At 37.6% G+C, this 72,089-nt stretch overlaps 2 protein-coding genes across 2 annotated transcripts; both read right to left on the reverse strand.

Annotated features, from left to right (window-relative positions):
• Positions 1 to 3,733: 3,733 nt before the first annotated feature.
• RHAG (Rh associated glycoprotein) lies at positions 3,734 to 25,871 on the reverse strand (the record flags this gene model as incomplete). The annotated part of the gene is made up of 10 exons (XM_079713090.1): positions 25,694 to 25,871; positions 15,104 to 15,287; positions 14,412 to 14,562; positions 12,217 to 12,364; positions 11,861 to 12,027; positions 9,624 to 9,761; positions 8,957 to 9,078; positions 4,815 to 4,888; positions 4,531 to 4,604; positions 3,734 to 3,814 (listed from the first exon to the last, which is right to left on the reverse strand). The coding sequence occupies exons 1-10, from the start codon at positions 25,854 to 25,856 to the stop codon at positions 3,734 to 3,736; spliced, it is 1,302 nt and encodes a 433-aa protein (XP_079569216.1). The 5' UTR covers positions 25,857 to 25,871.
• A 10,025-nt stretch (positions 25,872 to 35,896) lies between these two features.
• On the reverse strand, positions 35,897 to 49,815 carry LOC307058963 (cysteine-rich secretory protein 1-like; the record flags this gene model as incomplete). Its single annotated transcript, XM_079712656.1, has 5 exons — positions 35,897 to 35,961; positions 35,993 to 36,022; positions 37,151 to 37,239; positions 39,361 to 39,452; positions 49,723 to 49,815. The coding sequence occupies 5 exons, from the start codon at positions 49,813 to 49,815 to the stop codon at positions 35,897 to 35,899; spliced, it is 369 nt and encodes a 122-aa protein (XP_079568782.1).
• Between the last annotated feature and the right edge of the window lie 22,274 nt (positions 49,816 to 72,089).

Genomic DNA, 72,089 nt, shown 5'->3' on the forward strand with positions numbered 1-72,089 from the left:
ATGGAGGCCACTGGCCTTCCTATTTTATTCTACAAAATAACTGGCCTATAATATTCAAAAGTGTCAAGGTCATAAAAGTCAAAGACAGACTGAGGAACTGTTACAGACTAAGGGACTAGAGAGAAATGATAACTAAAGGCAAAAATGTGATTCTGAACTGGATCCTTTTGCTGTTTAGGGCATCATTGGGACATTTGGTGAAACTTTAATTGGGTCTCAGGATCTGATGGTTGCTATGGACTGAATTGTGTTTCTCAAATTCGTGTTGAAGCCCTAACCCCCCAATGTGACTGTATTTAGAGATAGAGATTTTAGGAAGTAATTAAGGTTAAAGGAAGTCATAAGCGTGAGGTCCTAATCTGACAGGATTGGTTGCCTTATAAGAAGACAAAGAGCTTTCTCTTGTTTCTCTGTGCTCACACAATTAGGAAAGGCCATGTGAGCACACAAAGAGAAGGCAGACATCTACAAGCCAGGAAGAGGGTTCTCACCAGAAACCAAATTGACCAACACCTTGATCTTGGACTTCCAGCTTCCAGAGCTATGAGAAAATAAATTTCTGTCGTTTAAGCTTCCCAAACTATGGTATTTTGTTATGGCAGCCCCAGCTAACAATGGTCATAATTTAGCAATGTTAATTTCCAGATTTTGATGATTATATTCTGGTTGAGAGAATATTTGTTAATAGGAAATACATACTAACATATTCAGGGATAATGAGGCCAGAAACTTAAAAGGTTCAGGAAACAGTTCCTTGTACTCTACTTCTAACTTGTTCTGAAAGCTTGAGATTGTTTCAAAATAAAAACTTGTGGAAAGTCTAGTTATTTCAAAGAGGCATTGAGCAAAATATCCAAGTATTTTCTGAGGACATTTGGTCATACTTTAATAGGTTTCATTTTAGGAGGATACCAATAAAATATGCAGAAAGTTGACATTTGAATTTATGTTGATGAAAAAATTACAAAAATATCAAGGAGCCACTTTATTGAAGTATAGCTGATGTACAATATTATATGTCACAGGTGTACAATATAGTGATTCATAATTTTTAAAGGTTATACTCCATTTTTATTTATTATAAAATATTGGCTGTATTCCCTGTATTGTACAATATATTCATGTAGCTTATTTTATACATAATAGTTTGTATCTTTTTTTTAATGTAATTTTTTTTTTTTTTTTTTAGCCATGCCACAGGGCTTGTGGGATCTTAGTTCCCCAGCCAGGGATCAAACCCATGCCCCCTGAAGCATTGGGAGCACGGAGTCTAAACCACAGGACCGCCCGGGGAAATTCCATGCATCTTTTTTTTTTTTTTTTTTTTTTTTGTATTTCGGCTCTACCAGGTCTTAGTTGTGGCACGTGGGATCTTCATTGTGGCATGCAGGATCTTTAGTTGAGGCATGTGGGATCTAGTTCCCTGACCAGGGATCAAACCCGGACCCCCTGCTTTGGGAGCACAGAGTCGTAGCCACTGGACCACCAGGGAAGTGCCCCCCCCCTTTTTATAAAATAGGGAATGCTTCATGAATTTGAGTGTCATCCTTTTGCAGGGGCCATTGCTACTCTTCACTATGTCATTCCAATTTTAGTATACGTGCTGCCCAGTCGAGCATTCAAGTAGCCAATTTAGAATAAATGTGTTGTTTTTTTTTTTGCGGTATGCGGGCCTCTCTCTGTTGTGGCCTCTCCCGTTGCGGAGCACAGGCTCCGGACGCGCAGGCTCAGTGGCCATGGCTCACGGGCCCAGCCGCTCTGCGGTATGTGGGATCTTCCCGGACCGGGGCATGAACCCGTGTCCCCTGCATCGGCAGGCGGACTCTCAACCACTGCACCACCAGGGAAGCCCCAGAATAAATGTTTTTTTTTTTGAAACCTATTGACCTGCATATCCAAATGAACTCTCTGGAGACCCTCTGAATATTGCCTTATGATCAGAGGAACGAGGAGGACTTGGGACATCCTGGTGTCGAAAACGATTCTTTGTGACGATAGCAAGAGTGGGGACAGTGGACTTTTATAGGTGAGCTTTTTCAAAAAGCCCATTTGAAAGAGAAACTCATGCAGGTTTGAAAGAAGTCACCTATTTATCTAGTAAGATATTTAGGATCTACAAATAAATTACACTATTTTCCCAGAGCAATAACATATTAAATAATTAATTGTTATTATCATTTTTCAGTTCTAGCATCTAGGAACTGAAGTCATGTTAATTATGGCAGGGCCTCACTGATACTTAAGCGCATCCTGGCAAAAGACCAGGACTCCAGAAATAGAAGAAAAATCTTCAGCGTTAACAGAGAGAAAAATAATTTATGTTATTTCCCTAGAAATGGTTTTATATGACTATGTCAGTTACCTTTTTCTAAAACTCAATTCTTCAAAATGTACCCTATAACATGAGACATTAACTTGATTTTTTTGGTAGTGAATACATAGTAACAATTTATTTGAATTGAGTATGGACTAAGTATGAGGAATGTGTGTGTATGTGTGTGTAATGTGTGTGTGTGCTTGTTACTAAAATGAATTCTAACCACCAAAGAAAAAAGACAAATGCTTTATTGTATAATAAGATTTAATCCACTGAAATTTTATACAAAACAGACATTGGTCAGATAGCATTTGAGCTCTTATTGCAAATAGTAAACATGCAAAGGAAGTTAAGCATAAGAATATTCAAACTGTGAATGAAACATGTCGCCTGCCATATCAGTAAACAAAGGATGTTGAAGCCTTAAGCCACTACCTCCTTTCTTGAGGGTGAGCCCTGAAGGAGCTCAGGATGCAAACAGCAGGATGCCTACCAGCAAGCCCTCAGGCACTGTCGCCACCCCTAGTGGTGCACCTGAGGGGGCTCAGGATGTGAAAACACAGGCTCCTGGCCCCAGATAGCTGAGGTGCACATCAAAGGAATGATTTCAACAAGCCCAGACTCTTGCATCTTCCCATACATAGAAAAGTGCTAAATTCATTAACTTGGGATGTCTGGTTGTCTTTAATTAACAGTAATCTTTTGATATTCTGACTACTTGGTCTTTGTTGCAAAACTCCTGTATATCCTGGTTCCTCCCTTACCTCTTCCAAGCAGTCCCTCAGAACTCTCTGAGAGGCTGTCTCCCGGGCTTATGTCCTCAGAAAGTCTACCAAATAGAACATGATTCTCAACTTTTAGGTTGTGCTTTTTTTTTTTAGCCGACAAAACAAAGGCATAACATTACTAACTAGACCATTTTTAAAGTCAAGAGAGCTCAGTCAAAAAACAATCATATTATTGCTTTACATACATACGTTTCTTTCTTATTTCTTATATAGAGTTCTTACATAAATTATTGTTTCATTGGCTTCGGTTTTATCATCTTTGGGATTGAAGACATACTACGTACCTTAAGACATGATTAGAAAATGTTGGTTTCTTTGTAAATTTTCCTCTATGTGGAAAAAAAAAAGTTACAAGAAAATACATGGAATGTTCACCCTGTACCTACCCACTGGCAAGAGTAATCTGGGAGTCCTGAATAGAATCCATTTGACCATCTGTTGTATGTCACATTTCTTCAACTAAACGATCATTGATGCCAAGAGACAGCACCAGATTATGTTAAAACATTTTCACACTGGACATTTGGGGCTCAGGATCTATCCATTCTGGTCCATATTCTCACTGGATGCTGCCATTTTATTTCAAGTCTAGGCAATGGGAAAAGAGGCGGAGGCACAGGAATGGTTTTTAGGCTTCATGTTCTAACTGGTTGTGGTTGCCATGTGCATGGAAATGACTGAGCATGTCCAGTTCTGTCCTCCTAGGGACCTGAAAAAAAGAAAAGATTAGGGCACTTTTGATAGTTTCTTTCACTGGGCTTGTCAGAGGTTAGTATCAAAACAAAGATTTTCTGTTATTATTATTCAAGCTTAGAAAAAACTGGAAATAAAAATTGTTTGAGTTGGGAAAAAATAATAAAACAAAAATATTTATCCCACCCACCCCGACTACATTCGCTTTCCCAAACCTGTTCTCTTTGAAAATCCCATGAAACACATCCAAATATCTATCAGTCTTAAGCTTTGCAGGAAATAATTTGGGAGAAAATGGCAATGATATAAAGAGGTAGAAACTGGAGGATGGAAAGAAGCTGATGTTTTGTTAGTCCTAGAACCTCTTGTGTACTCACTGAAATTCTTCAACCTTGCGTGCTCTACCTGTTTCGTCTACTTTTATATGTGGGGTAAAATCTCACACCACTGCCCAGGATTCTTATAGTTTTATGAGGAGCTTTTTTATTGCTCTCAGAGGAGTGAAAGGGCACTTGCCAACTAAAGTCTGTCTTTTCTTCATCCAGTTTCTGCTTTGGAAAATATCATAGCTTCTGATTTTATCTTTCTGGGCACATTTTCTCAATTTCTCTCTATAAGTAGGGAGTTCAACCAATTTTATCATAGGGGTGCCACACAGACATCTAGACATGAGGTGAGCAAAACTTTCCCTAGTGTAGTCATCATGTACGTCCTTAGAACACTATATAGTACCTCCCAATAAACGGAATCATCATAGCAGTCCTGGTCAGCTGGTTGTCCCCAGATAGGTATCTTTAGAATCAATCCTGTGAAAGTGGGGAGAAAATAAGTCATGTTATGATGCTGAAGAGGAAAATCAACTTGCAAAGTAATTAAAATACTGTTGTAAAGTCATCCCCTTGAGCTTACATGATTACTGTCAGAAGTTTAGAAAAATTTTAAATTTACCAATATTTATTATCATCTATTATGCTGAGAGCATGAGATATAAACATATGTTTACTTTTTATGCTCACCTGTGACTAGCCCTCCAACAAGTGCTGTTCCGATGGAAGAACCTAGCGCAGCTGCCTGCATGGCCATGGCAGACCTAGGAGGCCAAAAAAATTCCATTGTTTTTCCAAGCCAGCAAACAAAGCTCATCTCCTGAGGGCAAGCATGCCTGCCCCTTTCAGGCCGGAGTGCATCATTACATACTAGCAAACAAACATTTGTTACAATTTTTCTTTTATCTCATATATTTATTTTCTTTGAAACTCTTGATCAGCGTTCACAAATTCTTACAAGCACTTAAACAGGAACTACCTTTTGCTTCAGGAATGATGAAAAGATCTTCCTCAGATTCCATATATATGTGTTAGCACACGGTATTTGTTTTTCTCTTTCTGACTTATTTCACTCTGTATGACAGACTCTGGGTCCATCCACCTCACTACAAGTAACTCAATTTCGTTTCTTTTTATGGCTGAGTAATATTCCATTGTATATATGTGCCACATCTTCTTTATTTATCCATCCATCTGTCAATGGGCACTTAGGTTGCTTCCATGTCCTGGCAATTGTAAATAGTGCTGCAATGAGCATTGCGGTACATGTCTCTTTTTGAATTATGGTTTTCTCAGGGTATATGCCCAGTAGTGGGATTGCTGGATAGTTCTATTTTTAGTTTTTCAAGGAAACTCCATATTGTTCTCCATAGTGGCTGTAGAGAATGGACTTGAGGACACAGGGAGGGGGAAGGGTAAGCTGAGATGAAGTGAGAGATGTATCAAAACTACCAAACGTAAAATAGATAGCTAGTGGGAAGCAACCGCATAGCACAGGGAGATCAGCTCGGTGCTTTGTGACCACCTAGAGGGGTGGGATAGGGAGGGCTGGGAGGGAGACTCAAGAGGGAGGGAATATGGGGATATATGTATACATATAGCTGATTCACTTTGTTATGCAGCAGAAACTAACACAACAATGTAAAACAATTATACTCCAATAAAGATGTTTTTTAAAAAAAAAAAAAAAGGTCTTCCATAGAGGGTTTAGTATTTTCTAAAAATGTGGTACAAGGTTCTGACTGGCAATCTGATTCATTCAACAGCTACTTATTGGGTACTTGCTCTGTGCCAGCTTCCCTTCTAGGCACTGAGAATGGAGCAATATACAAAACAAATGTGAGCAGCCGTCTCTCCTTACTTCATCCCCCCAAAAACAATTGTGATGAAATTAAGAATCAGAAAAGCTAATTTTACCATGTATTGTAGGGACAACTCACCGAAAATATTAAAGTATCTCTATCTTAGAAGTAGTTACCTTAAAATTTAATGAGTGAAAAATTCCTTATAATTTGGGGAAGAAAAGAATGTGATAAAAAGCTATAGAAATGCATAAGGGTGTCAATGAACTAGGCATGTGGGAATCTCCTTAGCACAGTGCCTCACTCTTAACAGGCCATTAACAAATAGTTGAGTTATTGCAGGAAAGCAAACCATTGAACTAGGAGAATGTGTTGTTTCTTCCTCATCCTTCAGGGAAAAGAATGTACTTAACTCAGATTCCTTTTTTTCTCTTTATTTGAAGGGTTTATTAATTTTTTTCTACTCAAGAAAAAATTGTACGAGTAATATATGATCATTGTAAAAATTTCAAAGCCACTAATTAAGAAAAGAAGGGAAAAAGTTTAATTTCCCTCCAGTCTTATCAGTATAAACATGTAAAATATAAGCAAGTATTTTTATAAAAATGCAATCATGTCATGATACTGATTTTCCCATTAAATCTTAATGTTTTTTCAGGTCAATAAATGTAGATCTGGATCATAATTTTAATTACTAGAGTATTACACTGTACAAATATACTGTAATTATAGTTCTATAGGTTGGATATTTAGGTTGCTTCTGATGTTTCATATTTTTAAATATGCTGTGAGAATATATCCTCTTAGGAATATGCTTATGGACTTGTCCAATAATTTCCCTAAAATAAAACCTATCTGGAAATGGGATTATCAGTAAAGGTTTATATTCTTCTTAAGGGCTTTTCCAAATAGGACCTGTACAATTTATATCCCCATTTTTCCACTTTAGCCACATTCAATATTATAATTTATTAAATCTTTATCAATTTGATAACTGAAAAATGGATAACTTGTTTTAATTTGCATTTCTTTGATTACTAGCAAGGTTGAATATTTAATATGTATTTACTCATCTGATTTTCTTCTTTTGTAAGCTGCCTGTTAATTTTACCAGAATTTGCCAAGATCTTTTACAAGGTATTAAAAGATGTTTTTTGTGGGGTTTTTTTTGCGGTATGTGGGCCTCGCGCTGTTGTGGCCTCTCCCGTTGCGGAGCACAGGCTCCGGACGCGCAGGCTCAACGGCCATGGCTCACGGGCCTGCATCGGCAGGCGGGCTCTCAACCACTGCGCCACCAGGGAAGCCCTAAAAGATGTTTTTGATGAAAGTTATTCCATGATAAAATAGGCTTGGAAAACACTGAGTTAGACAAAATTAACAGCACTGTTAGAGTAAAGCTGCCGTAACTTGAAAAAATGTCCCTTAAGTATATTAACTTCTCCTTGTTCTATGCTTACCAAGAAACCCGATTTGCATTTTAATATTCTGAGTAGACACATGTGAGTAAATAGATTTGGCTCTTGTACAAATGTATTTTATCTGCTGTGTGAAATATGTGTGAATTTTACCCACACATGTGAATGGGCCTTCCAAGGCTTGCCCCCCTCAACGCCTCCTGAGTAAATTAAGAAGTTGTTAAACCTGTATACCCAAGCATTAGACTCTTAACCATGAAACCTACCCCAAATCTGACCACCCAGCAAGACCCAGCCTTTGAGAGCCAGACAGACTAGTTTTATTGCATCTATGGAACTGATCCAGGCATGATGCTCAAGAATTCCTCTATTTCTAATCCTGAGACACCTCTTAAGTGTGTGTGCAGAACATTTACACACTATAATACTTAGGAGTTGAACTCTTTAACTCAAACTTTTGTCACGCTTGATTTGCATTAAAATACATCAGTGTTTGGTCTCAACACTGTTGGGTCCTGGAAAGAACTAAAAGAAGATGTGATATTTCTGGGGTTGTCCTCCAAATTTACAAAAGTAGTAAAAAAAAAAAAAACAGAAGAAATGGGTCACCTATACACATGAAGAGGAAGCAAATTTTCTATTCAGTAGAAAATATGATGAAGCAAGTTTTTCAAATATTTATCATTACTGGTCTTAACATGGTAATATTTTAATCTGCTAAAATGGAAGAGAAACACTTTCTTTTCATATTATATAACTCCATCCAGTGGTCTTGTTGAGACATCATCAAACACATTCACCTTTTCCTCATGTTTTCAATCAAAAATCGAGCATTTTGATTCCTCCTTCCTTACTCCCTGAGTGATCTGAACTCTACAATTTTCCTAGCTGTTTTGTATGGATGACATTCATATCAAATTGTTCTAATCTTGTTGCATAAAATTACGACTGATGGCTTATGGCATCACTTCCATTCTCCTAAATTTGACTGATGGCTGTTCTTTCTCTGGCCACTTGGGGAAGAATCTAAGTCTGTTAGAGCCTGGAAGGGATTTCAGAGAATAAATAGTACAAGTCTCTCATTTTACAGATGAGAAAACTTAGAACCAGAAATGCTGAGTGACTTGTCAAAAGCCACTTAACTAGGTAGCAAAGTTGGAACCATATGCCCGTCTTTCTGATTCCCCAGATCCAAATGCTGTCCACATTATGCTAACTCATTCTTCTTTGTGTGGATTGGATGCAAAAGTTGCCAGTTCATCACATATGCCCCATATGCTTGACTTTGGTAGGACCAAGTAAAAGAGTAAGCCTACTATAATCTGAATGTGGTGATCAAATTGTCCTATCTGCAATGAGACAGTTGCCTATGGTAGAGAAATTTAAATTAACACGTTAATTAAACCAAAAAAACAATTAATAATGCTGATTAAGAAACATCTTCCAATACAATTCTTTTATCTTGGTTGTGTCTCTTTGGCTTCAATAAGAACAGTACTTACAAACTGTGGTCTGGACTGCTAAAGAAAAAGCTCTCTCATCACTGGGTTTCTCTAAGAGTAAGAGAAAACAGCACTTGACCTTGGGGAATAGGAAAACCCATTCTTTCACTCACGTGTCAGCTGTCTCCAAGGCTATGAACACAATGCTGGCGAGGCCGCCTATCACACCAGGTAAGCCGTGTAGGTTATGGACCCCACACGTATCGTGGATCCTCAGTTTAGTAGTGAAAAATGGCTAAAATTGTAAAAAGAGGAAGCTTTATTATTTTGTTAGCTATAGAGAGCTGTGTGACTGAAGTCAATGACCATGCAGGAAAATTTTTATCTGCAGGCCAGTTCCCTATCTTCATCTGACACCTGCTCACATCAAAGAATCTGAATACACTGGTGGCAAAACTGCTCATTTCAGTCTTAGGTAGATAGATTTGAAGGTGAGTGACTTTAACTCCTACTCATTCTTACCTACTGATGGTATCCTAAATCCCATGAATAGGGCTCAGAGTCCTTAATTATGCAAAACAAACATCAACAACAACAAAACCTTTAATGGAACTGCCCTGAGAAAAGTAATACAAGTACGTTCAGTTCATACTGTTATAAGTAACTGATATAAACAAAAGAAAGCAAGAAAGAGTAGAAACCACTGGAACACTGACATGTTGAATGACCCAAGGAGAGGTGCTTAGGAAAGGACTTGTCATAGCTTTTCTCTGCCGGTGGGATGTGAGAAGATGATGGGGCAGATCCAGAGTTTGACTCAGAGTGTCTGTTCATACTTACAGTCAGAAACTTGAACCCAAACACGGAGACCATTCCTGCAATGCTCCCAATGATCATAGCATAGTATGGGGTATTTGCCATGTCTGCACTAGTGCCCACAGCCACTCCTCCAGCAAGGGTTGCATTCTGAATGTGAACCTGTGTAGGGCACAGAAATGTGAGTGAGGTGAGAGGAAGGAGGAGGAGTTCAGAAGGACTATAGCAATCGTGGGTTCAGTGGATTCCACACACCACACATTCTTCAGTTGGAAGGGTTATGGATTCGTTCTTTTTTTTTTTTGATATTATTGGGGAATGGACTTTTTATTTATTTTTAAAATTTTTATTTATTTGTTTGGTTGCACTCAGCCTTAGTTGTGGCAGGCAGGCTCCTTCGTTGCGACTCAAGGGCTCCTTAACTGTGGCATGTGAACTCTTAGTTGTGGCATGCATGTGGGATCTAGTTCTCTGACCAGGGATCGAACCCAGGCCCCCTGCACTGGGATCGTGGCGTCTTAACCACTGTGCCACCAGGGAAGTCCCAGGATTCCTTTTTAAGTAGAAGGTTCTTTGTAATTTCAGAAGGCCTTTCCTCCCAGCAGTTGACACTTGGTATCCTTGTTGTAGGGTTCTTTGGTCATGCATGAGAGATCAGGTTAGTAAGACTGGTATGGAGAGGGATGTGAGGAAATCAAAAGAAGTTGTAGTAGGTGGGTGGGAATATACAGCAGTTATTCTGGCAGTGTTCTGCCTCTTTATGCAGCTTTGGAATGCATTTGTGGTTACCATGAACTGAAAGAGGCCTGTGGCCACTGTGTGCTTTTGCAGAGTCCCTGATATTCCAATAATCAAAGAGGGGATTTAGAGACATTGAAATGTACACATTACACATCAAAGACAACAGCTTTTGCAAGTGTCACTCTTCTGAGAACATTTGAGGGTGGAGGAAAGAGTAACCAGTTTCCATTTATCAGAATTCCTCAGAAAGATCATATTCTGACTGTTCTGCCAGAGGAAGACAGGTTATCAGTACTTCTGAAAGTACCACTGAGCTGTACATGTATGATTGCTTTTTATTGTTTTCAATTTTTTCTCATGAAACAATTTGTAGAGAACTGAAATACATGTCTTTAGCTATGCTTAGAAATATTTTAGTGGGACTTCCCTGGTGGTGCAGAGGTTAAGAATTCACCTGCCAATGCAGGGGACACGGGTTCAAGCCCTGGTCTGGGAAAATCCCACATGCCATGGAGCAACTAATTCCGTGCGCCACAACTACTGAGCCTGTGCTCTAGAGCCTGCACGCCACAACTACTCAGCCTGTGTGCTACGACTAGTGAAACACCTAGAGCCCGTGCTCTGCAACAAGAGAAGCCACCGCAATGAGAAGTCCGCGCACCGCAATGAAGAGTAGCCCCTGCTCGAGGCAACTAGAGAAAGCCCGCACGCAGCAAAATAAATAAATAAATAAATAAAATTTAAAAAAAGAATAATATTTTGGTACAATATCTTTTTTCTCCCTCAGCTCAGAAAAGAAGAGTGGCTGATCTGAGGATTATTCCTTCACTGATATTTCTTTAAGCTCTTAGGCAAGAAACTCAAAAGACTATTTTGGGGGAGATATAAAAAAAGTTTGATCTTGAAATAATTTTAGACATGTAAGAGTTACAAAAATATTGCAGAGGGTTTCCATATATACCACACCCGGTTTTCCCCAATGTTAACGTCTTACATCACTGTAGAACTAGGAAATTAGCCTTGCCGTAATATTATTAAATACCTTTTTGAATTTCACCAGTATTCCCACTAATATCCCTTTTCTTTTCCAGAATCCTATTCAGGATCCCACATTACATTTAGTTGTTATTTCTTTGAGAGAAGTGTCTGCTGTTAGAAAAATAAAATCAACTTGCATTCTCCCACTCTCTTTTTCTACTCTTGTAGAAATTCCTGTTTCTAAGAAAGATTTTCTAAGAACTTGGGGACAGTTAGCTATATCATTAAAGAAATATACTTCAGATCTTTCATTTTTGCATGATTATATTCCCTACTAGACTGTAAATTCCTTGATAACACTTTTAATTTGCCAGAGTACACATTTGAAGAATGAAGGAATGTTATTTTCAGATTATTCTCCAAGGTCTGCAGTGTTGTGATTTGTTCGGGCAGCTCATCAGTGATGCAGAAGTGAACTAGTCATCAGAGCAGCCATCAGGGTCGCTTAGCGAAAGTTCCATGGGGGTTAACATGGCACTTACCATATGGAGCTTGCCTCGGCTCTCAAGAAGGCTGGAGCATGCATAGGCTGTAACCACGCTGGCGGCAAGAGAGAAGTATGTGTTTACAATGGCCAAGTACTGGTTCTTTCCAGCATCAGCGATGGCCGAATTAAAGCTGGGCCAAAATATCCATAAAAAAAGAGTCCCTGTAGTAAATCACAAAAAGGGATATTAGTTCTGAATATGGAAGGCAGCCCAGGGGAAGCCGTTTGCCTTGGGCACTGACAAGATGTCTTTACTTTTATGCTTTGTTATCTAAGAGTTAGGGGAAAATAGGGGTATTCCCTTGCGTCTGACCAAATAGACAAGAATCAGGCAAGTTCATCCCAACTCACCAATCATTGCAAACAAGTCCGAGTAGTACACAGACTCTTCATTGTGATGCCCTTCTTTCAGGCTTGATCGATACAAGACGCCTGCTACAGCCAAACCAAAGTAGGCCCCAAAGGCATGGATGGTCATTGATGCTCCAATATCAGAGGCCTGAGGGTGGAAAAACATTCATGTAAATAGAAGTGAAACTCACTACAGGAGGGAGGTCAATGAAAGAACTGCTTCATGGGTTAAAGAAAAAAAGATCAAGAGAGAGAAAAAATGTGTCAGAGAAAGGGAATAAAACAGGATCGTGAAAAACAAAAAAGTGCAAGCATTGGAGCCACACAGAACTGACTTTCAGTCCTAAGTCAGGTACTTCTCTGATGTGACTTTAGACAAATTACTCTACTTTTTTGAATCTCCAGTTCTGTAAAATGGGGAAATGTTACCCAGCTAATACAGTTTGTGGTAAGATTTAGATGGGACCATGTTTTTCAACTGTTAGGTCCTTAGTGAGCACTCAATACATTTTAGGTTACTTTTCCAGGTTAGGGAGATTCTCAGTGAAATATTATGCATTGCACTTGATACAAAACAAACATGATTTTTGCATTCACTTGACATTGCAGTAAAAGCTCACTTCCTTGTAACTCAAAGACTTGAAGTTTCAAGAAGCTTCACCCTGCAATGATGATAGGAAAACCAGCTGAGGGACTTCCCTGGCGGTCCAGTGGTTAAGATCTGCGCTTCCACTGCAGGGGGCACAGGTTCTATCCCTGGTCTGGGAACTAAGATCCCACATGCTGCTCAGTGCCACCACAAAAAAAAAAAAAAAAAAAAAAAAGAAAAGAAAAAAACAAAGAAAAAGAAAACCAGCTGAGGTCCAAGATTCATTTGAAGAAGTGCATTTTAGGTCCCTCTTTAGGACACAATGGATTTGATCCAGTTTTCTACATTTCTTGTCTCTAGATGGAAAGTTCAGTGTTGCAAACCCAAGGCATTACTCTGTACTTATTAAAGTAGGAAAATGATACACATTTATTAATTTATTTAAATTTTCATGCTTGATAAACTCCTATGTACCTTTCAGGTCCAGCTTAGCTGTCACTTCCTCAGACAAGTCTTCCTTGATTCCACAGTCTAAGTTAGGTCTTTTAGGTATACTCCTTCAGAGCTGCTCTATTTATTTTTTCAAAGCATGTGTAGCAATTTATAATAATATTTTTTGTGTGTGTGTGCATGATTCTATAGGTAGATGGTTGAATGTATGATCATTTGTTGGATGTCTGTCTCCCCCACTAGGTTGTAAACCCTATGAAGACAGAGACCTTAACTATTTGTTTGTCACTGAATCACCAACACATGACACCTAGAAAGTTACCAAAAGTATTTGCTATTGAATTACATGTTCAATAGAGGCATAAATAAAATACTGGAGAGTGCCCAGAAATATTCTATTTATTTTCCTTGGGGGAATCAATGAGATTTTCATGGAGGAGAAGAAATTTCATCTAAGCTTTAATAAAAGGCTTTGAAAGAGCTATTCAATGAGTAGTTGAAATTAAATAGGAATTGATCATTGATAGAAAATGTATTTTAATAAAAAGAGTTGTAGAGCTAGAAAATTCTGGATTTGAATTCAGATTCAGGCAAGTAAGTCATTTAGCATCTGTGATCATCAGTTTTATCGTGTATAAATAGTAACATCATAATACCTACTTTACACTGTTGTGGTGATACTGCAATTAAATAATGTTTATAAGGGCTTCCCTGGTGGCGCAGTGGTTGAGAGTCTGCCTGCCAATGCAGGGGACACGGGTTTGAGCCCTGGTCTGGGAAGATCCCACATGCCGCGGAGCAACTAGGCCCGTGAGCCACAACTACTGAGCCTGCGCGTCTGGAGCCTGTGCTCCACAACAAGAGAGGCCGCGATAGTGAGAGGCCCGTGCACTGCGGTGAAGAGTGGCCCCCACTTGCCGCAACTAGAGAAAGCCCTTGCACAGAAACAAAGACCCAACGCAGCCATAAATAAATAAATAATAATAATTAATAATAATGTTTATAAAACTCCTGGTTTACAGTAGGCACCCAAATGATGACTTGATTACTATTTGCTATGGTATCACTGTCACCAAGGTTTGTCCCTGAATATAGTGGGCATCCAATACATGTGTTGTGATGTTCAAAGCTAGGTAAGTATCACTAGAACACTCACCCCAAATACCTCGACAACCAGATGTTCATTGACAGCAAAGACAGCAATTTCTAAAATTGTCATGGTCAGCATTTGGATTGGACTTGTTTTTCCCAGGACAGCTCCAAAAGAAATCAGAACTGCGACTGTACTGAAGTCTGCATTTATCATGCTGAGGGAAGAAGAAAGAAGACATTGAAGAATAATTCACACCCCACATATGTGAGTTGTAATGAACTACAGCATCAGCCTGTCCAGAGTTCAAGGGCCCTCTTCCCACCTGTTCCCATCAGGTGCTTCTCCCAGGCCTACTTTTATCCTCTCCCACGTCCTTGCCCACCCCCATCTCCAATTACCATACAATCTTTAGTTGCTCTCACATTTCCTTTAACCTACCTGTTCTTTACCTCATTTAGGGTTTTACCTTAATAAGGTTAAGGAATAATAATTATTATTACCTTAATAAGGAAGGAATAATAATTTTATGGAAGGAGATTTGTCATACCCTTAAGGTCAAATCATAGTGGATATAGACATGAATGTATGGTCCAGCTCAGTTGAGCAAGGCATTGATTTAGATCCTTGGATCCCAACGATCTTCTATCATGGAAAGGAAACAATCTGCAAGCCAGTTCAGAGGCTGACTGTCAAGAGACTAAGCAGAGAAACAATTGCTCTGAAAGCACAATGGTTGGAAAATAAGGGGTGCTCACTTTTTGATTTCAATGTGGAATTTCTCTCCATGGCTCTGCAGGATCCCCTGTGCAATAGTGCCCCACTGGAGGCCCAGAGCAGCAATGAGTAGGTTGATGCCCACACTGCTGAAGCCATATTTTCGCAAGAAGGTCATGAGGAAGCCAAACCCAGCAAATATCATAACGTGCACATCTTGGAAGACTGCAAAAGAGCAGAGGAAAAAAAATCTGCATAAGAGGACCACTCAGAAAGTGTTACATCATAGCATATTCCATTTACTAAGTGTTACATCCTTTTCAGAGAACACTACAAAGGGAATGTTAACTGGGCTGCCAAAGGCTGGGTTCAAGTGCCAGCTTCGTTACTTACCAGCCAGGAGACCTTGGGCAAATTATTCAGTGTTTGAGCCTTTTCTTGGAAGACTATGCACTATCATACCAGTGTGTCTTTCATCCTCTCCCTGAAGAGTTTTCCATTACTTTCCACCTGAGGAAAACTTTGCAAAACACAGTGCAAGTATCACCTGCTCTTTCAGACTTTCCCAATATTTTCAGGGAAAATTAATATTTCCTCTTGTCTTTCCCAAACCTCAGCTTTAGCATTTGTCACATTGCATTACCATTTATTTAGCACGTATCACACTGTAATAGTTATTTGGAGAGGTGTCCATTGCCTGCACTAGATTGTGAGTTTCCTGATTGAAGGGATTAGGGCATACTCATCCTTTGCTCCCCTGAATCTGTCATAAAAGCGTGCATATAGGAAAAGAGGCAACATTGACTAAATCAATGAGCTGCTGTCTTTATCTATCAAATGTGTATAATAGGACCAGCCCTGGAAATCTTACTAGATCATTATTCAAGTCATATGGGATAATGTCTTTGTTAACACTTTCTAAGCCAATGGAAGGAAGGCTGTATCCTCTTGAGGAACAGATACTTGACTTGGTTCTGGAGCTGTAGGCTGATATCCCCCAATTGTATCATGTGACTGTGAGACCTTGGGCAAGTCACTTATTCTCTGGGAGCTTCAGTGTTCTCATCTGCAATACTGCAAAAGCTATATTTCACATTTCCTAGGGCTGTAGGGAGTGCTGCCAGGGGACAGCTCTCCCTTCCCTCTGGGAAACACTCTTGTCTTATACAGGTCACAGGCCTTCCCTCGGGAAGCCTGAGCCCAGTGTCTGGTTCACATGTGCATCCCCTTGCCTCAGGAGAGGGCCACCTGAAGCTAGACAATCCCAGTCTCAGAGTTTCTGGTGGGGTCAGCTGAGGCTTCTCTCTCTTCCCAAACACTTCTGCTGCAGGTGTTCATAAGACACTCCCGAATAACCTTCTTTCAGGCTAATGTCGCTCTTAGCACCTTCCCTTTGGGCTCCCCTCGTCTCTGTAGAACTGTCCTGACTCTCTCCCCAACACAGCTTGCATACTACATTTTTTCCAAACTTTTCGGATTAAACCCGATCAACTAATCTGTAGCAGTGATCACAGACCTGGAAGTGGATGAAGATGCTGTCTTTCCAAAGATTCCCAGTATTTGAAAAGGGCTGGTTGGAGCCATGGGGACTTACCCTACCATTTTACTCTATGACAAATAGCAGGACAGACAGAAGTTGGTATCATAGGCTGAATTACGAGGTTCCTTTGGTGGTCTAGAAGCTAGTCTCACTTGTATTTGAGTGCTGCAAATGTAATAAAGAGAATGAGAAAGCCAGACCAAACTTGCTGATTCGGGCACACACAGTGTCATTATTCTTTCGACCCCATCCAAGCAGTGAGCCTTTTGGTCATTTTATTGTTTGTTGGTGCAACCTCCCAAGACAGTCAGTCTGAGGAGGGTGAAAAAGGAAAAATTAGATTTCTGAAGATTCCCTCTCCTTAGCAGCTTTGAGGGAGGTCTCAGAGAGGAGAATGCTGCAGTCTTTTTTTTTTTTTCCTAGTGAGATAATGCCTATTGGCAATAATCTGACTTATACCCGCATTCTGGATGCCCACCCTCATCTCATATCTTCCCAGAGAACTTCAGAATTGGGATTTTACCTGACCTGCCGATGGGCAACTGTCAACTAACATCAACCTGTTTGATTTTGGAAATATAGGTGACTACATACATTCATCTGTTTTTACAGATTGTTTTACCACTATTTAAATTTTTTATGTAAACATTTGATTTAGATCATAGACTAAGTTGGAGTGGAGCTCAGAGAGTATGCACGACTTACTGTTTATGATTTTCCTCGACCTTTCTGCAACTCAGTTTTCTCCTCTTTAAAGAACAGTTTGGATTAGATGAAGCCCAAAGTCTCTACTAGCTCTATAAGTTGTTTCATTTATTTTATTTTGTTTTTAGGTCAGGACTCTAAGATCTAGAGAAGTTAGGTGAGTTGTTTATAATCACAAAACTAAAATAAAAATAAGAACTCAGTCTCACTGTCTTCACTGTGTTTTTTTTTTTCATTACGCCAAGTTGTTTTTCTAAACATTCTTTTCTTTTTTCCGAGAGTACTCTTGTTCCTCCTGTCATCAGCTGATTTTAAAGTGTGCAATAACCAACTAATTTAAAAATTGATTTAACTAATTTTGTAATGTCTCACACTGGGAGTAATAATTATTCAGATTCTATCCCCCTCTTCCTTTGTTGGAAAACCAGACATTATATAGAGGGAGGAATTTCTTGTATTAACAGTGCTCCACTGTTTCCCACCCCTCCCCCAAATCTAATTCTTGTTACTGCTTTTCGCCACAATGGGGGCTTTAAGAACCTCCTCTAAGAGAGCTCACAACGTTGAGAAGGCTCTTGACAAATAATGATTCTGTATGAAAGGTATGGATAAAAAGCTTTATAAACAGTTAGGATTATGTATTGTCTTTCATCCTGCACTAGGAATTTTTTTTTGCGGGTGGGGACAAAGGAGAGGGTCATGAGTTTAGTTTTATGGTGCAAGACTCTGCCATTAAAGGAATTAAGTATCCTCTTCATAGAAGGAAAAAGGGATTTCTTTAGTGATTGGAACTTTTGTGAAGTCTCTGACAGGTTTTAAGGACTGCCAAGACTTGTCTAAATCAGATATTCTCAGTAGCAGGCAATTTTAAAAAATTGAAGTATAGTTGATTTACAATACTGTGTTAGTTTCAGGTATAAGGCATAGTGATTTGCCTTTTTTTTTTTTTTTTTTTTTTTTTTTTTTGTGGTACGCGGGCCTCTCACTGTTGTGGCCTCTCCCGTTGCGGAGCACAGGCTCCGGATGCACAGGCTCAGCAGCCATGGCTCACGGGCCCAGCCGCTCCGCGGTATATGGGATCCTCCCAGACCGGGGCACGAACCCGTATCCCCTGCATCGGCAGGCGGACTCTCAACCACTGCGCCACCAGGGAGGCCCTGCCTTTTTTTTTTTTTTCAGATTATGTTCCATTATAGGCTATTACAAGATATTGGGTAACATTCCCTGTGCTATATAGTAAATCCTTGTTGCTTATTTACTTTATGTATAGTAGTTTATGTCTGTTAATCCCATACTCCTAATTTGTCCATCCCTGTTCCCTTTCCCCTTTGGTAACCATAAGTTTGTTTTCTATGTCTGTGAGTCTGTGTCTGTTTTGTATATAGATTCATTTGTATTATTTTTTAGACTCCATGTGTAAGTGATACAGTATTTGTCTCCATCAATAGCAGGCAACTTTAACCTCTAAAGTAAACTTGGCAATGTCTGGTATTCTTGTTCTATATTTTACTTCACATTTATCTTGGACTAGGGTATCTTTTAAGCCCTGATAACTCAATGCCTTTAAAATGCAGCTGATGATTCCAACTCTCCCTCTCCTACCACCAACCAACAAAAAAAATGAAACAGAACCTTCCTTCTCCTCTATTTGTTGTACACGCCTGCTGCCTAGAATGTCCGCCCCATCCCACCTCCAACACTTTTTCTTTTTTTGGCCACGCCACGTGGCTTGTGGGATCTTACTTCCCTGACCAGGGATTGAACCTGGCACGCTGGCAGTGAGAGTGCCGAGTCCTAACAACTGGACCGCCAGGGAATTCCCCTATACCCAACACTTCTTTACCTGGCATACTTCTAGATGACCCTCAAGAACCAGATGCTCTGCACAGTGTTGCTGGGCACAGCTGTAACATTGTGCACGTTCCTCTGGTTTTATTTCATTTGTTTATGTGCTTGTCTATGCCCGTTTATCATCAATTTTTCTTTGTTTCAGTGTGTTATAATCTATCACCGACATACCATTATTATTTTTAATGCTCTATTTATCCCCAATTTGGCTAGCTGGTGCTCTTTCAGGTAGGATCTTGTGTTCTCTTGACACGCCCCCATTAGTCTTTATGCACTTGGCTTACCTTGAGCTTTCTTTGCCCTGACCTGGAATGAGCCTCTGAGGGGAAAATGGTAGTTAGAAGCCAAGATATGGGTTCTGTTTGTGCTCATTGCTTCCAGTCCTTTTAAGTAAACAAAATGAGTCAACTCAAAGGCAGCATACAGGAGGCTGGTATCTTATTGTTAGATTATAAAACACAGCATGTTAATTCAAGCATTGTATCACTTAGGATAGCAGCAAACAATTTCCTAGGAATCATTACCCTGCACTTTTTGGAACCTTTTGCCTGTCTATATCTAGATTTGCTGAATCTTTTGTAATAAATGAACTGAATGAGGAATTCCCTGGTGTTCCAGTGGTTAGAACTCGGTGCTTTCACTGCCCTGGCCTGGGTTCAATCCCTGGTCAGGGAAATAAGATCCTGCAAGCCGCACGGCGCAGCCTGCCTGCCTGCCTGCCTGCCTTCCTAAATAAATAAATAAATAAAATGATATCTGAATAAATATAGGAGCATATTCTTAAATTGAGATTTTAAAAATCATCGTACTAATCTGTTGCTGGTATTGAAATTCATAAAATAATTTCTAGTGCTGTGTACATTCGTTGCCAGTTTACCTATATCTTCAGTAATTCTTCAAGTGTGATCTGCAGACATCTTGGGCATCTTGGAAGCACTTTCAGGGAATCTGAAGTTAAAATTATTTTTATGATAATTCTAATTCAGGATGATATTTGACTTTTTCACTGTGTTGATATTTCCGCAGATGATGAAAAACAATGGTATAGAAAACTACTTGTACTTTAGCATGAATGAAAGCAGTGGCACCAAGCTGAATTAGTAGTCTGGTATTCTTCATGACCACACACTTGCAGTAAAAAAAGGCCAATTTTACTTACAAATTCCTTGATGAATCAGTAAAAATTATTAATTGTAACTACTGACCCTCTCATACATGTCTTTACACATAAAGCACTACTGAAACATGATCGTTGTCTCAGAAAAGAAAAAGCACGTTTGTTATTGTTTGAGTTATGAACTGAGTGAGCAACTTTTCCACAGAACTCCTTTTTTTTTTTTTGGAAAAAATTGATATAAACTATGGTTTTTCAAATGGGTATTAACTTTTTCTGAAAAATGAACGAAATGATGTTTTGATTTCAATGAAAAGAACTCACAATATTTGTTGCCAGTAATACATTTTGAGTTTTAAAAAAACTTAGAATTCCACCAGAAACTAATGCAACATTGTGAATCAACTATACTTAATTATATAAGAAGTAAATTAAAAAATTAGAAGTAAATTAAAAAATTAGAATTTCAGAAAATTTATGTCTGCCACTACAAGCTTGTCAGTTTTCTGAAACTTCTTGGGGTTTCTGGTGAGATTTTTGGTGATATTAACAAGTATCCTTTTTTGATATTATATAATGAAATATGTCAACATTTGGAGTATCCGCATAACTGTGAATCAGTATTTTTCAAATGATCAATGTAACAAGATCACACATGGGATCCACTCAAAGTTCAAGATAGACTAATGGATTCTAATATTTAACAGAGGACATAAAGTTCGTTGATGTGGTTTTAATGTCCTGTAGGCATTAAAGACCTTGTGTTTGTAGAATCTCTAATAACATGTTAACAGCCTTCAAGGAGCCTTCTCCTTAAACTTTACTTTTCTCTAGTCTTGCTACGTGTTAGCAAGGATTAGTTGACAGTCACAGCCAAATGTCATTCCTTTTCAAATTATTTGCCTCAACAAAGTGGCCAACACTTTGCTGGGTGCCATGAAGGCCAAAAACCGTGGAGTGTATTTAGTTCCTCAAATGAGTTTCTCTGGGGTCCGTCATGACATGCAATGTGATATTCAGGTGTGTTGCCCACTTCTGTAGTTGTGCCCTGGGATGGGAGCAGATGCCAGGATTTCTCTGCATTGCATAGTGAGGAATACAAGAGAGGAGAGAGATGAATAAACTTATATCCTATTGAATTTATTTTAAATATAAATTAAGGTCCTACTTTATTTATTTGTGAAAAATTCATAGCTTTCACCACACTGCAACTGAGAACTGGTGAAACTCCCTGTGAGCTTCTTAGGCAGGAAATGAGGCTCTTCTGTGCTTGAACCCCTGAACTTGGCACAGTCCATGGTGCTAGGTAGGTGCCCCCAAATGTTTGTTGACTTGACTTGAACTTTGCTTCTTAGTGAGTGAATATTTAATAATCTTCTCTCCAGTGACTTATGCTGTTGCATAAGTTTGATGTACGTCAATTGTTTGAAATGTACGAAAAAATATATAGGTATAATTAGTATAATTGTGTGGTTTCTAGGGCTGTTCTACAAAATATCTTAACCAGTGATAACATAGCTGAACTGGAAGATTAGTACTAACCAGAATTTTAGATCTTGGGAGCCACCTTACAGAAGAGAGAACTTTTAATTGTGTATAGACTTGAGTTATGGGGAGCATTTTGAATGAGTGAAGACTGCCTTCCATGTAAAATTTCACTTTGTGTTCTGCTTAATGCCCTTCTTCTGGGCCCCCAGGGGCCTCTATTGCTTAAATTCTTCTTCCCTATCCTGCCCCCACCTATGTCTTGGCTTCACTACCCTTACAGTGAGGAAGATGTTGTGGTTTGTGTGTGTCTGTGTGTCTGTGTGTGTGTGTTGGCTGTTGATTGTTAATCATTATTATTATTGGAACTGTGATTTGATGTTTCCTTAAAGAAGTGAAAAAGAATCCTGCCCTAGATATCATTTTTTGATCCCTCTCTTGTTTTCATGTTTGATACAGCTGATATAACAGAAAATCCTTTTAGCGATACTTTCAAGTTATAGCCAGAATTTGACCATTTCTCGGAACTTCCTCCATTATGACCTTGGTCCCGCCTACTTTCATATCTCTTCAGGATTACTGGATGGTTCTCATAATATGACTTCCTAGTTGTTCCCTTGATCCCCTACAAACTCTTTTCTACTTAGCATCCAGAAGAATGTCTTTAAAACTTAAGTCATATCATACTCCTCCTCTCAAAGTCCTCCAATTGTTTATCAACTCATAATAAAAACAGTTTGCTTACAACGGTCTACAAGGCTCTGTAGCACCCGAACTCTCACACTTCTGAGTTTGTTTTCCCTGCTTGCTCACTGCGTTTACTAAATACCCCAGGGCCTTGGCGCTTGCTGTTTCTTCCATATAAAATGTCCTTGTTCCGTTTCCATATAGCTTATTCTCTTGCCTCTTTTAGTTCTGTTTAATGTCACTTCATATCAAAAAGACCTATCCAGACTCTACATTAACTGCCTTTCTCAATCAGATTTCTCATTTAAACCATGAAACAAGACAATGATTTAAGTAATTATTTTCTAGTTCTCTCAAAGATGGTACAGGATTGGTACCACTGTATAAGCACAGAAGAGAAGTTAATTAATTGTACGCAGTGGATGCCTTGGGCTAGTAAGACTTAATTCATTCACATAACTCTGGTTGAGAAAGGCTGAAAGGATATCCCCCTTGTCCAGGTACATCTGTTTTTGTAAATATTGCTTTGTTTATTGCTGTGGCATTTTATTACCATGTGAGTGTGTGTGTGCGAGTGTATGGCAGTGTGCTGTGTGTATGTATAACATACAAGCAAATATATACATGTATACGTTTGCTTGTATTATACGCAGATATGCATATGTATATGTATATATATACACATATATACATATATGTATATATGTGTAAATGCTTTTCCCCTCCCAGCACAGCATACATATGAATATGAATATATATATACATATTGAATATATATCTATTCATATATATATGTATATGTGTGTGTGTGTGTGTGTGTGTGTGTGTGTGTGTGTATATATGGTCTGGGTTTCCCCATTGGAATGTAATCTTCATAATGAAATAGAGCAGGACCCTATGGTCCTCCCCCCATCCATGTTCTCCACCTGCCTTTTGTCTGTGGAAAAACTCTAGCCAAAGAATAAGTTTAATAGAAGTGAGAAAATGCAGAAGCAAAGAATAGCAGTCCAAAAAGACTAAATAATAATAGTTTAGTCCTTAACCAAAGTCAAGGACCTTTAGTTCCTCCTCATGGGCTATGGATAATACCCTGAGCCGCATGCTGTGAGCTGCCTTATAGACACCGAAACCCCGGCCAGGTGGAAGAAGTTAACTACATGATGAACAGACTGTAGCCATGACATATGCTGTCACAGTTCTGAGAATTGGCCTCAAAGAAATGGGAACAAACCAACCCTGGAACTAAAGACTAACTGTACTTAATCAATATGACACTGATCAGACCCCTGATGACCAATATCAAGAGGACTGTCAGAGCTGACTGTGCTGTTTCTGCATGTAGCCCCCTCCCTCCGTCTATAAAAGCTCTTGCGCCCAGATTGTCGGGGGGCGGGGGGGAGTTGGCCTTTGGACAGGAGTCTGCCCTCCCCCTCAGTTGCAGCAGCTATAATAAAGCAAACCTTCCTTTCCACCAAACTTGCTTCTTTATTGGCTTTTGAGCGGCGAGCAGCCAGACTCCACTTTCGGTAATAGTAAGGGCGTGGACTTTGCTTGTTTTGTTTGCTTTGCTTTATTTACTGCCTAGAGCCTAGGACCTTGAAGATGGCTTGATGAGAATTGGGAGCTAAATAGATATTTTCTTAATGCATCATAAAATGAATGAATTTCTGTGTTCCTTGCAAGCAGAGTATAAAGGTTATATGATTGCTAGGCGATTGAAAAAAATGACCATGTTTACTAACTCTTCTCTCCAACTTGGCTTTTATCTTAAATTCTGAATTGAAGTTTTACCTATGAGTGTTGACACTGGAACTGAGAGAATTCAGCTTGAATTATGAAAATTACAAAGCTTTTGATCTCTTAAGATAACTTTATTTGAATAACACTAATCTTAGATTATAGTTTTGGCATTTTGTTTCTATGCCATACTGCAGCTCTTCGTTTACATGTGTACCAAACAGTGGAGTCTTACAATAAAGACATCTTACTTGTTTTATCTTTGAGTAAGTTTGCTGTAGCACATGCTTGGTGCATAGTAAAAATGTTTACTGGATGAAGAAACGAAATGTACAAAAGCATACAGAGTTGAACAGAATTCTTTTCTGTTTTGGTGTTCTTGAACTTGCAAATTATAAAATTCTTTCATCAAGAACCCTTTTGGATATCGATGTAGTGTAAAGAGAACTAGATTTGGACCCCGAGTCTCTGACTTATGGTCCTAACTCTGCCCTTAACTTGCGAACGTGCATTTTGGCTGAGTCGCTTGGCAACTCTAGGTCACAGTTTCTACATGAGAATACTCCCCATTATATAAACTCCCTCAAAAATGTGTAGGAATGAGAGAACAAATGTCATATTTTTTAAAAAAGCTTAGACATATGCTATAGAACTATAATGAATATTGTTACAAAAATAATTTAATAAATTAATAAAATTTAACATCTAATAAATAATAAATACTAAAATTATTTGTGCCTCACTGAAAAATCAGTCTGTATAACAGGATTATATTACAGCCTCTCTCCCTGGTTAACAAGGTGATGAATATGCCTGGCTCATAGTAAGCAGTCAGTAAATGGTAGTTATTATTTTTATACTAAGTATTTCATAGCCTGCCTGTCCAAACTTGAAACTAAATCCCTTCTTTCCTCCAGTCGCCTTTCCCAGGGAAGGGTCCTGCTTTTAAAATATGTCAGGTGCTCACACGTTTCTTCTCCTCTCAGAGGAACAAACGGTCTTCCTTTCAGAGTATTGTAAAACCTCGAGTACATCATTTACATCCTATATCATCCTTAATACGCCTTCTTATACCTTAAGACCCTTACATGAATTCCTTCTCAATATTCCATTTTGTTTCTACTCTTTCTCCTCCAAAGTTAACTTTGAGTCTTTTTTTTTGGAGGGGGGGATATTTTTATACCTTGCAGAACTAGTGATGAAGGGAAAAATATGGTCATTTAGCAGCATGTAGGCAACACAAAATATTGATCAATTATTTACATTTTCAGCTTCTTGTTCTGACATTTTAATAAACACAGATTCTATCCAAACACATTAACTACAGAGACCAGATGCCCCAGCATAAACTTATAATAACCTTAGCACTCAGAATTATCACATAATTCTATAAGGAGCTCCCATGTAGAGTGCTAGGGGTTACAGTATTCACAGACCTCACATTCTGAGAACCTAAAATGGGTTCACATTCTGAGAACCCAGAAATGTACAATAAGAAGCACATTGCTTACTCACGAGGATACAAGTCAAGGTATCTGTCCACATCCACGGTAGGTGACTTGGTGCTGTTGGGCTGCTGGGAAACGTTCTGATCCGTTTCATACCGAACAAATAATCCAAATAAAACAATCATGGCAACTTCCAGGCCAATGGCCATGAGAGGGAATTTGAACCTCATGTCTGTGGCAAAGGACAGAGGCACACTGAGGGCTTCGCGGTCTGTGGGAGGTTGATAAGGACAGAGGGGCTGCTCTGTTTGTAGAATTAGGCTGCGTGCTCAAGGCACTCCAGTGACATTGCAAGAAAAAAAATGGGCAAGACTGGTGAAAACGCCCCATCCACTGGAGTGAATTATGCTCTGTAATCAAACTGTTGTGAATGCTGGTTTGAAGAAAATACAATATAGGTTGAAAGAAGGCAGCTGATGGAAATGATCTATTGCACACAAGTGTCTAGACTCTTTTTCCCCCTTTTTATTACATTTTTAAATTAACTTAAAAAATTTTATCGGAATATAGTTGATTTGCAATGTTGTGCTGTACAACAAAGTGACTTAGTTATACATATACATATATCCACTCTTTTTAAGATTCTATTCCCGTGTAGGTCATCACAGAGTACTGAGTAGAGTTCCCTGTGCTATACAGTAGATTCTTATTAGTTATCTATTTTATATATAGTAGTGTGTATATGTCAATCCCAATCTCCCAATTTATTCCTCCCCCCACTTTTCCCCTTGGTAACCGTAAGTTTGTTTTCTACATCTGTGACTCTATTTCAGTTTTTTAAATAGGTTCATTTGTACCATTTTTTAGATTCCACGTACAAGTGATATCATATGATACTTGTCTTTCTCTGTCTGACTTACTTCACTCAGTATGACAATCTCTAGGTCCGTCCATGTTGCTGCAAGTGGCATTATTTCTAGTGTCTAGACTCTAATGTAACTTTAATTCAGCAGAAACTTGGTGCTAATTGTATGACAGGCACTGAGCTGGGCCCTCTAGGAGACACAAAAGTAAGCAAAGTATAGAATGGGTCTATTAAGTTCCTTGAGGAAGCTAATCTAGTTGGGAAGACAGAAATGTAAGCAAGTGATCATATAAAAACAGATAAGTAATATAACAGTGTCTGTAAGAGTATTGGGGAACATAAATAAGGCAGCAATTCACTTTGTCTTGGTCCAAGAACACTACTAGCACATGAAATGCTATGGATGGAGGCATTAAAAAAATAAATAGGCTTTACCAGTAGAACAGAAAGAGGGACTAGCATAAGGCTTGGAAGAACATGGCATATTTGAGGAATAGCAATTCGTTAAGTAAAGCTGGGAGAAATGGGGAGGGACCAGGTGTGGGGTAGCTGGTGATAAAGCTGTAATTGTAGCTGGGCTGGATTATAAAGGGTCTTGCATTCAGTATTAAGAATGCTGCATATATACAATGGAATATTACTCAGCCATAAAAAAGAACAAAATAATGCCATTTGCAGTGACACGGAAGGACCTAGAGATTATCGTACTGAGTGAAAGATGGCACCACAGGAGTGGATTCAGATGGTTAACTTCGGGGACACACGTGTACGTCCCTCACTTTGATTTCTGGTTTTGCAGTGGCCCAAAGGGTGCTTGTGATAATTCCAACAGATCATAAAGGCAAAGTACTAACGCTGATAAACTCTACACAAGGTTGTAAAAAACCAAGTAACAGGGAATTCCCTGGCAGTCCAGTGGTTAGTACTCTGAGCTTCCACTGCAGGGGGCCTGAATTCCAAGTTTGATCCTTGGTCAGGGAACTAGGATCCCATATGTATCTAGTGAAGAAAAGATTTTTCCTGTCCCCAAAAAGGCTCTTTCCACCTCTTAGGGCTCTAGCTGGGGGGCCCTGTGTTTCGTCATCATCCTACATGGCTGTGGAATTATTTCCCAGAATATTACCACCGAGCTGGGTTACAGGACCAGAGTGAGCACCAGCACACCCAAAGCAGCTGTCTGAGGTGTAGGCCCTTGTCTTAAGCCAAGGGTTCTTAACATTTCTGTGCTATGGACACTTTTGGCAGTTTGTTGAAGCCTCTGAATTTCTTCTCGAAATATTTCTTAAATGTACAAAATAACATGCATAGAATTATCAAGGTAACCAGTTGCATTGAAATTCATTGATCAAAATATAATAAAATCCAAAAGTCTGATGTAGATGCTTCTTCATAATATAGAAAATAACAAGATCTAGTGGCATTTCTAATAACTAGTATAATTTCAAAGTAGGAGTATGAGTATAAACAATTATTACTCATTATTTTAAGATATTTGGAACAAGTATAATATGAGAGAAAATTATTTGGGATTTCTATTGGTGACAAAGTCATAAAACTACTAATGGAAATACTGAATTTCAATTAAATGCACTTTTTTTCCTACTCAAGTATATGGACCACCTGAACTCTATCCATGGAACCCTGGTTAAAATTGTCTGTTTTGGGGACTTCCCTGGTGGCACAGTGGTTAAGAATCCTCCTGCCAATGCAGGAGGGCACGGGTTTGAGCCCTGGTCTGGGAAGATCCCACATGCCGTGGAGCAACTAAGCTCGTGCATCACAACCACTGAGCCTGCGCTCTAGAGCCCGCGAGCCACAACTACTGAGCCCACGTGCCGCAACTACTGAAGCCCGCGCCTAGAGCCTCTGCTCCACAACAAGAGAAACCACTGCAATGAGAAGCCTGCGCACCACAATGAAGAGTAACTCCTGCTCACCACAACTAGAGAAAGCCCGCGCTGCAACAAAGACCCAAAGCAGCCAAAAAAAAAAAAAAAAAAGTCTGTTTTAAATTTGGCCTTACTTCCCCTTTGTTTCAATGTAATTTTACCTCAGGAATCTCCTCATCATTTCTTGTCCTTGGTAATTCTCATGGACACCTTAGTTTATAGCAATAAATCTCCTTAACTCTACATCCCAGGGACAATTAGAGGAATATTAGTCAAAATCTTCCTAGGAGATCCTGTGCACCTTAGAAAAGTTAATTCAACACCCCTCATATGATCGGCGTTGCATAAGAAGAGCTAGAGGACCTGTGAAGTGATCCTTAACAAAGACAGTAAAACTAACTTTGCCAAGTAGAAGAGAACTCTATAGACAGATAATAAACTTGAGGCTCAGAGAGTTTAAGCATCTTGCTCAAGGTTGCACAGCAGGTAGAAGGCAGAGCTTGGCCAAACATGTCTGTCCAATTTCCTAAATTTAACTTCTTTCAGCTATACCATTTCATTTTCTATGTAAGATAATTTAGGTTCCTGCTGATCTCAAGGTACTGAAAAATGTCAAAGAATCTTCTGAAATATTAAAGGAAGACATTTCTAATTTTAGCTCTGTCTTCTGTTTATTATATTTTATTTTACTTTAATTTGGAAGGTACTACCAAATTAAGATAGATGTCAACTTTCTTACTTGGGGCATTTTTTTTCCCAGTGAGGACATTAGATAATAGAGAATATTTTATGTTTGCCTATAGTTATTCGACAGATGTCCCCAGACTTTGTCCCTGATACATAATGGCTTTATTGCAGAATACTAAAAATTGCTATGAACTTCAAACTTTGCACTGAGAAAAAAAAATATGCCCTAGGTACTTTTCAAATCAAAAGATATGAAAACTACATTTCTATTCTGTTGAGGACTGTTATACATATATATTATATATTATATATTTATTATATATTTAAAATATAATTCTATATTTATTTAAATGTAGTTTTTACTATGGAAAGAGTGGGGATCACTAACATGTATTTACCCCTGCCTGTTAAATGGATGAATCTCATCAACCAATGATCAGGTACAAAGAATCTTCAAATCTGATCATTACTATGGGTTAAGTGTTGAGCCATAGTTGACATTCTATAAAAACATCCCCTTTTTAAAGGAGGTCACTCCTTGCTACCTCAAAAATTTTCAGTCTAGCTTTTGGCTATTATGAGAAATGCTGCTATGAACATTTATGTACAAGTTTTTGTTGTAGATATACGTTTTTTTTTCTTTTGGGTATATATTGAGGAGTGGAATTTCTAGGTCTAAGACTAATCATTTGAAGAACTGCCAGGCAGTTTTCCAAAGCGGCTGCACCATTTTATGTTCCCACCAGAAGTGTATGAGGAGTCTGATTTCTCCACATCCTCATCCGCAGTTGCTGTTGTCTGATTTTTTGACCCAGCCATTCATTCTAGTGCTATGGCCTTGTGGCTTTGATTTCCCTGATGACTAATGATGTTGAATATCTTTTCATGTGCTTTGACTATTTATATATCTTAAAGAAATGTCTATTCAGATCCTTTGCTCATAATTTTTTTTAAAGTGTTGTTGAATTGCACCAGTCCAGGTTCTTGACAAAACTCTGTTGCTAACTCATAGACCATAAAGTGAATCTCAAACTGCCTTTGTCACCATTTTGCTCATCTTTAATGTGGCAGTGAGGACTCCTTTCCATCTCAAGAAGTTGTAAAGACTAGATGAGAGAGAATATATTGCAGGTACTTTATCAATCAAAAAGAGATGCGAAATCTAGGTTATCAAAAAGCTAACAAAGCGGCAAATGTATAGGGCAGTTTGGGGGAAAATTTTGAAACCTTGGTATAAGGACAATAAATTGGAAAAATGAAGGCGTACTATTTAAATAATAAAGTCACTAAAGTGTTTATATCCTATCAACATTAGGAAGCAGAAGAGATTTTTAAGTTTTTTATTTTGAATAATTTTAGGTTTAGAATAATAACTTAAGATTTATCTCTATTGCAAAGATAACAGAGAGCTCCTTATTACCCTCCATTCAGTTTTTTTCTAATGTTGACCTCTAACATCATCATAGTACAATGATCAAAACCAGGACATTAACATTGGTACAATACTATTAGCTCCAGACTTTTTTGCTAGTGTCCTTTTTCTGTTCCAGGGTTCAATCCTCAGTCCCATATTGCATTTAGTCATCATGCCTTCTTAAACTCTGATGTTTTCGAAGAGTACTGCTCAGATATTTAGCAGAATGTTCCTCAAATTGGGTTTGCCTGATGTTTTCTCATGGTTTGACTGGGGTTAAGGATTTTAGGGTTAACTACTCCAGAGGTGAACTGCCCTTCTCCTCCTATCATATCACGGAGTCTGAGATATGGATATGTTTTATCACTAGTGATGTTAGCCTTGGTTACTTGGTCAAGGTGGAGAAGAGTTTTGTTTTGTTTTGTTTTGTTTTTGTGGTACGCGGGCCTCTCACTGTTGTGACCTCTCCCGTCGCGGAGCACAGGCTCCGGGGCCATGGCTCACGGGCCCAGCCGCTCTGTGACAGGTGGGATTCTCCCGGACCGGTGCACGAAACCGTGTCCCCTGCATCGGCAGGCGGACTCTCAACCACTGAGCCACCAGGGAAGCCCGAGAAGAGTTTTAATGTTGAAAAATATTCATTCTCCACCGTCTCGCCAAGAAAGGATTAGGTCCCAAACATGTTTCCCTAAATTCACTCATAATAAAATGCAGTAGCTGCAATTCCACTGTACAAAATTAAAATAAAGAACAAAAGAGAAGGAGGTGATAGTAGAGGAGAAAGGTGGGGACAGAAACTTGTATCTGGGTTCCAGGGAGATCCCGCCTGATTAGGGTCCTGGCCGTTGGGCCCAAGGGAGGGTACAGCTAAAATGAAAGGGAAGTCGTGTAAACCAGGCACCGTCTTGAGCAAGCTGCTTTCCAAAGATAAGGTTAGAACTGAAGGGCCTCCCAGAAAGTATGGCAGAATTTTTTTTTTTCCTCCCAGAACTTGCTTCTTTCCCCATTGCGTTTTATCAAGGTGCATCAGCGTACTGGGCTTCAGGCACTAATGTGTCTTTCCAGTAAGCATTTAGTGACCTTTTAAACATCCACTGGCACCTGATAGCTGCCAGGCTGTTTACACAGGTTAATTATTATCCTTGAGACAGTCCATCAAGGTAGGTTTGTTTCTTATTGTCATTGTACAAATGGGAAAACCAAGAAACTAAATCACTCCCAAAATCTAGCAGCACCTAGAAAAGTTCCAGGACTCAATTAAAATGCAAGTCTGTCTGACTCTGACACTGTTGTTCTTTTTCTTGGGCTAATTGTCGTTGGCGCTCTTTTACTAAGTCTTTCAGGTATTACTTACCCTAATGAGAATGATTTTAGAGGCCTAGAGGAGATGAAAGCTGGAATGGAGTAGGTTGAGGAGAAAAGTGGGAAAGTCTAAATGAAGGAATTAACAAAGACAACAATGTGAAATTTTCCTGTGAAGGAAAAAAAAAAAAAGCTTTTCGTGTGAGCAAAAGGAATTGGGCTCCAGAGCATGGGTTCCATGGTTGGCCTTGGATGGAGCAAGGACAGTTTTCCCATTTGAACAGGAGGGAAAAAGGTAAATATATGTACATATGCCTGATGGATACCATTTTTTTCCAGTATTATAAGAAAGAAGGTCTTTAGATAAAGAAAACATGTTTTGTTCTTTTTTGGTTTTGCCAAACAATATTTCACATGACTTTTCCTTCTTTGCACATGAATGATTTTTACTGGCCATGGTATCCCATTCTCTAGATCAGAAGTCTGTGCCAATACTATATTAAAGAAAAAAAATGAAGAATATGTGACCGAGATCTTATGTGGCTCACAAATCCTAAAAATTTTACTATCTTGACCTTTACAAAAAGAGTTCATCAAATAGAGAACAGACTTGTGGTTGCCAAGGGGGAGAAGGGCGGGGGTGGGGGGGTGGGGGGGAAGGATTGGGAGCTTGGGATTAGCAGATGCAAACTATTATATAGAGAATGGACAAAAAACAAGATTCTACCTTATAGAGCAGGGAACTATATTCAATATCCTGTGATAAACCAAAATGGAAAAGAGTATGAAAAAAGTATATATATATGTATAACTGAGTCACTTTGCTGTACAGCGGAAATTGACACAACATGGTAAATCAGCTAGACTTCAATAAAAATTAAAAAAAAATTTGTTGAGTCCTCCTGTAGACATACCATAAGGTCTTTACTCAGTTCCTTCCTGCTGTAGATTTAAGCACGTAGGCTATTTTCAGCCTTTTTAAAAGTTTTTTATGATTCTACGCAATACTGCAATCATATCATTTTGTTTGGACATTTTCACACACATAAAGTAAATATAACTATTGGAGAATTTCCCAGAAGTGAAGTTGCTGATCAAAGAATATGTGCATTTAAAAAATCGTCAAATTGTCCTCAAATTTGCATTAATGTGTACTCCCATAAAAAAGTGATTGCTCTGTAGGCCTATACATAATAAAGAGAATGAATTAGTAAGCAAAATCTCCCAACAAAGAATAGCCCAGAGCCAGACGTTTCTCTGGTGATTCTACTAAGTATTTACAGAAGAATTAACATGAATCCTTCTCAAACTTATTCAAGAAATTGAAGAGGAGGGATAACTTTCTAATTTATTCTGGAAAGCCAGTGCTATGCTAACATCAGAGCCATAAACAGACATTAGAAGAAAAGGGGGAACTACAATAAAATTTAGGATTATTACTGAAAACATCCTCAAAAATACTAGCAAACTGAATTCAGGAGCATATTAAAAGGATTGTATGCCATGACCAAGCGGGATTTATTCCTGGAATCAAGGGTGGATTGACCTACAAAAATAAATCAACTTAATAGACCACATTAAAAGAAGGAAGGGGGGAAAAACACGATCTTCTCAATTGTTGTTTCAAAAGTGTTTGAACAAATTCGACACCCTTTTGTGATATACTCAACAACTAGAATAGAAACTACCTCAACTTAATGAAGGCCATGTATTACCTTTATTACCATGAGATACTCCATGCAATACAATTGTGATATACTCAATTTTGTACTATGAGCACAATTAATAAGTGACAGCTTTGATTAGAAGCAACTATAGTGTCAGGCATCTCAATGGAAAATAGTGAATTATAAAAATAATAAAAATAGCTAACACAACATGCCGGGATCTGTTAGGAATTCTGTGTATATTTTCCCCTTACTTTACCCTCACAGCAACTCTACAGGGGAGGGACTATTATTATCCCCATTTGCAAATGAGGAAACTGAGGCTCAGATATGTTATCAGGTCATTGTCAGCAACAGCTATTCTACAAGTAATCAGTAGGTGTGGGATGAATAACTTCCCTAAGGCTATTATTATCCTTTCATTGTGTACATCCACTTAAAGGACTGTGACCTGTTGCCAACAAAGTGTGGAGGTTGTCTTGTTTTGTTTTTACTATAATCTTTTTATGCAAATCGTTTAGCTACTCGTTAGAATAATTTTAGGATATCAATCTAACGGTTAATTTTCCTTGGCTTCAAAACAAGTTTAACGATAATATGTATATGCTGCCATCTTGTGGTCATTTTCTAGAATTACCCTTCATGTGAATGAATTTTCTAAACCCTGAGATGAATGAAGTAACTCAGCTAGGCACAGAGAAAAAACCATGGTTCTACAGCTTTTAATTATTTCACACCAAAAGACATATTCCTATCAAACTATATGTACCTGAAGGAGTAGAACTGACAGAAAATACCCAATCAGGGCATAAGATCTTCTGGCAAAGGGAATACTAATGCCCTCACTAGTAAAGAAATCTAGCTGTTATGACCAGGTTACCAAATGCTTAGAACAATGACCCCTAATATAGGCAGTTGTCCATCTGCATATCTTGGATAATTTTGTTACACATGCCTCCATTTACATCTGAAGAGAAATGAGTTTTTATTGTAGAGCTTTTTAAACTGAGAATCAGGATGTATTACCTTTTCTTATGGCATCAAATCCAAGTCATTCAGTTTGTCTCTCCTTCAAGTTTCCCTGTAATCTGGATCCATTTTTGTGCCCATTTGCTCTCCACTACAAACCCAACAATCTAATCAGGTTTTTGCCCTCAATGATGCTCTTTACTACCTTTGTTTTACAGGTTTTCTGGACATCCATTAGTATATGTACACACACACACACACACACACACATCTGTGTTTTTTTTTAAAACTGAAAACAGGTGTATTTAGAGAGATACACGTTCCATAGACAGAGTGTGGGCTGTCTCCACACACATCTGTTTTTAATAGAACAACGTATTTGGGTTCCTGAGTCCAGTCTTGACACTCCCCCTGATGGGGACCCTGGAACATACCATGAGATTTCAAGTCTAGGAGTAAGAATGCTGCTGTGTCCACAAACACTCCTGATAAGCTGTGGTCATTGGAATGAGGTTGGGAAGTGTTCAAAAAGTTGCCCTCGTGAAAGATTAATAAACAGAAACCTCAATGAAGTAGAGTCAGGAGACCAGAAGGGGAAGCTCTCATGCCCTGTGAGGATAGCAGAGCCCAAGAGGAAGACAAAGGACTCTGCTTTCTTGGCAAGGACTCATCCAATGAAGAGCCATGGGCTCTTTGTTTACTACAGCCCTCCTCACTAGGTTTCTTTAATGTTCCAATTCGGTTTGAAATGAGGGAGACAATATCCTCCATATATGGATTACCCCTTGCATGTAATCAATGATGAATACATCTTTTGTTAAATTAAGCACTCACGTGGTTTTCTTGCCCTGCTTTACAAATGTCTATAGACATGGCAATGAAACAATGAGACATTTAAATCATTTCCGATTAACCAATGTTTACCTTTCAAGTAATGAGACTGGACTCTTTGTTTGCTTTGTGGATTGTTTTAATGGTTGATTTAAGGTAGAAGTAAAGTTAAGAAGTGAAGAATTATTCGTGCATGTAAATTGTACAGGAAAGACAAACATCAGGGCGGTTGGAGACCTGGGAAAGCAGGGGAAGGAGACAAACAGGGAAAGACCCTCCTTTAGCACAGGTTGCTGAATCAGTTATCCAATCCACTGAATCATGTCAACCTGAGAACGAGACATCACATGATTTAAATATGAGGCAGATGTTGAATTGCCTCATATTTAAATCATTTCATAGTTCAGTCATATTTCATCAATCATATTCACCCCAGCTTTAAGAAAGTTTAAAACAATGTTACTTCACAATGTATCAGAACAGGAGTGAGGGGCACTGTCGTAAACATACTGATGCCCATATTTGATTAGTGAAAATTAAGATCTCAGGTGTACTTAAAGCCACATGAAATGCAGGGGAAACTGCTGAAGCAAAGTAAGGCCAAAGGTGTGATTCAACAGCACATTAGAGCTGCAAATAACGAAGGCTATTTTATCTCAGTGGGACACAGGCAACTAGCTTTGCAGAGTCGTTGAACTGACGGGTGGCTGCAGGCAGGACCTCATGTCTGTCTTACAATTACTGTATTCATTGTAGTAGATGCAAGGGTTCACTGAAAGGCAGAAGCAGGGTTACCCAGTATTGACTCAAAAGCTCATCTCTCATCTTCTCATGCATTTATAGGTGAGTAAAGGGCTTAAGAGATGTATATTCTGTGTTATATAGTCAATATTCTTAAGTAACACTTTTTTTCTTTTCTACTCTCATTTTACTTCTATTGCATTTTTCAATTCCATTGTAGACATTGCTTTTGTCTCTTGGATAAAAAAAACCTACCCCATTCCCTGTAGCAAAGATAATTAGTAGATATTTGATCTTTCTCCAAGTACATTTATTTTCAGAAATGAATTACTGAAAGTGATAGGATTTAAAAGCAAACAGAAAGACCTGGTCAGGTGAAGGAAAATAAGTTTTTTGGTCTTACAAATCTGAAGGTAAAGGAATTTTTTTTTTGGGGGGGAGGTTTGTTATTTCTCCACAAACTTATTGAAAGTTACGATGTAAACATATGCCTGTGGAGTAAGGAATTATGCCTGCAGGAAGCTCTATAAAAAGAAACTTTTGCTATTTAAGGAAATGAACATGTAATTGGAACTCATTTGGTTAATACTACATTTTAGGTAAGATTTACTTAAGAAATAAAAGGAAGTGCGGTAAACGGACAGTGTGATCATCAGCTAATATCTTCCAATGTGTCAGCAGAAACTTCAAAGAATAAGGATCACTCAGTAAGAAATTACCGGCCATGATAAGTGGTCAGGCAGGTTAGGGAGGTTATGACCAGCAAGTAATCTGAGAACACTGGTAACCTGAAAGCAAGATGTCTAACTTCAGGGCTGCAATAAGAGAACCAAGAAACTTTTTATAGAGCAGAGAAAAATTTATACTTATATTAACATGTTATCCGAGGCGCCCATATAAGGGTGGGAACTTTAAGCTTTAGGGTGGAACCTTGAGTTTAGGCTTGGACATTCTAATTTCCAATCCAAAAGATTTAATCAGTGGTCTTCTGGGTCACTCTGGGGGTGGGGGAAGGGAAATCAGATAATGTTGATTTTTCCTTTGGGATGACTGAGGAAAAAGTAATAGAAAAGTACAATATTGTTACATGCTTGATTTTAAGGACACATGGCTCCCAGATCAACAGTCAAGAGTAAGCACACTGAGATGTAAAACTTACTACAAAGTTTATCTTCACAGTTATTTGGACAGTCTCCGCATGGAGTTCCCTTATTATAAGGTACATTCTTTTTGTCAGGATCATTGCCCCTTAAAAAAGAATAAAGAAAAAAAGCCCTAATAAAATTGATGTTTGAAAAATGCATATAAAATTTTACTCACTATTGAAAATCAATTAAAATAATTTAAAACAATGAAACAATTTTTGAAAACCACTTGTAACCACTTGTATGTAATCTCTAAGACATGTAAGATTTCTAGCCGTAGAATGAGAATAATTTATCTTTTTGAATATACTGCAGGCAACTCTGAGGTGCTAAGAATATTTTGAGACAATTTGCATCTCTTTGGACAGTCAAGTTCTAACAAGCAGGGGGCTTTAGAAACATTTATGATAGGACTTACCCTTATTTATACCCATAAGGACTTGATAAACATGTATGTAAAAGGGCATGGTTCTTAATAATGTAAGAAAATATTTAAGTGAGTCAAATTGGAGATGTTCTAACTTCATCTTGCCCTATGTCATGAGAATTTTGATACATGCCAGTGTCATTTGTAGAAAGACATGCACTATTATAAAAGATGAAAGTACAACAACATGGATAAAGCCAAAGTGTTGGAGTTTGGGGAGAGAGAATAGATGAGAATTTCCTGTTTTGAGCCAATTTAAAATTTCAGAGAAGACGGTCTTCCCTTAGATATCTAAGAAAACAGTGGGGATTATGGCTGATTTTCACTTAAATTTTTTTTTCTTTTGGAGTAGAGGAAGGTTTATTGCAGGGCCAAGCGAGGAGGATGAGTGGCTTGTGCATGCTCAAAAAACCCCAAACTCCTGATTTTCACTTAATATTACATAAAAAATAAAGTAAGTATTCTAGCTGAAACAGCATTCTATCTGATATATTTCTCCTTGAATGAATTGTTAAAATTTGAATTTATAAAAGAAACATTACTTAATTCAGCAAGGGGTTTTGTCAGACTCTTGGCTTCATCTTTGGCTGAGAAAATTCTCGTATCTCAGCCCCATGTATTCTACTTTTCTTTTCTGTGTTGTCAGAAGTTTACTGCAGACCATGAGCTCCCATAAGGATTTAGTACAATTGATGCATTGTATATGCAAGGAGGCCTTACTGTCTTTAGTACTAATCACACAGATAAAATCACAACAAATATTAAGTACTGAAATCAAGACATGATAAAACCAGAAAAGAGCTCACATAGAGCTATTGTATGAATATGTGACATCTATAGGGATAGTGGAGACCTCATTTAAAGTGTAAATATGGTAACTTACTATGAGAGAAATCAATTTCATTGATTCATATTGCATATCTTTTATTGTGCTACACACATGGGAACTGAGAGTTCAATAAATACCATACTTGGAGCTCATCTTATGGAGGAAAGACTTGTGTATTGAACAGGTAAGCACAGGTAGCTGAAGGAGACATATGCAGACCAATAACTTTCCTTAGCAGAAGAACATTTAAACTGGCATTTGTAGTAAACTAATGGAGGTTTATATCCAGCTCAGAACAATCCCTGCTTTCTGATAATCACCACTCAAGCCACACAAGTGGGTCCCTGTGGGTTCTTGCAATTACCTTTTCTGAAGTTGACCTTGCTTCATAACCAGAGGTGACAAGACAAAGGAGTACAGCTGTCCCTAACCAGAGCAATCAGATGATCTCTTCTTGGAATTGTTGCTCACACCTTTGGTAACATGTAAATTTAATTTCTAAAGGAAATACATATGTCAACACTAAAATGCTAAATACAAAAACACTTGGCTTTTTCATTTGTTCATTCTTGATACTCCACTGCATTTTTGCCCTTGCATTCTAAAAATACTCTTGCATTGTTAAAATAAATATCCTTTTTTTTTTGCTTAAGCTAGATGAAATTTGTTTCTCTTAACTAATAATACTTGAAGAAGGAATAACACATAGCAAGATGACTGGTAATAGTGCCTAATTTGAACATTATATTGAGATAAGGATTTATTTAGAAAAATATAAATAAAAATATGTGTGTGTGGGTGTAGTGTTTTAGGTGTTGGCTAAAAGACATTGTATCCCTAAAGTTCTTAACCGAAAAGAAATATTTATTTGAGTTTTATTTTATAATGGTTGAGAAACTGAATTAGGGAAACTAGTAAGGGAAATATATTTCTAAAAGCTATGTGACACTAAGCTGTAAAATACATACTCATGACAATAGTGACAAATGTAGAGATACTGAATTCCTTTACGACATGATGATATGCCACAGCCAATAAGGTAAGAAGTGGCCCAAACAACCTGTAAAGATAAGGTTATTTTATTAACAATTTGGTATTTTGCTAAATGATTACTCTCTGAATATTGTTATCCTTGACTGAAAATAAACATGCATGTTTTTAGGATACTTTGAGCATGGCTTATTAGGAAGTCCTAGAAACAGGAAGATTCCCATGTGTCTAGATAACACACATACATATGCACCCTCAGTTGCCATCGCTGACCCTGACTCATTCTCTTCTTCTGATCAAATCTATATGGAATAACCTGATGAAGGCTGCTTGGTGATCATATAAAAATCAAAGCATGGAAGGAACTTTACTTAATCATCAAAAAACTGGCGTGGTGGAGAGTAACGAGTTGACCTTCGAGAAAAAATTGAGTCAGGTTCAAAGTCTGTCTCTACGGGATGGTATTTACCAGTTTGCTTTATGTCTTGAAATTTCATTTTCCTATTCCTAAAATGGAATATAATAATATTATCTTTTACATCATAGGTATATGGTGGGGATTAAATAATAAACCTTTTACGTGTTTGGAAGAGGAAATATTAAATTACTATTCCAAAGTAATAGAGCTCATGCTCTTTTGATGGAAATAGTGGGGCTAGTCTACTTTTATCTAAAAGAAATGGAAAGTAGGAATTGACGTCACACACTTGTCATATTTTTAGCTCTCTGGGAAATTATTTTGGTTTTTATCCTCCGTCTGATAACGTAAATTATATAAATAAATGGTCTAATGCTATAACATTCTTGGATTCCTGGCACATACTGCTTTTGTCCAAGGATATCAATCTTAAAAGAAGAATGGTATTTGCTAATCTTTTACTTAGAAATGTCTGCATTGCTAAACATAAGTGATTTAAGTCTATGAGTTTTAAATGTACTATCTTTGTCAGCTTTTAACATTAATCTTAAGTAGGCTTTATTTTAAGTAAATTTTATTATAGATTTGGCGGTCACATCTGAGTCTTCTGCTTTGGGGACAACAGCTGTTTTTCCATTTTTGTATTTCTTGCGTGTTCAATGTTTAAATCTATCCATTCTGGATGAGTTTTGTTAATTTATTTTTTACTGGAAAATAACTCACCTGATTTAGATATTCAAAGTCATTTTTGTAGAATTAATTTATTATCTACACTGAAGCCCATTGGTATTTTAAAAACATGAATCAGGTTAAATCATTCACCTGTTTAATGACTTCTACTGCATTTAAAATACAATGTAAAATTGATGATAGCTAATAAGGCTCCAGTGACAGAGTCCCACTTCCCTTCTGTGTTCATCTCCTTCCACTCTTGCATTTATCAAGTTTCAGCCTCCTTTTCCAACCCCTTCCCTAGTTTTTTCTCTGTCCTTGCACATACCCAGATCCCAGATACTGGTTTCCAAATATTATCTCCCACTAAAAGTAAACAAGGGCTTCCCTGGTGGCGCAGTGGTTAAGAGTCCGCCTGCCGATGCAGGGGACGCGGGTTCGTGCCCTGGTCCGGGAAGATCCCAAATGCCGCGGAGCGGCTGGGCTCGTGAGCCATGGCCGCTGAGCCTGCACTCCGCAACGGGAGAGGCTGCAACAGTGAGAGGCCCGCATACCGCAAAAAAAAAAAAAAATGTGTTCCTTGGATCTTTCCTGAGAAAGGTCAATTGAATACCTATCTACAAGGGAATGAAATAAGGCAAAGAGTGTGTAGTCATGAGTTATTTTGTGTTATGTGTTGAGATGGGGGATAGGAAATTAAAAATAACAGAAAGATTGAAGGCTCTTGAGACAGCATTTTCTAGCTTTCCAAAGAGCTGGTAATAAATGCCTGGAAAACAGTTTGTGAGAAAGGATGACTAAATGTCATTCAAAAATTGCTCACCTCTAGCCATAAGAATTTGTCGTTGTTGCTGGATGGTAGTAAGCTGGAAGCATGCCAGATCTCATCTATAAATCTTTTAATATTTTGTGGACAGAGAAATTCACGTCTCAAGTAAAACTCACAAATTACTGAGTAACTTTTTTTTTCTTCCACATGGTAAAAAGAAAAGCTGGAAAAGAATTCTGTTACTTCATCAAACCAGCGTGGTTTATAGATTGGAAATGTATGATTTGTCATTTATGCCTTGCTACACTGCTGTTTAGAAAGAAGAGTGTTGATTCAACACCAAGTCAAGTGTTTATGGAAACTTAATTGCTTTGGTTTTATCTGTTGGTCCTGTCAACTCCTGGCATTGCTCTACCCAACACAATGCTGTCTGCATTTTTATCACTGATGTCTTCAGAGAGTTGCTATCCAGCTTCAAATATGGTTTTAAAAGAATTTGGGAAGTGTTGGAAAGCACAGAATAACTTGATTTGCATATGAGTCTGAAGCATGGATGCCAGTTGGCTGCTTCATTCACATCTCTCTTATTTTCATACATTGTTCTTTTTCTGTTTAAGCTTCTTAGCATAGTAAGAAATGATCTGCCATGTTTTCTAAAACAGAAAATCAAGACACATTGGTCTAACATATGATATGATAACATGATAGAATAGAATAGAATTGGAATTATCCCCCCAAATCTTTTGAAGATAGAAGAAGACTAATATGTTTGTTATTAGTTTGTTTTGTTTGTTAAAATATATGAATTAAAAATACTTTAAAAAATCAATCATTTACTTAAAGGTTGGCTACCAAAAATTTCAGAAAACACAAACATAAATACAGAGAAAGAAGAAACCAGTGTCTGTGTGTTAAACGCTATTTGAAAATGATATTTGTACAAGAAAAGTTACATACCTTATGGCTATAATATCCTTAGGGTAAGAGTTAACCTAATAACATCTCCTGTGAAGAACTTCCTGCTGAGATGTACATATATAATATATATATATATATATATATTTTTTTCCTTTTCCAATTCAATGGATTCATTCCCATTTTCCATTCACCCCAGACTCCTCTCCCTCTCTTCCTCCATGGCTGAACTCTTACCTACTAAAGTTCCCTCTGAAGCTGATTGCTTCTTCACATCAGTCAGTAAAACTGTACGTTTGCTTCAAAGTCCTCTGTGTCGCAATGCCTCAACAACTCTAGACTTGCCCAGAAACTTGGGCCCCGCACCTGAAATTCTCTAGACCCTATGAAATTCAAACATCTGTCACACACAGAATAAAGTCAAAGGAATGTTTGGAATATAAATTCTAAGAAACCTCCTGTATATTACAGCCCTTTAAACTTATTTTCCACTCTTGTCCTATGATTTATAGCTTCTATAGGAGTGGAAAACTTTTCCCTTTTTCTTTTTTAGGTTCTTTGGCTGGCCTAATAATTAAATTGATGTAAGATAAAGGAGAAAAAAAAATTTGTACATATGGGCGTCCCCATAAAAATATAATAGACTCATAGGCAGTCAGACAATTGAGGCTTATACACCATCCTGAGCTACGGAGAACTGGGTAGGGGTCTGAGGCTTCAAAGGGGAGTGAGACAATTCCCAGGAGGATGAGAAGAGTTTGGTAAACAGATGTTTGCCCTGCCATACAGATAAGTCTTTCTGATATAAAAAGTTATCTCTGGTAATAGCTCTTTTCCTAGTCTAAATTAGTTTAGACAGTTAAAGGAGAGGCAAAAAGCTCTTCCTGAGTCTGCTGGGTCCTATCTGTCTTCAGCTCAAAACAATCGACGTGCCAAAGTGGCACATTTGGGGTGACGTATTCTGCTCCCCTTTACTTCCATAATCTGGAATGAAAGTCAGTACACATTCTCTTATTCAATTTTCCTTTTTTAATTCTTTACTTCTTGTAATACAGCTCATTTCAAAGCTTAGTGGCTTCAAACAATAAATATGACCTCTCAGTTTCTGGGGATCAGGAATTTGGGACCGACTTGACAGCAGTTTTGTCTTAGAGTTTCTCATTGATTGCAATCAGAGGCAATCGTCTGCAGGCTCAGGCATCTATCCCTCCTGACGGCTTAACTGTTTCCAAGTTCACTCATTCATACCTCTTGAAAACTGGTTCTGTTTGTTGGTGGGACCTTTCGTAGCTCTCCTGATTGGCCTTTCCACAGGGATGCTTAAATGTCCTCACAGTAGGGCAGTTTTTATTGTTCCCCAGTAAGTGATCCAAGGGCACAAAGAGAAGCTGTGATAGTTCTACCATGTAGATTGGGAAGTCACACACTGTAGTATTCCATTGGTCACACAGAGTAGCCCTAATTCCATTAAGCAGGATATCACACAAGGGCATAAATAACAGGAGGCAAGAATTATTGGAGTCACCTTGGCAGTTACAATCATAAACTCCCTAGCCCCGTCCCCTTTTTAACTCTATGTCCAGTTTTTCCTATTTTCACCTTAAAGACAGGCTTGTAATTTCTTTCCAATTTTCAGGAAGACATCTGTAGGAAGCAGGAAGTATAAAAATAGTATGTTCCTCCTTTCTCAGAAATAAGAGTGCTGAAACATCATGCCTAAAACTTAAAAAGAAAAGGAAGCACAGATAAATAAAATGCACCCATACACAAAAGAGTTCCGTAGCAACGCCAAGTGCCATAATCACATGGATCTTTCAAAAATATGACTATAGATATCCTCTGCTTTAGCGCCTCTCTGAAGCACCTAGATAACAGTTTCTGATGCACATTTCCTGAGCTGTTTTACAAAAGTGAACCACGCCCACCAGCTGGAAGACATTAACAACTTGATGACCATGAGCACGTAGCCCCAGGCCTCCTGGAGCCTAAGGACTGATAATGGTAACCCCTGTGCCACCACCCTGTTACCTCACCATTAGCCAATCAGAGAATTGTGCACGAGCTGATCACATACTCTGCAACACCCCTCCCTCACGGGGCTTTTAAAAATGCTTTGCTGAAAACTTTTGGGGAGTTCCGGGTTTTGGGGGGCATGAGCCACCCGTCTCTTTGCGTGGCCCTGCAATAAACCTTTCTCCAAACTCTGATGTTTCGTTTTGTTTGGCCTCACTGTGTGTCGGGCACACGAACTTGCACAAACAAATATTCAATATCTTGTAATAACTTATAATGGAAAAGAATCTGAAAAAATATACATATAACTGAATCACTTTGCTGCACACCTAAAACTAACACAATACTGGAAATCAACTATACTGCAATTAAAAAAAAAAACCCAAATTGTTATTCTAATAATCATATGTGTTTGATATGTTTTTATTAAATAAAATATTGATCATCTGAGAAGACTCTACTGTTCCTGACCAAATATTTAAGAATATTCAATAGGCTGATTCGTTAATTTTCAATAACTAAATTTTTAAAAAGACAAAACTAATAGCTGCTAGAGCTTGGATTTTTTATTTTTATTTTTTTTCTTTTTTTGGTTCTTCTAGTGATGAAGTTATGATGTAAGGACTCCCTGTTAAAATGTAGTAGAGCTTCTAGAATCAGTGTAAGAAATGAGTATTAACGGGGCGGGGTTGCGGGGGGGCAGGTAATGACTCTGTCAGCCTGGAAAGAAGCTCCTGTGCATAAGAATTAGCACCTGACCCATCTTCTTTAACTTCCCTATGATTTTTTGGTGAAAGGAATACAATGCTGTAGGAGCAATTATTCCATTTCTAGTTTCTATCCTACCTGAATTCCAACCCATGGATCCATCATCCTGGCTCAATTTTTTGACTAAACATTGTTAGTAACAACTTCTCCTGGAATTTGATGATTCTGAGTAAAAGCCTTAATTTCAATGACTTAATTCCCACTGCTGTTGAAAAGTCTGCCTCTCTCTTATGTGTGTGTGCTTTGTGTTTCTCAAACAAAGAAGACTTGTTCAGTAATTATTTGTTAAAGAAAGAAAAAACAAAATGAAAAGTAAGGGAAAAATTGATATCACTTCTTTCACTATTATAAAACAAGTAGGCACAGGATTTTAATTTAATTTGATTATGTTACACATACATATTCCAGATTTTTGATAAATTAAATTTAAATACATGTATTTCCTAGAATACCCTCTATGCTACTGACCAAGACAGCCTTAACAGCTTGGCAAAATGTTAGCCCTCTTCCTGACTATGGGCCCTTGAACTCCCTTTTATTAGAGCATTTACTTTAGAAAACTTGCAATTGTAAAATCTTCTTCTCTTCTTTGAAATGTGAAACTTCTACAACCCAGGAATGTCTTTCTCAAGGACCTTGCAACCATCCTTTCAAATGTAACCATCAAGAAAAGCAGAGCCACTGCTCCCAGTGTCTGTGGGAGGCTAGGAGCCTAATTTCAATAAACAACAATTGGTAAACACAGAGGCCTAATCAAATGGACCAAACTACCCCTTAATGCCCTCTAGTAATTTTCCAGTAGCTCACTCCAGCATTTAAAATCCTCTGTCTCCTTTTTCAAATTAGTTAATTTTTGGCTGCATTGGGTCTTTGTTGCTGCGCACATGCTTTCTCTAGTTACTGCGAGCCGGGGCTACTCTTCGTTGCGGTGCGCGGGCTTCTCATGGCAATGGCTTCTCTTGTTGCAGAGCACAGGCTCTAGGCACGCGGGCTTCAGTAGTTGTGGCGCACAGACTCAGTAGTTGTGGCGCACAGGCTTAGTTGCTCCATGGCATGTGGGATCTTCCCGGGCCAGGGCTCAAACCCGTGTCCCCTGCAGGCGGACTCTCAACCACTGCGCCACCAGGGAAGCCCTCTTTATAGCTTTTATGATATATGTCATAGTATTAATTAACAAATCACTTCCCTCAAAAAGTGATCCTGCCTACCTCTTTGCTCTCCTTTGCCTTCTTAACCACTTAAACTTCATTTGGAAATCTCTGCGTTTTTGTTTGTTGAGTAAATCATTTGATAGCTGCTTCTGGTAGGGGTGAATAAGATAACACAGTGAGCATATTTGTATAATATGCAAAATCATTTTTTCTCCCATTTTAAAAACCTGTAAACGGAATGGGCTCTTTTTACTTTATAATGACTTTCCTTGTTTGTTGGCTTTGATATCTTTTATTCTTATGCTCAAAATATTTGCTGATCTATGGCTGTCAGCTTATATTTGAGAATGAAACACTACAGACGCTGACAGGGAAGCTCCATCTGTGAGGGCAGAATTAGCAACTGGTAAACTTGACCATAGAGGACTCAAACAACAATGTGGCTTTCATTTTAGAGTATCATTCCAAGATACTCGTGGACTTACCTGCCAGAGTTTAGTAAACTGTACTGATGGAGAAGAGTGCTTACTGGGATGCTTAACCCCAGGCATGGCTTTTCTTTGCTCCCGAAGTGAATTCCAAATGATAATGAAATTTTAAAGCTTGTGACTCTCTTTTTTTTTTTTTTTTTTTTTTTTTTTTCTTTTTGCGGTACGCGGGCCTCTCACTGTTGTGGTCTCTCCCGTTGCGGAGCACAGGCTCCGGACGCGCAGGCCCAGCGGCCATGGCCCACGGGCCCAGCCGCTCCGCGGCATATGGGATCCTCCCAGACCGGGGCACGAACCCGCATCCCCTGCATTGGCAGGCGGACTCTCAACCACTGCGCCACCAGGGAGGCCCTTGTGACTCTCTTTTACTCTTGATTTTTTTTCCTCCTCTCTTCTGATTCTGTGTTTTCCTTTTTATCTCTGGTTCCTGTACAACCACTAAACGATTCTGCATTGGTGGGTGGCAGCAATAATTGATAATTTGGTTTTATCGTCTGACTGTTTGGTGTTCTTGGTTGATCAGTGGTATTAACCTGTTCTCCACTAGGTAAGATATGGTGGAGAATCCAGTTTGTTATTTTCATTGATTTGTCTGTTTGCCACCTCAAATAAATAAATAAATTCATGCCTGCTGGGAAGGAATGTGCGAGTTTTTGTGTATTTTTACTTGTGACCTGTGGCTGAGATTGTAGAGCTGAAACTATAAGCTCTCATGTGTTTGTTTTACGTCTGGGAGTTGGTGTCTATAATTAAGAAAAGCCTTGACCTTCATTGTGTATGAAATGTTTTTCTACCTCCAGAAATTATTAGTAAATTATTATAAAAGGGGTGTACATGGCTGTAGGAAGTTGTGCTATGTGAAAGACAAACGCACAGGACAATTAAGGAGGTAACTGTGTTCACCTACTGTGATAGGGAAAAAGAGATGAAGAACGTCTCAAAGAAAAGGAGGAGTCTGGGGTTTTATAGAGGCAACTAAACAAAAGAATCATACACAAGTATATGAGAGTCATGAGGAAGGAGGGAGAAGTGTCTTATTTCTAAATATGTGAGAGTTGGAAGGTCCTTTATGGCTAGCCTTTTCTTGGAACACACAAGGCTTGGGGATTTCTGGATTTGTTACTACTTTCCAGGAACATAGAACTCAGATACAATTCAACATTGCCAGTTACATGTATTCAGTTAATTTCTTAAAATGTTTGTGTATGACAGTCAATTCTTACTTTTCTACCTTCCATGTTTTTCTCTGTACAAGGAAATTAGGTTGTTTGGATTAAGAGTTACAATTGCTATTGCTAGTGAAGTCTATACGAGGAGCAACAGTGACAGAGAAATACATGTGTGTATATTATTTTTTTCCCAAGGTGAAATAGTATAATTTTACCTTCAAGTGTCAGTTTATTCTAGAATATGAAAGCATAAGTAGCAATTAACACACAGAGAAAGGCAAAACTTTTCTATCATAGCTGCGTCTGGAAAGAAGCCATGACATATATAAATAAATAAATAAATAAATAAATAAATAAATAAATATATATATATATATCATGTTTTTCAAAGTTTACTGAGTTCCCATGGTCTTGCTTCTTTGTTTTGTTGATACATGTCTTCCTCTACAATAGGAAAGATTATTATTTACCTTCATAATGTGCCTAGACAAAGACCCCTAGTCTTATCAGAATTATTTTTAATTATTTCAAAAGAGATAGCACTACTCTCTCTCTGTTTCTGTGGGAGATGGGACCCTGATTGTAGTGGGGTGCCTTATTCTGAGCTATGAAACTACCTCCTGTCCTAAAGATAGGAGAAGTTTATTTTTCCTTTGGATAAAACCAATTCACAAGCACAGATGGCATTTGACCTCCTCCCAACCTTCTCCAGTACTTTTCTTCTAGCTCACCCAGCCCTTAGAAATCCGACTGCCCTCTGCTTCAGCATAATAAAGTTCATACCTAGTTCTGGTCTCTCTTCCAGGCAAGAGCCTCTTTCCCTCCCTCGCAATAATCCTTCTAAACAAGGTCTGTCTTTACTAATTCGGATTTGTTTTTTGTTTGACACGATTATGTTATACTTGTACAAGAACCATGATTTTCTCTCTTAAAAAAATTCTTTAAACACCTCAAATACAAAAATGTGGAGGGCCCCCCCACACACACACCAAAGGGAAAATATAATTTCCTAATTTAAAGAGTATGGATAGTTATAGAATTGACTGCTATAGAATTGACTGTTATAGAATTGACTCCTATTCTAGGAGCAGGGAGGAAGATTAGAACTTAGAATTCTGATGCAGCATATAGAGATTATCATGTACTAGCCTCTCCCTTAATTTTTCCTTCTATTGCATCCTTGCCTTGTGCTTCATTTTGCATACCTGAATCCAAAGCTCTTCTTGTTTAATTTCCCTAATTTATAAACCTTCCATTTTCTGCAGGGGAGGAGTCATCTGCCTTTAGAGATAAAGGAGGGCACTGAAGAAGTGTTGGGGAGATGAGCTCTTCTAAAGAAACACTTTAATAGATCATTCTATATCTTATATTTCAATCATTTCTATATATTTATATCTCCCAAACTGGCTTATAAATTCATGTTTCTAAAATTTTATATTTCTCACTGAGAGTAGCATACTACTTTTCTCTCTGTTAATCAAATATATGGTAAGCTTATAGTCATCACATTTGTTTATATATATATTTATATATATATATATATGAATAAATTGCAAAAATCTCTAAGGGCTTATTCTCTTCTGTATTTAGTAAAATTTTTGAGTTCTTAAAAATTATGTTATTATTATTACTATTTTTTAAGAGCAAGCATCATCTGAACAAGTATCATTACAATTGCATTTGTGAAGCTCTGTATTTCTGCTGTGGCAAACAAGACTAAGCCCGCCCCCCCGCCCCGCCCCGCCCCTCCCCCCGCCCCTCCCCCCGCCGCCGCCTCCAATTTAAGAAATCATTAATAGTATGAAATTGCTAAGTTTGAGAAGAAAGGGATTTTTAAAGTGAGCCCTGTAGATGTTTCACAAAGGGCTTCTCTGAATCTAAAAGTAGAAATGACTAAGGACTTCCTCTGTTTAGGAGTGGAGGGTGAAACGTATTGTGATTTTAGCAGCGCAGAGGAGTAGTGCAGGTGCGAGGTACAGATAGCCAGGCCGAGGCTGCCAAAGCAAGAGCAACAGCTGCTGCGAGTGACAGCTGAGCAGATGGCGCGATGGCATGGGCCACGGTCGCCATCAGCAGTGAGAAGTATCAGTTCACATCAGAAGGTTCTGGAACAGCTGTCCTGAACCTAGGGCAATATGAAGTCATTAAATTCAGTGATTATCTGTTAGTGTGCCCTGGTGTTGAGGGTTAGGTAAAGACAGCCAATGGTTATTGATCAAAGGGATGACTCTATAAAAATACAGTCATTGATTTCATATTTTCAGTCATCTGATTGAGTAAAACAAATATTATTCATTGTATGTATATTTGCAGGGATAAGAAGAACACCCAATATTTGTACCAGGCAAAGTTGCCGATGTATGTTGCTATGTTTTTCAAGTACTGTCAAAACATGTAATTTCTTAATCCTTAAAGCCAATTTTTCTTAAAGTATGAAAAGCTCAGATATATAAGAAACACATGAGATATTGGCTTAAAAATACAAATTCCTGGGTTCTTTCTCCAAATGGTTATATCAGAAATTCTAAAAGTGAAGCCATAAATCTGTCACTAACAAGCTTCTCCAGAGATTCCTATGCACGCTAAATTTAGCGTCCACACCTTAAGGAAATTTGGGGGAAAATTATAAAAATGAAAATCTGTGAATAAGTATAATTGCAAATGAAAGAAATTATGTTTGTCGTCTGTACATGGGAAGTCAGATGGTATAGTTTTGACTTTATGTATGGCTAGATCCAGATGCTCAAATGCTCTTTCTCCTGATATTTCTCCATTTCTCAGGTCTGCTTGTCTCTTCGGGAAGGTTTATCTTCCAAACAACTTCTTTACTCATCCCTAAAAATGACTCTGTTCTTAATTGGTTTATATTCTCACCCTAGAGAACAATAAGCCCCAGGTCTGCAATGGAAATGTTATCATAGGTTTGCATATATAATGACTGGGGGAATAAATGAATATGGATCACTTGAGAAATTGACTATAGCTTGATTTAATGCTTACAAGAAAAAGATGGTGGTGAGTCTGAAAAATCAACAGAAAGCAGATCAGTCTACACAAGTGCTACAAAATTTAAACCTTATTCTTGAGGGGAAAAAATGGAAAGATTTAATCAGGCAATAGACAGCTTTAGATAATCATTTAGAAAGATCACCTTTATCATCCTTGTGTTCTTAGGTACAAATATTCTTCAAAGATTCCCTGGAATCTTAACAGAGAACTCTTAACAATGGATCTCCTCTTACAATTCCATCTTCCTACCTCAAAATGTGTTCCTCCTAAAATTGACAAAAGGTTAAAAAAAAAAACGTTTTCTAAAGAATTTACTATGGAACCCAGAATTTATAATTCTGCAATATTTAATTTTTGGACAAGTGTAGTAAAGTATATTGCCCACATTAAAAAAAAAAAAAAAGAAGAAGAAGAACCAAAGAAAGAATCTTTTCCATGTAAGGAATATATATCTTTGTGCCATGGTGGCACCCTTGATTGTACCTGATTCTCTGTAATATGAAAATGCCCCATCTTAAAGCTGATTTTCCCTATGTCCTATCCTAACCGTTAGAAAAAAGTCAAAGATTAAAAGATGTCAAACAGCCTGTGGGTTTGTGACAATATAAGAAAAATAGGTCTCCATTACTGAGTTTCTACAACATGTTAAGAGCTTAACATATGTCACTAAATTCTCACTATAATCCCACAAAGAGGAACTGCAATAATTCCCATTTTTCAGGTGAGGGATCTGAGGCTTTAAAATATAACCTGGCCAAGATCACATAAGAAGCAAGTGGCAAAGATAGGACTTGAACGCTTTTCTGTCTGATCTCAACACATATATTTTTATTATGTCCATCATGTCAGTGATGACCAATTTTATTCTCAGTTTCCTAATTTATGAAATAGATATAACACTACTCCATAGGACAACTGAGAGTACTAAATGAAACACACACACATAAAGTGACAAGGCAATAATTTAGGCTCTGCAACATGTAAACTCTTGAATCACTGTGGCTTTGGAAGAAACAGAGTATTGTTTACTAGTTTTTTTTTTTTTTACTTTTAACTTTTTATTTTATATTGGAGTGTAGCTGATTAACAATGTTGTGATAGTTTCATGTGCACAGCAAAGCGACTCAGCCATGCATATACCTGTATAGGCCAAGAAGGAACTCATACCACGTTTGCTCAAAGTTTAATGGCTGGAGATATTAATGTGGTCCCACTAACTTCCTGGGGGTGAGGAAGAAGTATAGGGAAGCAGAGGGCCTATTAGGTGAGCACCACTGTCACTCAAAGACAGTCAATGAATCATGTTTTGATTTCAAGAAAGGATTGTTATGATATAAATCTAAAATTTACCTCAAATATAAATGCAATTATAGGGGTATTTAAGTTGAGGGGGAAATTTCAAGCTAATATCCAGATACTTTAAGTTGTATAATTCCATTCTTTACAATATCTTTTAGTTTTTATAAGAATTCTTACCTTCTAAATCATCCTTAAATCACAGATTGTTTTTAAAGAAGTAATTCTGATATTTATATGTTCTTATTTTTATAGCTATCTATATATTACTTGGCTCTTCACACAATATAGTGAGATTTTATATTCCCGGTTTTAAAATCTGAACAGTTGAGCTGGCTAAATTAGAGGCTGGAAATTTCTGCCTCCTTTTCTCTTTAAGAACTAGGTTTTAGGTGTATCGTGACTCATAATTAGCAAAATGCCACTGGAATCCCATTTTTAAAAATACAGGGTCTGAGTGAAGAATAGCAAAACAGTCACTTATAATTTTAATTATAAACATTTTACATAACACATAGTCATTCATGAGAATTTTTTCCCTTGCCTCTTGGGTTGTAATTCTGAGCTTCTCTTTTCTTATGATTTCAAGGGCACATCATGAAATCATGTTTAATGTTTTACAAATATGTAATCAACATGATTAAGAGCTCATTTTGCCCACAAATTTTCCTGCTTCACTACTTTTTATCAGTACATAAAAATCATAACTAAGGAAATGATTATTTTTAAATTTATTCCAAGAGTTCCCGTAGGAATAACTTATTTTTCTGGCAGTGTTCATGAATACTTGCAAATATGCCAAAACTAAATCATGGGAGAGTGGTGTTTGTCAGGATATTACCTCCAAAATGGGTTATTGTCAGCATCTAACAGTTGTGAGGTGATGACACAGTGGCAGGTCCTATTCCCAACTAGACTTGGCATTCCTTTGAGTAATGAAAGCCAAGACGTGTTAACTTTGACTTAGGCTAGAATATGTCCCTAAAATTTCTTTTCCTCCCTAACACATAAGCAGTCAAGGCTTCTGTTCTCCTCTTAAACCAATGAATATATCTAATCTTAAAGGTAAATAACCAAAGGGGTAGATTATATTTAACACCTGTGTTATGTGTAAACTGCCTCTTCAGAGGATTTATAGAAGAAGAGGAGCCAGCTGACTTGACGAAGAGAAGTTTATTCTAGACAGAAAGATATGAAACTTGTAATTTTATCTAGTCCCTTTATACTTAAAGGATTTGTTCTATTATCATGACCAGTTAACCTAGAACTTGCTTCTACTTATTTTTCTGTTTATAGACATACTGGCATGGTTATAAGAAGCTCACTCATTTTAGGGGAAATAATTCCAAAATAATCTTCTTAAAATATGATATTTTTCTATGTATGCAAAATGAATTAAACTCATCATTTATAAATATTCATTAATTTGCTCTTTATAGATATTTTCTTTTTAATAAAGTAAAAGGATTGAAACTAAAAAGCTCATATTTGATGAGTAGACAGTTCCAAACTGACAATGTTGATTTATTCTTAAGAAAGCTATAAGAAAAAAATTACTTGACTATTGTTCTTGTTATAATCAACCAAGCTTAAATTTGTTCTGAAGGATCTTCTTAGTTACCAACTTTCTAGCATGCTTTTTACTCTTTATTATAGGTAACTCAAAAAATATGTTTACCATGTCTGAACCTATAATAGATGGTAAGATGGAGACTCATTATTTTACATTTAGTGTTAAGTACCTGTCTTTATGAGTATACCTATGATGTAAAGTCTTTACTCTTCCCTCTTGAATATGTAACAGCTTTGCAAAATATTTTGTGAGCAAAGTATATGTTCAAAATATCTCAGTGCCTGAACTATGACTGAAGGTATAGAGAAATAGCATATTCCGTTAAAGTAATTTTGATGATAATAATAATGAATATGATATAATCTAAATCTATTATTTTGTGGTTTTACTGCCAGATACTCAGCTAGCCACTTTAACTCTTGGAACAAGCTTGCAGTGAGATCACTTTACAGAAGACAAAGAGGTTAAGTTCTTACCTAAGGTCACATAGCTATGAAATTCTTGAGCTGTGATTCTTTTGCACTTCTCTGTTTATAGTCTTTCCTGTGCATGACATTGATTTTATCTTATGAACACTTTTTCTCAATATTAGACTTTTCAGTGTAGACACCAGCATTTTGATAGAAGTCAAAGAGCTATGCTTTCAATTAATAAATTAGGGATTGACATATAAATCAAAATATATAATATTGGAGATGCATAGTTAATTCTATTCATTTCAAGCATGTTGAATTTCTTCCACCTAATAAGATTTATTCTTTTATTCTAAAGCAAGTTTATAAAGTACCTTAATACTTAAATATATACTTAAATATTTAGTCTTTAGTGACATTGGTTATTAAGAGTGCCTGGGTTGATTATGTGAGCATCAAAGTTTCACACCATTTGGTGAATCTAATTTTACAGAAAGCTCTTGTTATTCTTTGATTTGCGAGTTTTGCTATCAGTGTATTTCTCAAGTAACATTATTTTCCAGTAGAGTGTTTGAAATTTGGTTATTACAAGTGACACATCTGCATGCAATTTTAACTCTTCCTTCAGGATGGCAACTAAAAGGGAAAGAAATGGCAAGGTAACGAAAGAGTAAGACTTTAGAAATACAAAGTATTTATTGCAAGTGCTGTTTTAAAAAGGTGAATAATTATAAAAAGTTGTAATCTTGTAATGTATTGAAAATAAATTCAATATGACTTTCAAGTGCTCCTTTTTCTCCTTTGAAACATCTCCTCAAAGTACTGTAGCCTTGGGCTTCCCTGGTGGCGCAGTGGTTGAGAGTCCGCCTGCCGATGCAGGAGACACGGGTTCGTGCTCCGGTCCGGGAAGATCGCACATGCCGCGGAGCGGCTGGGCCCGTGAGCCGTGGCCGCTGAGCCTGCGCGTCCGGAGCCTGTGCTCTGCAACGGGAGAGGCCACAACAGTGAGAGGCCCGCGTACCGCAAAAAAAAAAAAAAAAAAAAAAAAAGTAGTGTAGCCTTCAGTAGCCAACAGAAAGCTATTGTCAACTCAGTGGTCTCTTTTACTTCTTACCATCCCAACTTTCCCCTTCAACTTAGACTGGGAACCAGCTTCCTGATATGTGAAAGTTTGGGATAATGAAAGCAAGGAGGTTAAACTGACTTTGGATATGCAAATCCTGGTATTTTAAAGAAAAGAACAGTCCTCTAAGAAAGATCATGGTTGGAAGTCTCAACACAAATGCCCTTTATAAAAATGTGTTTCATTTGAAAATAAACAGGCAATGGAAAGGATAAAATTGGGAGCAACTAGGAGAAATATTGACACATAAAATCTCTGTGACATTTTCTGTCAGATTCAATCTTGGAAGGACAGTGCTTTACACATGTGGAAGGTTGGCAATGCTATCTGATGGAAACAAGAAAAAACCAAAGTGCATATCTTTATCTACATATTCCAAAGGTATCATTAAGTGTAGAACATAGAAATTTAAGGAGACAGAAGAAGCGAGAACTGAGGACCTGGTGGCTGAGAGTAATAAAATGTAATGCTGGAGAGTCCCCCAGAATGGAATATCTCAGAATGATAGTCTCTTAAAATCCAAGAAGTATTCATTGAATGCTGGAAAAAATCTTACCATGGGCTTATATATACAGAAACAATTTGTTTCTTGTGTTCTGTATGAGTAAGAAAATTATTTTTAAAAAATATTAGATATAATGTAGTCATTTTCATGGCTCTCATTTGTTTAAAGTTGTATTCTTTTTCTTACGTTCTTAAATTCTTTGTTCTTTTCATTTGTTATTGCATTTGAATCATATTATAAGAAAGCATCTTAATTATTTAATTTAATAAATATTGATAGAGCCCCTACATATTGAAAGTTGATATACCATGTTCAGGTGCTCTGTGGGATAGAAAATTCCCCAAAGAAAATGATGCTGTGTAGACAAAGATAACAGATGGTTACCATAGCAAAATGTGTGACTAATTTGAGTTCTACTTAAAACTTAGTTATGCTCTATACAGAGTAGATGTCCCTAAATACTTGTTGGCTAAAAAAATGAATGGTTCATATATACTTTTATACATATTGCCACATTCTCATTGGAAAACTAGCATGGAAAAATTTTGAAAATTTGGCACAATTGAAAGTTTGAATTGTATTAGTATTATTAGCACTGATAAGGTCAATATGTAAACACTTGAAATAAATGGATTTTTTCCAATGGAGGAAAAAATTATCCCGCCTATTTCTGAATAGCATGTATATTTCCTCTTTTGGTTTCTGCAATTCTAAGTTTAATAACCTAGCAAGAAAGTTGATTCATGCTACTTATTTTAAATATTCATATTGCCAATTTAAGCTTTTTTTGTACTGAATCAATAAAGTGATTTAATGTGATATTAGATTTTAAAAGCGTCAACATTTTGTGTCAAATATGAAGTGATGACACTTTAAAATATTTTTATAGAGTAAGATATTTTACAAGATATAGTCAATTGAACATTCCTTTTTTTTTTTTTTTTTGCGGTACGCGGGCCTTTCACTGCTGTGGCCTCGCCCGCTGCAGAGCACAGGCTCCGGACGTGCAGGCTCAGCAGCCACGGCTCACGGGCCCAGCCGCTCCGCTGCAAGTGGGATCTTCCTGGCCCGGGGCACGAACCTGTGTCCCCTGCATTGGCAGGTGGACTCTCAACCACTGCGCCACCAGGGAAGCCCCAGTTGCACATTCTTGATAGCATTCTGAACATGTCTTTTGTTGGAGAATTATATACCCAACAATCACATATTCAGGTCTCAGAATCTCTAAACTATGCTTATTATATCTATCTATTGATTAATTGATTAGTTGATTGATAGATCCCGATAGGTATGTTTTGACACCTTTAAATTTGGATCCATAGGTTAAATATATTAAAACTGTAAAATATCCTGTATACCAATCTTAAAATTTATATTCCAGGTTTCTCCATTCTTGTATTTAGATGCTTCACGCTCAGATAAATATCCTGCTTGTATTTGAGAACTAACATGTTCTGTATTCCTTCCGATCTTTGGATTCTGTAGAAAACATAACCTATTATGAAACTGTCCAAGGTTAGTTTGGACAATATAAAACATATATTTTAAAATATGTTTTTGGGAGGTCTTCTGGCAAATACGTTAGAGACAGTATGCACTGAATCCTCATACACAAAAACACAACATGACAGTTGAAACATTATTAGTACATATTTCAAAAGACATATTCATGGTCAAAAGTGGATTAACTTTATCTGGGGAGCAGAATGGAATGAAAACACAGAAAATAAGACCTCGAAGAGGCAAACCCGCAGGCTCCACTACTGGAAATGACTCGTGGCATCTTTGTGTTCAACTCCCATGAGATCTAGCTCTAACAATGCTCTACCCTCTGTGAGGAAACAGACCACTGGGTCTGCAAATGGAGACTGGAAATAGCTTGGACTCTGGTTAGGATGTGAGCAATATAGCATACATAATGAGCAGAATCACCGGAATGTCAAAGAAGGTCAGTGACAATCCTCCGACGAAGCGCTGGGCCAAGTGACACCCTGATTCTCAAAACGGATTGGTTATATTTCCTTAAGACAATAATATAGAATCAGAAATATAAGAGTTGGTTCTCATCTGAGAACCCTGGGGTCCTGGAAAAGTCAGTGCAGAGAAATCAAACACAGAGGAGTAAGCATGGACAGAAACTATCCAACCAACCACAATATGGCTGCCATGAGAAAAATTAATTTAATGGAACGATCCCAATGAGAGATCACTCCTGAACTAACATAAATAAAAGAGTAATCTAAAAAAAGGAATTACCATAAACTGAATAAGCGTCTCAAAAAATATGACTAGCATTCTAAAAATAAACAGAAGGCTATGAAACAAAAACAGTTGGATATGGAAAAAGAATGCATTTGTAATCTCAGAAACAAGAACATTCAAATGTATTAATCCTCGCTTGCAGAAGAAGTCTTTTGCTCCTTCAAGATTGAATGGATGGAAGTGATTTTGTCATGAAAGAATCTGGGATTTCACAGGGTTATTATCCACTAAACAACCCCCAGTTGGATCACCCTCAATAAAGCTTTGACTCTGCCTGGTAGAAAAAAATAAAGCCTTAAGATTTAATGTCAAGGTTTCCTGAGTCAATGAGGTATCTTCCCCCTAAACCACATTAACAGCCCTTAACCTAACAATGCCTTGAAGAGCCTACATTTTTATGAGTTGCCTTGTGAAAATCAGAGCTAGGAGGGAAAAAGAGCAGCATATATCTTAAGAACTTATTTAAAGTAAGTAAACTGGTCATGTACTTAAATTCCCTAACACCTAAGATCTTACAGTCATCTAGTTGAAATAGCCACAAATCTTAGCCTTCTACAGAGCTCTGATCATCATTTATTACTTCCAGGGTCCTCCATGCTCACTGGGCCACTACTATTCCATTTAGACAATATTTCTAGGGAAAAAAACATCATCTGTCAGATGACTATTGAAGTACTATTTTTACAATAAAAAATGTATTTATTGCAATAGTTTAAATGGTTACAGAACATTTGTTAAATCGTTTTATGCATACATGACTCTACTTAATACTAAATAATAAGAAAAACATAGGTGCAGCCCATTGAGGCCCTCGGGGTCTAGATCGTGTGGTATGTTAGCAACGTTCATAGAGCCAAGAAGCTGTCAGCACCACGATTGCTGGTGCCAAGAGAGGCCTGAGCAGACTGCTCAGTGCTGGCACTCTTCTTTCCCTGACAGTGATACTGATGATGATAAGGACACCCCTGCTGTTGTTCTGGTCCTTGTCAGAACAAGAAATCACAAGTACGTTTAGTTGAAACAGTCTGTCAGTATCTTCTAGGAACCAAATACAAAGGGGATCAGAGGCAGGCTGAAGCCTACAGCTAAGAACTGTAGACACAATGCTGTATCTTCTCTAGGTATATTTCTTTCTAATAGCAAATAAGATTAATGAGAATTTGAGAAGAGATTCACCCTTCTACCTAATCCCCAAAATTATAATCCCAATTCTACCACTAAGTTATTTCCGCAGCAAATGTAAGGTCAGGTAACCAGAATTTACACACGAATTTAGTGTTTATAGCCAATGAACGAAAAAAAATTCCAACACAGAAGTAAAGAATAATTAAGGCAAGAGTCAAATCTGACCCAATCTGTTATATGAGAATTGACAATATCCTGTCAAGGCAGGCATTCAGCAACAAGAAAGTTATAAATAGTTTTTCAGTAATCAATCAATTACAAAATATATTACTGAATGCAATTGATATTCTTAATTTTAATATGATACAGCTTGTATAGCACTATGAGGATATATTTTGCTACCTGTCTTACTTTTTTAAGATTGTAAATCAGATAGTAGTTTTTCACCTGCATGATAACAACAAAATCTATTACAGGGAACACCAATCATGATATTAATAAGGTTCTGAAATTTTATTTTTAACATCAAAGCAATTTCTATGCTTTTGCAATTACTGTGTGACCTCTTAATATGTCCCAGGAAGATTTAAATAATATATAATGATATATAAAATATATATGTATATGTGTGTGTGTGTGTATATATATATATAGCAGCTCTACCTTCTGTGAAAGTACGAATTCTGGATTACTAAGGGGAGTATGTGGCATACTGAGAGGAATAACTGGCAATATGGCATGCCCACACTACAGTTTGTTTTCCTTTTTTTTTTTTTTTTTTGTGGTACACGGGCCTCTCACTGTTGTGGCCTCTCCCATTGCGGAGCACAGGCTCTGGACGCGCAGTCTCAGCGGCCATGGCTCACGGGCCTAGCCGCTCCGTGGCATGTGGGATCTTCCCCGACCAGGGCACGAACCTGTGTCCCCTGCATCGGCAGGCGGACTCTCAACCACTGCACCACCAGGGAAGCCCTGTTTTCCTTTTTTAATTTTAAGGACTATTAAAACTGTTGAATTAAAAATGAAAGGATTTTCTGGATGGAATTATTTTTAACCCTCTGCCATTCTAACGAGTTTAATCACATATTAATAATGATATACTGAAAACTTACTGTGTTCTGGAAGTAGAGTATATCACAACATGTAATTCATTCTGGGAGTGGTAGTCATGGAATGAAGCAAGCAGTTGCCTTTATCTTGTCATGAATTTGTTGTTTATGATTAGTAAAAAGAGAAATCTAAAAATGAAAGAAGATTTCTACTTTATTTTTTAAAGTTAAGTAGATTATATTGAATTCCAATAATAATAGTATAAACCCATTTTTGTTATTCACTTTTTTTTGTTAAAAGAGATGATTTGGAAATTTGGGGGAATTTAACTTTTTTTTCTTTTACCTTTCTTTTTTCTTTTCCTTCCTATCTTTCATTCGTTCCCTTTCTTTCTCTTTCTCTTTCTTTCTTTCTTTCTCTCTCTCTCTCTCTCTCTCCTCTCTCCCTCCCTCCCTCCCTCCCTCCCTCCTTGTCTCTCTCTCTCTCTTTCTTTCTTTCTTTCTCTTGATTTTTTGTCATTTTGATGTTTTAAATTATATCACAAAGCTCATCTTTTGAAGAATTTCCATACTACCTCTTTGGGGAGTTAATAATTTATCACCTTTGCATCACTACACAAATTAACCACAATACAACATCATTTTCTGGGTAACCTTTGCAATTGTAAATGGTGAAATTGTTTTAGCAGCTTGCACACGTCATTAGTCAGGGACATTTTAATTAAATTTAAAGTGATAATTGCCCTTCATAAGCAAATTAAGTGTGTGGGACCTAACAGACAAGCTGAAAAATAGAAACATTGGTTTTGTTTATTTGGGTTTAGATGTACTGAGGTCTTAAGTGCTTGTTCAGATCTTCAGAGGAGCTAGAAAGTGTAGAAAAAGTTAGTACATATTGTAGCACAGTTTTTTGTTTTTTGTGTGTTTTTTTAAATCACACACCTAAACAGTACTATTAGGAACATGCGTCCCTTCTTAATGTGAGCCTCGTGCTGGTAAAAAGTGAAAATTGACAACTTTGGGGAAATAAGTCTCCCATCCAGGGAAGGGTCCCAGATTGAGAGTGACAGGGGTAAATCCTCCCATCTCACCTCCACCAGTTGGTCTCAGCCAAGCAGGCGCTGGCAGCCTCTGAAATGCCTGCTGAGGATCCACATCCAGTGACCTGTTCAGGTCCTGGCCTCTCTGCAGAGACCAGCAGCAGGGGAGAGAATTATTGCCAGTCTGTAACGGGACGCCCCACCCAGGAGTAGCTCGACTGAGGTCGCTTCTTTCACAGCTATTCCATGTCCTGGCTGTGAACAGCCATTAACCAGTGAGGACGTGCTCCCAGTAGGGTCAGGTGGGGATTTACATTACAGACCTAGAAGTAAAGGCTCCATAATGAGTCCCTGGAGTCATCCAAGTCTCTACTAGTCTTGCTACAGTTCTGAAATGAGATCTTAAAAAATCCCTGCAAATTCTTTTTCATTGTACCGGCTGTAGATTGTACTCTCTGTCTGGTCTCCATTTCTCTCTGCATAAGCAGCTTTAGGCTTTATTTAAGTGTTGCATTTCCAAGTGCTCTTGACTCTGTTCAGGGCTCCTCACACATCACTCATGCCTTATTTTACAGAGTGAGTGGGTAATTAGCATCTTTCACAATTAGCCAGGATTTGCTCTGCTAATTTCATTCCCTGATGAAGGTGCAACTTGGCGTGAAACTGTAATATGTTGGGTGATTTATTAATTCTCCACTGATGGGTGGAAATCACATGCCTGTGCCTTTACTGTTGAGAAAGTTAACAGCATCCATTTGTAAGAGATGGTATTTGAAAAGTGATGCTGGTGTGATTGAATGTGTGAATGTATAATGAAGTCAACCCAGCTAGCCCCTTTCTGATTAAATTGTATTAAAATTATGTGGCAGTTCCTTGGAAAGAGATTCTTAAGAAAGAAATACGTGCTTATCTTTTAAGAGTAGCTGTCAGTCACAGTGTGTGTCACTGGGGGCTATAGAGGAAAAAAGTCATACCTGTTTTTTAAGCAACAAGTACAAGAAACCCTACTGATATGAAGGCCCTTTGCCTAAACAAGCTGTAACATAAATTTTAACAACACAGGGAGCAAACTTCTTTAAGAAATCCCCAAATAAAGCAATTTGACACATATATCATTAGATTTACTGTTATGGGTTTCCCTTATTTTATTTCCACTCTAAGCGTAAGCCTTTGATATTTAGTATGAGAATTCACAATCAATCAAGAAATAGTGACTATACTGAAAGCTAGGTTTCTATGAACATTTTTCCTGTCGCTTTTCCTCATTTATCCCAAGTTTCCAAAAGAATATTAATTTTTTTTAAAGTTCTTTTATCCAGGAGAAATCTGGAAGACATCACCTTAACCAAGTGACTAAAGTTAATATTATCAATGATGGGGAAACTGACATTATGTGCCTCTTGATGAGATGATTTATGAAGAACATTTTATGCAGTATTTTGCTACAGATTAAAAATCAAATATCAGATACTCACCAGGAAGAAATAATAGAAATCAAAGAATATACTATAAAATAACTTTTCCTAAATAACTTTGACATAGTCATTAAAAGGGTCAATGTCAGGAAAGAAAAAGAATGGCTTAGGAATGGTGTCTGATTAAAGAAACTTAAGAGATGAAAACTAACACGTGTGATTTCCTGTTGGATCCTTGTTGGGGCACATTGCTATAAAATATATTATTGAGACAATTTGGTAACACTTGAATATGGATTTTATATTAGACAATAGTACTGCATCAATTTTAAGCTTAATTTTATAAGTGTATTGTGACTATGTAAGATAATGTGTTTGTCCTATGAAGATATATGCTGAAAAAATTAAATCTGCAACTTACTCTCAAATGATTTAGCCAATAAATAAATAAACAAATAAATAAATAATAAATAAATAAAATACATATATATGTATACACTGTGTGTCTATTAAGAGAAAGTGAAAGAGAGGAAATGCATGCACAGGTAATTATAGCAATTATCCTGTAATAACTTATAATGGAGTATAATCTGCAAAAATACTGAATCACTATGCTGTACACCTAAAACTAACACAATATTGTAAATCAACTATACTTCAATAAAAAATAAAATTCAATTATAAAAAGAGTGAACAGGAAATAGATTTTTTGAAATTTTACATGTTGGCCAAAGACTTTTATTTTAACATCACTCTTGATTACAGGTTGGGTGGGTATAGATGCCTCACTAAGAAATTATTTTCAGGGACTTCCCTGGTGGTGCAGTGGTTAAGAATCCGCCTGCCAACACAGGCGGCATGGGTTCGAGCCCTGGTGCGGGAAGGTACCACATGCCGTGGAGCAACTGAGCCTGTGCGCCACAGCTACTGAGCCCACGTGCCACAACTACTGAAGCCCGTGTGCGTGAGCCTGTGCTCCCGAACAAGACCAGCCACTGCAATGGAAGCTCGCCGCAGCTAGAGAAAGGCCACGTGCAGCAACAAAGACCCAACACAGCCAAAAATAAATGAATAAACAAGTTAATTGAAAAAAAAAGAAATTGTTTTCAAACTTTTCCAATATCCTTTCAAGTTCTAAGACACGGAACAACCCAAGCGCCCCTCAACAGATGATCAGATTAAAACAGATGATCAGATTAAAAAGTGGAATATATATCTATATATCTATATCTATATCTATGATGGAATATTACTCAGCCATAGAAAATAATAAAATTCTGCCACTTGCAGCAACATGGATGAATATTGTGCTTACCGAAATAAGTCAGACAAAGACAAATACTGTACTATATCACTTATATGTGGAATCTAAAAAATATATAAATGAATGTATGTGCAAAACAGAAACAGACTCACAGATACAGAAAACAAACTTGTGATTACCTAAGGGAAGAGGAAAGTGGGAAGTGGGAAGGGACAAATTTGGGGTATGGGATTAACAAACTACTACACACACACTGAAGGAGTGTTCTGTCTGAAATTTTGTAATAGATAAAAAAGAAATTCCTAAACAAATATTGATGGTTGTTATTCCAAATTAAGCCCAAATGATGCATGTATAATCACAGTATTTTTTTCTCAGTATGCTATTAATCACAGTATGCTATTAAATATCTGAGAACATTATCATAATGATGTAAACAATGGAGAGTGACATTTAAAAAATAATGGTAAACTTTTCTGAGGGGATAAGAAGAGGTGAAAGTTATGCATTGTGAAATGATTTCTTGAGTGTAAGCCCTCATCCATTACAGTAAGTTAATAAATAACATCTAAAACTAAATCAAAAGTGGTAATATAAATATATTATATAGAATATAGAGGTAGTAATAGATCAAATAGTGAAAAGCACTAAGGAGTGGAATTTAGAAGTGGGGAATGGTGGAGCAGGGGCTGCTATTTTTCATCAAAAATCTAAATTACTATTTGATCTTTTAGGAACATGTACCTCGATCATTTCATAATAGCAAAATTAAAATTAAGTCCACTAAACACAAAAATTAAAACAGAAATAAATATTAAAAACAATTGAGGACTTATTATGTACAAAGCCCAATACAAGGAAATCTGCATGTGTTGCCTCATCTAAAACTGAAAGCAAACTATGAATATTTATTATCTTTTCGTATTCTCTACACATTTCCTGTGAGAAAGGAGAAACTTCATAGTTTAATAACTCATCGAGATCACACAATATGACTGAAATAAGAATTCAAAATTACATCTGTCAGATTTTCAAACCAGTTCTTTTAATAAGTACAAAATGCTACTTGATCCATCTCATTCATTCACTTAATAAATATGTACTTGGACACTTACTATGTTCTAGGTGCTAAGTTACACACACTTAGCTAATTGAGGAATGAAATGAATTATTACAACATCATATAATTACAACTGTGTTATGTTCTAAGAAGAAAGTACCACAATCCCACACCTAAACATTTTTTTGGGTGGTATGGCACCCTTTGCTTCCTATCCCAGAGAATTCTCTGACAAAAGATGTAGGATGCCACAGAACTCTTCTTACTGCACATGGATGTGTTATTCAGAAACATGGGAGAATGGGCACAATGTAGGCAAGAACTTTGACCAATAAGAAATGAGTATTTATAAATAAATTTGTCCCTCTTTCTTTTCCGTGAAGCACAGTCCTGAGACACAGTTAGTATGGCTGCTCAAAAGCTGGTACCACGAGATGGAGCAGTGTCTGTGTAGCAATGTCTTGCTCAGTAATGAATGCTTACATTGCCTCTTAAGGATCTAGAACAAAAGTTTATAACTGATAATTTTTTAGTAATATGTGGAGGAAGAAAACTCAGTAAAGGAGTCAACAGTGTTAGTGCCAGGAAGAGAACCAGGTGACAGTCATACCAAGAAAGGAAGTAGGTGAAAGTTAAGGAAGTGAATTCCTCATCTGGATAAAATTTAAAGATACTCTTATAATGAGAAAGACAAAGAAGAGCTATTTGAAACAGGATCAAGGGAGAGTTTTTAGAAAATAAGAGTAATTAAAATGGGTTCATAGGATGAAAGGAAGAAATCAAAGTAGAGGAAAATGATTGTTGAGATGTCAGAAGAAAACTAGGGGATGGACTTTTCCTAGAGGGAATTGATTAGCCTCAGACAGGGGAAGCCCCTTACTGTCTGAAACACTAAGGAAGGCAGTACTAAGAAGGCAGAGATGGACATAAAGAAGAACAGTTAGAATAGCTCATGCTTGGTAGACATTTTATTTTTTTCTTTTGGATAGTGAAGAATGATGCTGAACATAGATTTGAAGACAGCTGGAGGGTAATCAGGGACCATCCATTTTCTCCAGCAGCATGCAGCAACAGGGTATGGAAGAGTGGGGATTGAACCTAACGTTAGAGTTTTTCAGGATGGGTTGGGCACAGGAGTTGAAAATGCTGGTAAGAAAATGGTTGAAATTTATCACCAAAGGTAATTGCACTGGAAATAAATAGGGATAGACTTTTTTTGGATGTAGCTCCCCTTTGTTGAAAGAGGCGATCTAGGTCTATTATAAATGCAGACATAATTGATATCGTTTGACATGATGCCTAGCAGTTTTATGTAATCATGGTATATAGACAGTATGGTGAAAATCAAAACTATTGAGCCAAACATGTGTTGGCCATTGCCCTTTTCTATTAAATATGACCTATTTTGAAGCAAGATGTAGTAAGAATCATATAGGACTTTTTTCTATTATTACAAATATGTTTTCATATTATTTTAACATATGTAGATAAATAATTTTTCCTTCCAGTCCTTCTGACTATCGTGAGAGAGAGTGTGTGTATGTGTGTGTAAGCTTGTGTGTATACACATCCATGTGCAGATAGCATTAATTGTGATCTGAAGACTAGTTATGACTTATGCATGAGTCACAGGTTCCTAGCCTGCTGGATTGGGAAAGGCAATGCTGCTGCTGCCAGCCTTCCCTGTGACACCAGACGGAGCTCTGGTTACATCTCTGCCTGGCCTATAGTGGCTGAGAGGCAAGAGGAGTTTCTCATTCAAAATGCTGCACAGCTGGAATCTTGTCTGCAGTATCAGCCGATGCCTCTGGGCTCTAATCTTTCGGATTGGACTCTAGAAGGTTGCTTATTCAGTTTTTTGGGGTTTTTTTTTGCGGTACGCGGGCCTCTCACTGTTGTGGCCTCTCCCGTTGCGGATCACAGGCTCTGGACGCGCAGGCTCAGCGGCCATGGCTCACGGTCCCAGCCGCTCCGTGGCATGTGGGATCTTCCCGGACCAGGGCACGAACCTGTGTCCCCTGCATCGGCAGGCAGACTCTCAACCACTGCGCCACCAGGGAAGCCCCAAGTTTTGTAGGCTGTTTAATCAGTAGCTGTTTTGGACATAAAAGACAATGTTCTCTCATTGAAAACAGTATGGAATTATTTCTTCTTCGGTAATTTGCTTGAATCCTATATATATATAATCAAAAAGGAGAGGACTTATAAATGACTTTTATTATATGCATTATCGAAAAAACACTTGTTTTAATCTTTTTGAAATAATGAAAATAATTTTTTAAACATCTCTTTCTCTAAAACTCACTTGACTAATATGCAGGAGAAAATTATAGGGTTGAGATTTATCAGTTTTTTTAAATATGAAGAATTATAAAAAACAATTGCTGTTCTCCTAACTTATAGGTTCTTTTTAGTAAAACTTCTTAGGTTTTATGAGATTTTATTTTGAAAGCAATAGTAAAAATAATATTCACAAACTTAACAGTTAAAAAAGCAGTTTTTTCTAATTTCTATGCATTTTATCTTCAAAGTAATTTCTGCTTTGCATTTAATGTATCAAAGAAATTATAACAAGTAATTTGATTTCCATATGTATAAAATTTCTATCAGTAATTTAATAGATCAGGAAAAATATTTTAATGCACTGTATGACCTGATTTTCTTGTTCAGAAAAATAAAATCCAAACAGAGAGAGAAGAATCCTTAACTTTGTTTCAGCTCTGATTTCTAGTCTCAATTGTTCCAGAAACCATATAACTTGAAAATATCATTTAATACATTAAGATTTTAGATTTTTAGTTTTCATTTCTAATGCCTTCTTTCATATCTTCATTACCTCTTTATAGATGACTTCCAAGTTTTATTTCCATCTGTTACTTCATGCCTGACATACATATCCTATTACAAAACTACTCAAGGACTTGACTATCTCACAATTTTAATGTGAGAATCTATGAATTTGAATAATTTATCTAAAGATGATGTCATCACATTCACTCCAAAGAAAGTTCTCCTTCAGATTTTCTACAGTGATGTACTTTCTCATCACTTATTCAGTCTCTCATGCTGGAAAACATGGAGCTAACTTTGATCCATTCTTTTCTTTCAACTCTTTTATCTAGTCTGATCTCAAGTCATGATGTATTTTTCTTCACAACATCCCAGGGAAAATAGATCTGGAACTTGAGAAAGATGGTTACGAGTCTATAACTTAAGAACAGAATAAGGAGAAATAATTGGGTGTTTGGCGAGTGGCATTCTAAAGATCACAATCCTCCTTGGAAGAGGTCAAGGGACCATGGGACATAGTGAAAAAGGCAAAAGTAAGGAATTGGGATCATGCAATGCCATGCTAGTTCAGAGAGAGGAAACTAAACAATATTGGGAATTTTCAGAAGATCAATCTACCTACTATGCAGAAAAGATTGAAGAAAGGAGCAGTCACAGTGATCAGATGTGTATTTAGGAAGACAATGAATAGAATGGTTATGCACCTTTATCTTGTTGGTATAAATTACAGTAATAGGTTTTCTAATGTTACATCATCTTTACATTTCTAGATTTACTGGGTAATTGTGTTTTCTTAACTACCTAGCATCTGAACCTCTCTATAATATTTGGCCCTCTTACGCTTCTCTAAAGTTTGTATAAAACATTTGCTTGAAGTTTTCATAGAATTTAGCTATATTTTACATTAACCTAGATAGAGGTAAGGTGGGTGATTCACTGAGATATCTTGAAGTTGTTTTTGTGCCCTATATTTACCAATGTAAAGAACTAAAAATTAACTATACACTGGTAATAGTATGGAAGGCAATACCACTGCATAGCTCTGATGTTGTTTAATAATTGCTATGATATACTGGGCTAGTGCTCAGGCTCTTAATATGCTTAGACAAGATTTATTTGAGCTCTAAGAAATGTCTATTATAATGACTTCCCAAGGGTACAATTGGGTACTATTAGTAGTTTGGTGTCCAGCAAAATAATCTGCAACACTCTCCCTTTCCCAAGACATAGGAGGTTACAAGAATGACATACTGCCCCTGCAATGTGTGCCAATATTTGACAGAAACCCGGGTCTCCCTGCACCTTCCTTCACTGGTCCACTTCTCATGGCTGTAGCTGAGATGAGAGAGAAGTCAAAGGCAAGGCAAATTCAATTTACCTTCATAATATTACTTTTTCTTCTCTGGGAAAAAAATCCCTTACAGCAGTTTGCTAGAGGCAAATTCATACTGAGCACATGGACCAGTATCTAGAGCTGACTCAACCCAAGGGTCCATGGAAACACATATGTCAGTATCTCCAGAGATTAAAATGCCGTATGTCAGAGTTATTCCAGACTTATGTTCTGGAATGGCTTTCTTAGAACTATATACACTTTAGAATTGAAAGAACTACCCAAAGTCACTCAGTTTAACTCTTTGTTTCATGGATGGGAAGACTGAGAATCAGAATAGCTAAATGACATGCCCCTTGCCAATGGCTACCCATACAGTTTAGAGAAAGAAGAATTTCTTAAAGTCCAATTCTGAATTTAACCAAGTTTATTTTTTCTTTCTTTTCTGCTTCATTTTTCTTCTCTGTAGAAAAGTTGAGAGATCACTGAAAATTACTTTAGAGAAACCCTAAAGCTTCCGCTACCTTTTCTCTTACAAATGTGGGAGACCATATAATCAGCACTTGAACTTTTCTAGTTCTCCCTTTTGTCCTTTCTGTGACTTCTTACACCAGATGCTGTTTTATTTTTTCTGAGATTATACTTCAATCTGATTAAGTGTCAGTGTGATCTTGAAGCTATGATAAGTTTGCTTCTTCATAGAGCTAACAAATATAATACTAATAGGGATGGAGAATAATGCATGAGGAAAAAGATAATGATAACTTCTAAAGAGGTTGCATCCCTAAATTATTCTGAAATAGAATTTTTTTAAATGTAAAGACTTTTAAAATTACCACAATTTATAATCTCATGTCTACTGTAGTACAATGTGATATATTAGCACAGTGAAGCCTCTGATGTAGGTTGGGGATGACTCCCCCCAACACACTCATCCTAGTTCTTTTTTTTTTTTTGCGGTACGCGGGCCTCTCACTGTTGTGGCCTCTCCCGTTGCGGAGCACAGGCTCTGGACGCGCAGGCTCAGCGGCCATGGCTCACGGGCCCAGCCGCTCCGCGGCATGTGGGATCTTCCCGGACCGGGGCACAAACCCGTGTCCCCTGCATCGGCAGACGGACTCTCAACCACTATGCCACTGGGGAAGCCCTGGGGAAGCCCCCGGGAAGCCCCCATTCTAGTTCTTTACCAAGTCCAACCCAAGGGAGGTGAGTTGCCCTCCAGCCTCCCCTGAAGTAAATCAGTTAATGTATACAAAGCCCCTTTGCTCCGTGGCAGCTTCGCTTCTTTCTGTCTTGAGCAACATTGATAGCTATCAATAAGCCAGAAGGAAGAGGGAGAGTGGGAAATGATAAAGGAATGAAGCTTAAACTAGTAGAAGAAAGAAACTCCCACAATGTAACCTGGGCCATAGCAGTCATTAACAGTAAAGGATTCACATCAGTGGAAACACTCTGAACTTCTTAAAATGTTGCAACTGCTAGTTAGTGGTAGGCAGCAAGGATCTGAGTTAATATGCTTTACTGAATGTACAGAACAACAGGACATTAGAGAAAATGCAAAGTTCCAGAATATGCCTGACTCTAATACAGTAATACACACAGTATTTATATAAAAACATCTATCTATCTATATATATTATACATAATACATATATGTAATTTCAGGGAGATCATTCACAGTAGACAGATGAGCAAAATTTGTTTCTAAGATGGGTGTGATTTTGGGAAAGGTACTCTCAGTTTTCCTTAACTCTGCTCTGTTTGTCAAATGGTGTCTGGAAGAAAAGTGAGAAGGAAAATATTAGCTTTGCTAACTTAATGAAGGTTAGTTATCCCTAGTTAGAGACATACTTTTGATTGTGATAATTACATTAGACTGTATAAGTAGATAAAAAATAAATCCAAACAGCGCAGGTGTTTCATCAGTAGTCAAACACTACCTGGAACCTTGCATTTGATCCTAGAAAAGAAAATGGAATACAATGGAAATCCCGGAGCAGTTTTCTAGGCAGCGGTACCTGAATGGTATGAGGATGTGAAACCATATTGTATGAGAAAGAAAATGGAAGGTTTAGCAAAAGAAACTTAAAATACAAAGAGAGACTGTGGAGAAGTCTTTAGATATTTAAAAGTTGGGAAGGTGATTAAACTTGTTAAATAAAATCTCAGAGTATAGAACCAAGATGTGAATATTTCAGGGAAAGTGATTGAGGCTGATCGTGGGGAAGACGATTTTTAGATCTCTTAGATCAGCTATCTAAAAGTGGAATCAGTTACTCCTGGAAGTTGCAAATTTACTGTTATTGAGATTATTCAAGAACAAGTTGGGTAATTCCTTGGTGGGAACATCTTAGAAAGAATTCAAACATCAAAAGGAGGATGGACTAAAAACAGAGAATGATATCTTTTTTTAAAATTAATTAATTTATTTTCGGCTGTGGTGGGTCTTCGTTTCTGTGCGTGGGCTTCCTCTAGTTGCGGCGAGCGGGGGCCACTCTTCATCGCGGTGCGCGGGCCTCTAACTGTCGCGGCCTCTCTTGTTGCGGAGCACAAGCTCCAGACGCGCAGACTCAGTAGTTGTGGCTCACAATCCTAGTTGCTCTGCGGCATGTGGGATCTTCCCAGACCAGGGCTCGAACCTGTGTGCCCTGCATTGGCAGGCAGACTCTCAACCACTGCGCCGCCAGGGAAGCCCTGAGAATTATATCTTTTAATCTTAAATACTGTTTGCAAAATGAATGAGCATGAAACCTGGACTATGACTCCCTACAAAGAGCTGTTTGTGCCTGATTAGTCTATTTATATGCCAAAGCCCAAAGAACATGAAAGATGCATTTTGTACAACTATTGAACTAAACATACTGGAACATTTGGATCTCTAAAATGAATTCTATGGTTAGTATTAGAGCCATTAGTTGTGAATAAATTTAAATATTATATGCTCTTCTTTCTGAGCTCATGTGTGTGTGTTCAAAACAGCTAATTATTTTTTGAGTGCCTTATCTATAGCATGCTTTACTGGGTATTATGGGTATACAGAGATGTATAGATACTGTTTGCTAGCTTAAACTGTTTACCTTACTTCTC

The sequence above is a fragment of the Hyperoodon ampullatus genome (assembly GCF_949752795.1).
Source record: "Hyperoodon ampullatus genome assembly, chromosome: 10".
Taxonomy (NCBI): Eukaryota; Metazoa; Chordata; class Mammalia; order Artiodactyla; family Ziphiidae; genus Hyperoodon; species Hyperoodon ampullatus.